General features: G+C 39.0%; 1 pseudogene; it reads left to right on the top strand.

Annotated features, from left to right (window-relative positions):
• The first annotated feature begins 34,432 nt into the window (after positions 1 to 34,432).
• LOC146953752 (uncharacterized) lies at positions 34,433 to 44,757 on the top strand (annotated as a pseudogene).
• Positions 44,758 to 72,089: the final 27,332 nt, after the last annotated feature.

Genomic DNA, 72,089 nt, shown 5'->3' with positions numbered 1-72,089 from the left:
GGAGGAAGGAGTGAAACGACCTCTATAGGGGCAAAGGGGTGAAACGGAGAAAGGAAAATCTCATCGCCTCACCATCCATTAAAAACTACATCTTGGAGAATATGCTTTGGATTTTTGAGAGGTGGTAAGGCGGTGGAAGAAGTTTGTTTGAAGAGAGAAGGGAGAGGTTTCAAAAGTTAGAGAGAGAGGCAATTGAAGGCTATTAACTTGACTCAAAGGTATTAAAAGGTATATGCAGGTTTTTAACCTGACTCAAAGGTATTAAAAGGTAATTGTAGGCTATTAACCTGACTCAAAGGGTATTTGCAGGCTATTAACCTGGCTCAAAGGCATTAAAAAGGTATTTTCAGGCTATTAACCTGGCTAAAAAGGTATTTGCAGGCTATTAACATGCCTCAAAAGGTATTTGTAGGCTATTAACCCGACTCAAAGGTATTTGCAGGCTATTAACCTGGCTCAAAAGGTATGTAAAGGTGTTTGCAAGCTATTCGCTTGGCACAAAAGTAACAAATAGGTAGTTTTAAGCTATTCGCTTGGCACAAGAAGATAAACAGTGGTTGCAAGCTATTTGCTTGGCACAACGATGAGTGAGGACCGGACTGAAAGATTACGGCCAAACATGACTCTGGGTGACCAATGCAGTCATGTATGAATAATGTTGTGTATACACTATGTATGCATGGATGTATAAATATATGAATGTATGAATGTATGATTGTATGAATGTATGAATGTAACTTGTATGACTGTATAAACTGTATATGACAGGTGACTCGGTGAAACGAGACCAGACAGGTAAGATGGGCAGTGGACCGACATCACGGCACAAACACTCGGCAAACTTCCTTAGAGATGAATTTATTGTGAACAAATCAATCCATTGATGGGATAAAGCCCAACACCACGCAGAAAATGATGGGGAAGTAGACACCTCCTTGGGATAAAGTCCATTGTTAAAAATCTGGAAGAAGTCGCCATTTGCAAACCGGCTTAGAGCATGCTTTAGTCGTCATGCCACTTACTTTTGTTTTTTTCTTTGAAAATCCCTAACTTTTGTCTGGACTGCTCTTTCGGGTTTTCAGTCCACCGGGAATGTATTCCTTTTTTATGCCCCTAATTTTCGCCTGGACCACCCTTTCGGGTTTTCAGTCCACCGGGGTGCTCTCTATTTCCTAAGCCGCCCTTTCGGGTTTTCAACTTGCGAGATTTTATTTTTTTCTATTTCTTTTTTGTATACTTTGTACTTTTGAATTGTGACAGCATCTTGTCGCGTCATTTTTTGGAGATCAAGGCTATTTGATTAGCTTTTGACTCACTTGATTATTTCACGACCAAACATTTAAATTTTTAAGGAAAGGGGAAAGAAAGTTCAAAATACCCAATTTGAAAGATTTTGGGTTCAAGGGTTAGTTACATAAAGGGAAGGTGTTAGCACCCCTTATGTCCGTAGTACTCTACGGGAACCTCTTGGTTTTATCTAAATAATGTGCTATAGACTTGCTTATTTTGAAAATGAAATTTGAAATGATAAAAGTGAGGAGACCTAGTTTATCTACATTTTATTGATTTGGAAAGACAGGTGTCCTTTGCCTACGTACCCTTGAGGGATCAAAATCACGTAGTTCGTGGTAGAAATTGACGTTTGATTAGTTGAGTGTTTTTTAATGTTTTTGAAAATGTTTTAAAATGAAAGAAGGCCAAAGTGGCAAATGAGTATTTGTTTGTGTTTTTTAATATTAAAGAAAATGGACTCAAAATAAAGTTAAATTGATTGATATTTGATTAATTGAAAAGAAAAATAAAAAAGGATACTTGATTTAGGATCAAGGTTTATTTAAGAAAATATTTTTTGTGTTTTGGTTATTTGCATTTTTTTGTTGTTTTTAAATAATGATAAAACTAAAATTGGAACTAACGGAGCTATGAAAATAAAAGCGTAGGGACCTTGATCGTACCTGATCAGAAGGAGACTGCCAGTTCTTTGAATGCGGTGGTGATGACGGTGGTGGAATACGTCAGAATGCTTCTTGGAGCGGATGGGGGGGGTGTACCTGCAGGCACTCCGATGCTCAAGTCAATAGAGATCAGAGAGGGAGGGTTTAGAGGGAGAAAAGAATTCCACCTTGGGGACTGCAGTGAGTCCCCTATTTATAGAGGTGGAGAGCTGCAGAGCCGTTGGAGAGGCACACCTGGCTCCGGCGGTTACGAAATAGTGGGAAGTGTAACTGATGACACCTTGTCATTACGTAATTTTATATGTATTTTCATCACAAAAAGGAGTTCACAGAAGACTTATGCAGCAAAAAGAGCAGAAAAACTGAAGGAAACGCAAAGAAATAAAACGTGTCACGATTTGGTACAAACGTGACATGATTTGGGAAGCACAAGAAGCCTTGTTTCGACATTATGAAAATGTGTCACGATTGGTAAAACGTGACACGATTTGGTGAAACCCTAATTCAGTTTCTTGCTCCAGAAGGTAAAAACGTGTCACGATTCACTTAAAACGTGACACGATTTGGGCGATATTCTGTGCCTATTTAAGCTGAAATCTATTCCAAAAACAAGGGTTACGAATTCTAGAGAGCCAAGTGCGATTTTGCAACTACAAGGAGGACCAGGAGGACGATTTCTTCATCTTCCAACCACTTTGTGTATGTTTTATTACCTCTAATGATTATGTTATTTGTAAACACTATTATGAGTAGCTAAATCCATTAGAGGTTAGGTCTGAGATGATTCGTTGTAACCCTAATTGAGATATTATGTTGTGAAACTCTATTTATTGTGAATGATATTCTAGTCTTTATTCAATTCAATTGTTCTTAATGCTTTTTATATCTTGATCAAATATAAATATGATTTTGTGAGAATGAATGACTACTGACCATAGCTTTCTACTTAGACCTATTGAATTGTTCTAATAAACATGGTTAGTCTAGGAATGGATAATCGTTTATCAGTGATATTAGGTTAACGTGCTTTAAACCTTCAAAGATTATTAGACCACCTAAGGGATTAGGGGTTGTAGTTTAAGAAGAGGGTCCTAACTTAAGGGATTGATTAGGACTATTTTGTTAACTATCGTGGGATTAGAAGATCATTCATACGAATAGGTGCAACATAACAATTAGGGGAACTTCGATGATTCGAAATACCTAAACTCATCTCTCTCTTATTCTTAAAAACCAATTTTATTTTCAGCAATTACTTTTATGCAATCAAACCAATCTACTGCCTAGTGGCAAATCAAATTAACCTTTATACATCCTAAAATACAACGTAGTTGAATTATTGAGATTAAAAACAGTCCTCGTGGGATCGATATTTTTACTACTTCGATAGTATTTGGTGCACTTGCCAAACGTCTATCAAGTTTTTGGCGCCGTTGCCGGGGACTGTTGATTTATTTCAACAAGGCAACTACGTTATAATTTAGGATTTCTGCAATTTAATTTTCTGTTTTTAATTTTTATTTTTCTGTTTCAGTATTCATTTGATTACTCTTTATCTTGCAGTGCTACTAAGGTATTTTGCTGTTTATGCGAGGTAAACAGAGCTCTGACGACTTAGAGTACGATCCAGAAATTGAAAGAACTGCTAGAGCACTTCGGAAAGCTGTCCGGTCGCAAAGGTTAGCTCAGTCCGTTCCACCGGGTGTTCGAGAACAAATACCGGAGCCACTCTCAACTGAATCTGAAACGATCTCTTCTCCTAAATCTGCAACTATGGAAGGTGAAGGAGTTGTACCACCGAGACCTAAGCTAGGAGACTACGGGTTAGCTACTCATCGCGGTCAACTAACCCATACTTTTCAACCAGCTAACCCCGTTGCTTTCGACATCAAGACAACTGTCCTCAACGGTTTGAGGGAGAAGCAATTTGATGGCACCGAAGCCATGAGCCCACATGAACACTTAAGCCGCTTTGCTGAAACATGTGAGTTTTGTGTACAACCAGCCACTGTGACCGATGCACAGAAGAAACTAAGGCTGTTTCCTTTCACCTTGACGGGAAGATCGAAGGATTGGTTGTTAACAATACCCAATGGGACTGTCCAAACATGGGAAGAGTTAGAGCTGAAGTTCTTGGAGAAATATTTCCCTATGTCTAAGTATTGGGAAAAGAAGATGGAGATCTCTAACTTCAAGCAAGGAGAAGGTGAGTCATTATATGATGCTTGGGAGCGATTCAATTTGCTTCTTAAGAGATGCCCTAATCATGAGTTCACCGAGAAACAATACCTCCAAATCTTCACTGAGGGGGTAACACCAAACACTAGAATGTTCTTAGATGCTTCCGCGGGAGGTAGTCTCAAGAGTAAAACTGATCATGAAGTCCAAGCTCTAATTGAAAACATGGCTGGCAATGAGTATCGGGACCAGGCAAAGAAGAAAGAAAGAGGAGTGTTTGGGGTGAGTGAACAAACAACAATTCTAGCTAACCAAGCAGCCATGAACAAACAAATCGAGGCTCTTACTAAGGAGTTTCAAGGGTTTACTTTGGCTCACAAGCAACAACAAGTGGCTGCAATCAAATGTGATCTATGTGGTGAAGAACATCCAAATGGTGAATGTGTTCCAGAAGGATCAAGTGAGGAAGCTAACTTCATGGGAGGCTATCAAAGGCAAAACCAATACTACAATTCAGGTATCAACAAGCATCCCAATCTCAGTTACTCAAATAACAATGCTTTGAACTCTCAGATGCTTGCTCCTCCACAACAACAAAGAAAGCCATCAGCTCTTAAGGAAACTGTGATGAACTTTATGAAGATGACTCAAGGTAACTTTGAGGAGATGAAGAAGAGTCAAGAAGCTGAAAGAAAGAACAATGAAGCCTCCAGGAAGATGCTAGAAACTCAACTTGGGCAATTAGCTAAGCAATTGGCTGAACAAAACAAAGGCGGATTCTCAGGTAATACTAAAGAATATCCTAAGAACGAGTCTTGTAATGCTATAGAATTGAGGAGCAAAAAGGTTTTGACACCTTTAGTCTCAAAAGCTCCAAAGAAAGTTGATGAAGTAGTAGTGAAGGTGGAAAAAGATGGCGAAGTTGAAAAAGAAATTGAAAATGGTGTAGTTGAAAAGGAGAATGATCAAGGAGTAGTTGAAAATGAAAAGAAGAAAAAAATAGAGGGAGAAAAAAGTGAGAAATTGATAGATGAAGATTCAATCTTGAGGAAGTTGAAGAGTCAAATCTTGAAAGATGGAGATAAGCCACAAATTATTCCATCATACGTGAAGCTTCCTTACCCTCATCTAGAGAAGAAGAAAAAGAAGGAGGAAGGACAATTCAAGAAGTTCATGCAACTTATCTCACAACTTCAGGTGAATATTCCTTTCAGTGAAGCTCTTGATCAAATGCCTTTGTATGCCAAATTCATGAAAGATTTGCTAACGGGAAGAAGAAAGCCTAAAGATGATGAAAACATTTCTCTTTTCGAGAATTGTAGCGCCATTCTTCAAAAGAAGCTACCACCTAAGCTGAAAGATCCTGGTGCCTTTACTATCCCTTGTTCTATTGGACCGGTAAACGTTGTAAGAGCTCTATGTGATTTAGGGGCAAGTATCAACTTGATGCCCCTTTCAATGATGAAGAAGCTTGGATGTGGAGAGCCAAAGCCAACAAGAATGACCATTACTTTAGCTGATCGGTCAATCTCTTATCCTTTTGGTGTGCTTGAAGATGTGTTAGTGAAGGTGAATGATCTTGTATTTCCAGCAGACTTTGTGATCTTAGACATGGCTGAAGATGAAGATATGCCACTCATCTTAGGAAGACCTTTCCTTGCAACTGGTCGTGCTTTGATTGATGTTGAGATGGGAGAGCTAATGTTGAGATTCCATAATGAGCAAGTGGTGTTCAATATCTTTGAAGCAATGAAACACCGAGAGGAAAACCCCAAGTGTTACCGGATTGATGTTGTTGAAGAAATAGTAGAAGACAACTCTCGTGAACCTCAACCACCACAACCTCTTGAAAGAGCAATTATAAATTCTATAGAGAGTTGTGAGCCTGATGAAGATCTTGAGGTGAATGATGGTGACAAGCCACTTGAGGCAAGTAGAGAACAGGTGCAACCGCCACCACCTGAAGACATCCTGGACTACAAGTATGGGGGATCGGGAACTTTGAATAAAGGAAAAGAAAAGTCTACTTCCAATGGTCAATTTGGTATGTTTGCTTATAGAAAAATGCCCTTTGGAATGCGTAATGGGCTTGCGACCTATCAATGGTGTATGTTGTCCATCTTCTCGGACACAATAGAGAGGGTTAGGAATTATTGTGACAAGAGGTTGGTAAGGAACACTTCTACTAATGAAGCAATGGAGCTGAGGAAGCCTGGTAAACAACAAGAGCAACCTACCGAAAGCAAGGGTAGGACTTATTTTGAATGATCCTTAGGGGTCATCAGAAGTCAAGCTAGTGACGGTAAAGAAGCGCTTGGTGGGAGGCAACCCACATATAAATTTCAGGTAGTATTTCTTATTTCTTTTTTATTGCTTTCAAATATTCAAAAACACAAAAAGATTTTAGCTGAAACAGACAGAGGAAAGAAAATTTTTTGTTTTCCAATACTGTGCAAATCGTGACACGTTTTGGGCAAAACGTGACACGATTTGCCCCCCTCTGAAGCTCCTCTCAGAAATTTTTCTAAGTTAAAAAGGTGCCCATTCGACATTTTCAAAAACGTGTCACGATGCTGAAATCGTGACACGATTTTTGGCACCTAAAATTTTTTCTAAGTCTCAAACTGGTGCATTTCGACATTGATAAATCGTGACACGTTGGCCAAAATGTGACACGATTTCTGGGTAAGAAATTTTTCAAAAATGAGCAATCATGACACGTTTTGCCCAAACGTGACACGATTTTTGGCAGTTTCAAAAATTAAACCGTTACAAAACCAAATCGTGACACGTTTTTGGCCAAACGTGACACGATTTTCCCAGCCTATAAATATACCCAACACGATTTGTTGGAACAAAATGTGTTTAACAATGAACCTTAAAGAGTTTTGATGATAACAAGGTATTAAAAATTGTAAACTGGACTAGCTAATATTTGTTCAAGTGTACAGGATCACAGTTAAAAAGTTACATTATTAATTGGTTCTGAATGAGCAAATAAAGAGCAAAAGAAAATGAAGCTTAGGTGATTCTGAAGATAGTAAAAGCGCTCCTGAAGTCAAGCTGCTCCTGAAGAAATAGTGCTCCTGAAGAATAGTGCTCCTGAAGACAAGAGGTCCAGAAGCCACATCATCAGAAGCTGCATCATCAGAAGCTGCATCATCAGAAGTCATTTCACCAGAAGCTGAAGATCAACTGGATTTGCAGAAGATTCAAAGATTGAAGAATCTACATTGCAAAAGCTGTCTATTGGATTCGAAAACACAGCAGAAAATTAGTGGAACATTGCAACGGTCATTTCAAAGGTGTTTGAAGGCATGTGCTTGCAATTTGGACGAAAGCGTTGACATTGTACTTTGTACGAATTGTACAACCACGTTCTCCACTACTCTGTTTTGTGTCCACGCTACAAGACAAGAAAATAGCTCCAGAATACGGCTTCGCCTGCTTAGATGTTCCTTTGGATAAGGAATGGATTTCAAATTTGTTCTTCATAGGACAACAACCAAATCAGGCAAAATATCATTGGTGAAAGATCAAGCTTCAACAACGACTCTTTGGTGTGCTGGCAATTTCACAACGTCTCTTTCACACCTCTATATAAAGGAGTGAAGACCTAGAGATTTGGTAATGCAAGAACGCTGAACGAAAGACTCACAAGATTTTTACAAGTGCCAAACCTCTGCTGAAATTGTTCTGCATTCACTTAGAATTTATGTGTCTCAAAGTCATATCTTAGAAATTCTTAAGTCCATTGAGTCTGTATCTGATTTGTATTGTGAGCACCTCTGATTGTATATCAAGTGTTCAACCTTAAACAATTTTCTGTGTAATTTTGTTTAGTTAGGAAGTCTCTTGCAGTTGTGCTTGAGCAGGAAGTCTCTTGATTGTGTTCTTGAGCAAAGGAAGTCTCTAGCTTGTGTGCTTGAGGAAAGGAAGTCTCTAGCTTGTGTGCTTGAGCAAAGGAAGTCTCTTGCTTGTGTGCTTGAGCATTTGTAATCAGATATTACTCATAGTGAACTCTACTTGGAAGTGCAAGGGGGACAGGACTACTTCCGGTTTGTGGAAGGAACCTGTATAATTGCTTTGTGTCTTTCTTCTTCTCTCTCTCTGTTTTATTCCGCTGCATATAGATTCTGATAATCACTTCAGAAGCTGTCTCGCTTAGCTTCTGATCAGTGTGTTCAGTTTTTAGGAGAAACGAAGAATTTTCCAAAACACAATTCAACCCCCCCTTCTTGTGTTTTTCTCACCTTCAATTGGTATCTAGAGCCTTGGTCTGTTGTGTCTCACTTAACCGTGTAACAGTCAAAGATCTGAGAAAAACATGTCTACTCCTACTGGTTCTGGTGATACTAGCTATAAGAATGTCTCACATGATTATAGTGATAGTAAGAAATCCAATGTTGGGAAGATTCCAAAATTCAATGGAGATGCTGAAGAATTTTCTTGGTGGAAAACCAACTTCTATAGTTATATCATGAGCTTAGATGAAGAATTATGGGATATACTAGAAGATGGTGTTGGTGATTTAGTTCTTGATGAAGAAGGAGCTGCTGTGGATAGAAAGAAACATACTCCTGAGCTGAAGAAACTCTACAAGAAGCATCATATTATCAGAGGAGCTCTTGTCACTGCTATTCCTAAAGCAGAGTACATGAAGATGAGTGACAAATCCACTGCCAAAGCTATGTTTGCTTCTCTCTGTTCAAACTACGAGGGCAGCAAGAAGGTCAAAGAAGCAAAGGCTCTCATGCTTGTACATCAGTATGAGTTATTCAAGACGAAGGATGATGAAACTATTGAGGAGATGTACTCAAGGTTTCAAACCTTAGTTTCTGGGCTACAGATTCTAAAGAAGAGCTATGTTGCTTCTGATCATGTAAGCAAGATACTCAGAAGCTTACCTGCCAGATGGAGACCAAAGGTGACTGCCATTGAGGAAGCTAAAGATTTAAACACTTTAAGTGTCGAAGATCTTGTTAGTTCTCTCAAAGTTCATGAGTTAAGTCTTAATGAACATGAGTCTACTAAGAAGAGTAAATCAATAGCTCTTCCATCCAAAGGCAAGTCATCAAAAGCGTTCAAAGTGGTTGAATCTGAAGAGGAAGATCAATCTAGTTCAGATTCTGAACCAGATCCTGCTGAGATGGCTATGCTCTCAAGCAGACTTCAGTATCTGGCTAAGAAGAACAGAAAGTTTCAAGCTAGAAAGGGTAACTTCAGAAGCTCAAGGAAAGAAGATCAGAAGGGATGCTTCAACTGTAAGAAGCCTGGACACTTCATTGCTGAATGCCCTGATCTTCAGAAAGAGAAATCAAAGGACAAGTCAAAGAAATCAACGTTCAAACCAAGCAAATTCAAGAAGCAGATTAAGCAGAGTTTAATGGCAACCTGGGATGATTTGGGAAGTGAATCTGGATCTGATAAAGAGGAAACTGATGAAGATGCAAAGGTAGCTGTTGGGTTGGTAGCAACAGCAACTTCAGAAGCTGGATCAGATTCAGACTCAGAAGATGAAAATGAGGTATATTCCAAAATTCCCAGAAATGAACTTGTTGAGTCACTTAAAGAACTTCTTACACACTTTGAAGTAAGAGCCAATAAGTTGAAGGATTTAAAAGAAAAATATGCTGATTTGGTACAGCAGCAAAAATCAACTCTATTGGATCTGAAAGCTTCTGAACAAGGACTTAGGGGCTTTGACTTCATGTGTAAAACATATGAAGATCAGCTCAGGTTCTTATGTCAGAAGCTACAAGAAAAGTGTAATGAAAAACCTTTAAGTAACCATGAAATTGCTCTTGAAGATTTTATTATATCTGGCATTGACAGAAGCAGAGTGGCTTCTATGATTTATAGCATTTACAAGAACAATGGCAGAGGAATTGGTTTTCCAGAAGTGAAACTTGAGAAAACCAATCTAAAATCTTGTTGTGAATGCATCAAGGAAGGTCTGAAAACATTCTTTGTACCAGAAGGTGCTGAGTTGGAAACTGTTGTTCAATCAGAACCTGAAGCTTCTAGTTCTAAGGCTAAGATTACTTCAAGGCCAAAGAACTCTAAGTCAAAGGCTATGATCAAATCTGATTCCAAGACTTCAAAGGTTAGGATCCTAAAAAGATCAGAACCTGTTCCTCAGAGTCTGATGAAACCAAAACCTGAGGTTCTGAAGTCTAAGTTTCAGAAGAAGACAGTCACTGCTTCTGAAGTACCAAAACCTAAGGTAATGGTTAATCAGAAGCAACCCAACTCACAACACAAGGTACAAGAAGTGAAGAGTAAAGCCTTAAGTACTAACCTTTCAGGACCCATAGGACAATGGGTACATAAATCTAAAAATGTCAATAATGCAGGTATGTCTAAGAGCAGCGCCAAAGCAAAGATCATGGTACCTAGACAGCGGTTGCTCAAGACACATGACAGGAGAGAAGTCCATGTTCCTCAGCCTAACAATGAAAGAGGGAGGAAATGTGAAGTTTGGAGGCAATCAGTCAGGCTAGATCATAGGTACAGGAACTATTGGTAATTCCTCTACCTCAATTAATAATGTATGGTTGGTAGATGGTCTTGAACATAACCTTTTGAGCATTAGTCAATTTTGTGATAATGGTTATGATGTGCTTTTTGAGAAAACCAACTGTACAGTAATCAACAAGGAAGACAAATCCATTGTGTTCAAGGGAAAGAGAGTTGACAATGTCTATAAAATCAATTTTTCTGAACTGGCTGATCAGAAGGTGATTTGCCTTCTATCAGTGAATGATAAGAAATGGATGTGGCACAGAAGGTTGGGACATGCTAACTGGAGGTTAATCTCTAAGCTTAGTAAGTTACAACTTGTCAATGGGCTACCAGACATTGACTATCATTCAGATGCACTCTGTGGTGCATGTCAGAGAGGAAAAATTGTGAAATCATCTTTTAAATCCAAAGACATTGTTTCAACCTCAAGACCCTTAGAACTACTTCATATTGATTTATTTGGACCAGTGAGTACTGCATCCTTATATGGAAGTAAATATGGATTAGTCATTGTTGATGATTACAGCAGAAGGACTTGGGTGAAATTCATAAAGAGTAAAGATGTTGCGTGTGATGTATTCAGTAGCTTCTGCACTCAAATTCAATCTGAAAAAGAATCAAAAATTTTGAAAGTCAGAAGTGATCATGGTGGTGAATTTGAAAATGAGCCATTTGAAGCTTTTTGTGAAAAACATGGAATTTTCCATGAATTCTCTTCTCCTAGAACACCACAACAAAATGGGGTTGTAGAGAGAAAGAATAGAACTTTACAAGAAATGGCCAGAACCATGATTCATGAAAACAATTTACCAAAACATTTTTGGGCAGAAGCAGTGAATACAGCATGCTATGTTCAAAACAGGATCTATATCAGACCTATTTTGGAGAAAACAGCATATGAACTCTTTAAAGGAAGAAAACCCAATATCTCTTACTTTCATCAATTTGGATGTACATGTTACATTCTGAACAACAAGCTCTACCTAAAGAAATTTGATGCCAATGCCCAAAGAGGAATCTTTTTAGGTTACTCTGAAAGGTCAAAGGCATACAGAGTGTATAATTCAGAAACACTCTGTGTTGAAGAATCTATGCACGTTAAATTTGATGACAAGGAGCTTGAAGATAAAACTTCAAAGCAAGATGAAAGTTTTGCAGAGATACAGGTTCCTGAAGCTACCCGAGAACCTGATCAGATAGCTGAGTCTGAAGAAAGTCCAGAAGCTGAACCCACATCAGAAGCGCAATATGAAACTGCTTCTGATGAAGCACAAGATGGCTCACATCAAGCAGATCCTCCCAGAAACACATTCAAACACAAGTTTTCACATCCTGAGGAGCTAATCATTGGAAACAAAGATAGTCCAAGAAGAACAAGATCACATTTTAGACAAGTAGAGTCAATGATTGGACTAATCTCAATGATTGAACCTACAACAGTTGATGAAGCACTTTCAGATGATGGATGGATCTTAGCTATGCAAGAAGAGTTGAATCAATTTCAAAGAAATGATGTGTGGGATCTGGTACCCAAACCTCAGCACAAGAACATTATTGGAACAAAATGGGTATTCAGAAACAAGCTGAATGAGCAAGGTGAAGTAACGAGAAACAAAGCCAGGCTTGTTGCACAAGGGTATAGTCAACAATAAGGCATTGATTACACTGAAACATTTGCTCCAGTTGCAAGATTGGAAGCAATCAGGTTACTTCTTTCCTATGCAGTTAATCATGGCATAATATTATATCAGATGGATGTCAAGAGTGCATTTCTAAATGGTGTCATAGAAGAAGAAGTGTATGTCAAACAACCTCCTGGATTTGAGGATATTAAATATCCTGACCATGTTTTTAAATTGAAGAAATCACTATATGGCTTGAAACAAGCTCCCAGAGCTTGGTATGATAGACTAAGTAATTTCTTAATCAAGAATGATTTTAAAAGAGGACAGGTTGATACTACACTCTTCAGAAGGACCCTTGGGAAAGATATTCTTGTTGTGCAAATATATGTTGATGATATAATATTTGGTTCTACTAATGCATCTCTTTGCAAGGAATCTTCTGAGTTAATGCAGGATGAATTTGAAATGAGCATGATGGGAGAGATGAAGTTCTTCCTTGGCATTCAAATCAATCAATGCAAAGATGGAGTCTATGTTCATCAATCAAAGTACACAAAGGAGCTTCTGAAGAAGTTCAAACTTGAAGATTGTAAAGTGATGAACACTCCAATGCATCCTACATGCACCTTAAGCAAAGAAGATGAAGGAGCTAAAGTAGATCAAAAGCTGTATAGAGGTATGATTGGTTCTTTGTTATACCTTACTGCATCTAGGCCAGATATTTTATTCAGTGTATGCTTGTGTGCAAGATTCCAATCAGATCCTAGAGAATCTCATATGACTGCTGTCAAGAGAATCTTCAGGTATTTGAAAGGAACAACTAATCTTGGACTCCTTTATAGGAAATCCTTAGATTATAAGCTAATTGGATTATGTGATGCTGATTATGCTGGTGATAGGATTGAAAGAAAGTCAACCAGTGGCAATTGTCAATTTCTGGGTGATAATCTTATATCCTGGGCTAGCAAAAGACAAACTACTATTGCTATGTCTACAGCAGAAGCAGAATACATTTCAGCTGCAAGTTGTTGTACACAACTACTTTGGATGAAACATCAGTTGGAAGACTATCAGATAATTGCTAACAGTATTCCCATTTATTGTGATAATACTGCTGCTATTTGTTTGTCTAAAAATCCAATTTTGCATTCAAGAGCCAAGCACATTGAGATCAAACACCATTTTATCAGAGATTATGTTCAAAAAGGAATTTTAGATATACAATTCATTGATACTGAAAATCAATGGGCTGATATATTTACTAAGCCTTTAACTGTTGAAAGGTTTGATTTTATAAAGAAAATTTGAACATGCACTACGTGTCTGATTAAAGTTTGCTTGCTCCTGAATAAGATTTTAGGTTCTGAAGTTAGTTCAGAAGCAGTAGTCCATCAGAAGCTCTTTATTGAGGTTCTGAGGAAAACTCGCTTCTGATGATGACGTCAGCATCTGAAGTCCAGAAGCTGGATTTATTGCTTCCGAATAGTTGAATTAGTGGAAACGTTGGGAGTTACTTTTTAAAGTAACTTCTGGCCCACGAACTTGGTAGTTACTCTGTGAACTTCTGACGTGGCCTGTATGTATTGGTGTATAACTAAAAGGGCAATGATGATTTAATAGCTTTGAAAGTACTTTTCACGTGCCCCCAATTTTGTCATTAATGTTATGTTTGTTTGTCTCTTTTGAATTGCAATCGTTTTACTTTTAACACTTTGTCAATTCACACACTACTCACTCACAACAAACACATTTTGCTCTCAAACCTCTTGCGAAGTAAGCGCAAAAACCTTAGAACCCTAAATTCTCTAAATCTTCTTCAATCATCATCAAATGGCATCATCAAGCTCTAAAGTTTCAAAATCTACTTCAAGCAAGCAAGGCGCAACAGAATCTGGGTCAGTCTACAAAGAAAAGACTATGGATATTCCATGGAAATCCTTAATCGTCCAAGTAGAATCGCCAGTGGACTTCACTTCACTTAAAAAGTACGAAGTGGTGTTTTATCTTGGTTTTTCGGGTGTCAAACATTGATTACGTTTGAACCTTTTAAACCGGTGATATCTTATTTTTTCTTGGGAAGGGAAAAAGTAAGCAAAACCCTTGAGAATCGAGGTCCGGGAGTTGTTTTCGCTACGGGAAGGTGTTAGGCACCCATAACGACTATAGTATCCTATAGGAACCGTCTTTAATTTCTACGCGCGCGCTTTATTTTTAAATGCTATTTTGAAAATGTTTATTTAAACCTAAGAGTTTCTAAGTGAAGAATTGGAGAGAAAAGAATGTGTTTGGATTTTTATTTTAGTTGAATTGAAGGAATTTTGTTCCTTGCCTACGTACCCGTTTAAGGGATCAAATCCACCGTAGTTCTCTTCCAAAAAATGTTTTTGTTTTTGTTGGTTGATTTTAAGTTTGAAAATGAATTTTGAAGAATAGAAGGAGGCCTCAAGGGCATGAGATTGTAAAAAAGTGGGGTTGGATTAGTCATTTGCAAAAGAAGTCAAAGTTGGATTAGAATTCATTGAAATTTGATTAGGAAAATGGAAAAGAAAATACAATGGGATGTTGGATCCCAAGGTTTATTTGGAAAAGCTTTGAGTGAAGTTGTTCACATTTGTTTGGAAAAATTGTTTTTTTCTAAGTATAAGCCCTAGGCATACATCTAAACATACAATCCTAGACATACATCTAAACATGCATATTCTAGCTATAGTGGTGTGTGTGCATGTGTCGGTGCTTGTGTCGGTGTACATCATTAGAGTCCATTGTCCTTTACATCATACCCTAGATACATTCTATGGCCTCTTTGCCAAGAAAATTAAAAGCATGAAGGTAAAATATTACAAGAATTCCTAAATGTTTACATTCTAACTTTGGTACAAATTAATGTTGCAAGAAAGAAATAGAGATGAATATGGGATGAAGTGAAGATGCTTATGAAATGATGAGACATGAAATGAAAGGAGTTAGTAGAACATGACAATATCAAAGGAGATGAAGTAAGAGAAATACTAGAACATAAAGGATAGAAAACGAGTGCAAACATGGCTAAAATTTGTTCATAGAATGCAAGAACCATATGACCTATAATTCTCACATTCCAATACATTTTTAAAGGTTTAGAATCAGGTCTTGGAATGGGAATTAAGGCAACATGATTTACTTGGCATTTTGAAACAAATTTTAAGCATATTTACATTATTTAACTATACAACTAACTTGTAAGCTAAGCAACTAACTAAATTTCACACACAAGTACCAAAATCATGTTCAAACAGTGGTTAAGAAGTTAGAGGAACACATATCATGCATCACAAGTGTATATCAAGAATTAGAAACAAAAATTGAAACAATTTTCACCACTTTTTAACATAAAATTCGAGAAATAACCCTAAACAAAATCTATATTTTTTTTTATCCAGCTTTTTCAGTGTAAAAACAACACAAGAACATCACAAAAATACTAAGAAAATTCTATAAATTTTTCTAAGATTTTCTAAAACATTTTAAGCATGCTTGGGGGTGCAAATACGAAGTGTAACACAAGAAATAGCAAGAAAGAATGCAAGGAGGTATGGTCTGCGCAGAACAAAAGGTCCAGGCCCAATGATGGATGGATCTTGGATCATCCAAACGCACCTGGGGCGTTGGATTGATCCAGATCGTTCTAATCTAGATCAGACGGTGGCTAGTACATGGTTTAGGAATGAACCAGACTGGTTCAGGTGAACCGGTCTGGTTCACACTCCTTTAAAAGGCAAAAAGGCCGGTCCAAGGCCACTTCTCACTTCTCCTTCTCTCTCTTCTCTCAAAACTAGAGTGAGAAGCTCTCACCTCTCTCTAGAGTTCCGTCGTCTTCTCCGACGAGCACAATTGTGCAGGTACGGTGGCTCGCCGGTGGCACCGTCGTACCTGAGACTTTTTCTAAAACAAAACACACCGTTGTGCTCGTCTTGATCTCCTCTTTACGATTCTGACACTGATTTTTCAAAACTAAGCATGGATTCACATAGATCTACACTTGCACCTATGACTTAGGGTTTCGAAAATTTCTTCTGATTTCTTTGAAACTAAACCCTATCCTGGCTTAATTTACATGCTGATGATGAATTCATGCTTTAAATTGAAGAACAAACGGTGAACCTTCATGATTTTTGAAATTAGGGTTTCGTTTTCACTTTTTCGAATCCTTTCGAAGTTTTTACTTCGATTCACCGTTTAACTTCACTTTTAATCCTTCGATGATGATTTGAAGCAAGAACGAGAAGGAATTGTGTGTTTACCTGATTTTGTTTGGAGATTCGAACAATTAGATCCTGCGAAGCTTCTGGTAAGTCTTGAACTGAAAATAAATCAGTTATTCTTTCTCTTTCTGCTTCACTGGTTCAGAATTCACTTCGATCTTCTCTTCTTTTCACTCTTGATGCCTCGCTTTCTGTGATCGTTCAGGTTTGTCACCTAGGTGATGAACTTGAGCTTCGAATTGCAGAAGAAAGAGTTCGATGATGAAGATTCTTCAATGAATCTCTGAGAACTACTTCAAATTCATCGCCATTGATAGAAATTAGGGTTTGTGTTCTTCGGTGTTCTTGAGTTTTTGGAGGTTTTGATCGTAACAGAATAGAGAGAGAAAGAGAAATTCTGTTTTTGCGTGTTTGATGTGTTGGCAAATTGTGAATGGTGATTCTGACACATTGCAGTGAATGCTCCTTTTATAGGGAGCCATGTGGCCTTGGTGGCCAATGAAAGCTTGCCACCTGTTCTGGACTTGTAACTAATTCGAACTGGACTGAAAATTTGCTTAAGGACCTTTGTGCAATTTCTGGACTTTGAGGGACTAACCTGCAAAAAAGAAACCTGGACTAAAGTGTAATTTGACCAAAAGATTTAAAAAGTTTGACTTAAAAAACGGATAAAGAAAAAGGACCTAAAAGAAAATAAGGTGACTTAAGGGATTGAAACGCAATTTTGGACACTTTGGACTTTTAAAAAAAACTAAAAATAAAATTGAAAATAAAAAATGATAATTTGACTGAACGTAAAGTGAAACGTCTAAAATTTTGACAAAACGGACTAAAACGAACCAATGGCCTGAATGAGGTACTTTAAAGTACCTCTCTGCCAAAATTTCGTGTGAAATGACCAAAATGCCCCTGGGGCTAAAACGACTGTAAATGACTCAGATACGAATTTTAAAATGGATTTTTAACAAGGGATTGAATCAAAGACTCATATAAGCAAAATTAAAAGACTCAGAGACAATTTTTAGGATTTAAACAGTGACTTGACACTTGAAATGACCAAAATGCCCCTAAGGGCAAAACTGACTCAAAATGACTTCAAATGCAAATTTTGGAATGGATTTTGACATAGAATGAAACAAGGACTTATTCAACCTATTTGAAAGGACTCAACCAAAATTTTGAAAGGCTGAGAGAAATTTGACATATGGAAATGACTAAAATACCCTTGCATGTGAATTTTGCAAATAACATTGAAATAAAATGCAGAGAAAGATGTAATTGATCAGAGACAGTTCAAATGACTTATAATGCAAGAAAAGAAGAATTGATTTAGTATTTTTAGGTCCAAAATTAGGGTATGACAGCTGCCCCTATTTAAGTTTCTTTGTCCGGAGAGTCAAGAGACGAAGTCTTAGAGTTGACAGGACGAAGATACTTAAATATTAACATTTGCACTGCTTTTGGACATAAAAATACGTTTTCAGATTTTCAAAACATGAATGCCATGCAATACTCGATTATGAATGCAAGACAAACAACTGGAGTCTATGGAACCTGTCGTGTCACTGGGGATTCAGATAGACATTGGCAGGGTAGACAAACCATGGATAGAGAATAAGGTACAAGCTGTTCTTTGGGTCGAACTAGTCACTTGACCAAGGAATACAAAATAAGAGATAGGTGCAAGTTGTTCTTGGGATTGAACTCGACACTTGACCTGAAACATAGACACATAGGCAGATACGAGTTGTTCTTTGGATCGAACTTGACACTTGGTTGAAAATACAAACAGATAGGCAGACACAAACTGTTCTTTTGGATTGAACTGGCTGTTTGGCTGGGGATACAGACAAAAGGGTTGATACAAGCTGTTTCTTTGGATCGAACTCGCTTGTTGGATTATCACCACATCATGTGGGAAAGTGCAGACTGTTCTCTTAGATCGAACTTGTCGTTTGACCGATAACAAAGCATAAGCTGGGTACAAACTGTTCTTCAGATTGAACTTGCCGTCTGACTGGTAACAAAGCATAAGCTGGGTACAAACTGTTCTATCGAACTTGCCGTTTGTCCGGAAGCATAGGTATACAAGCAGGTACAAGTGGTTCTTTTTTGGATCGAACCTGGCACTTGACCAGTAACAAGATACATTGGAAGTCTGGTTTAACAAGATACCTATTGAGAGTAAATTGTCATTGACTTGACTTGGAAATAGACATGACCATTTTTGTTGGCCCAAGGGTAAGTTGACATTGATTTGAATTGAATCGAAAGTTGAAATTGACATTTGACATTGGCTTGGAAATTGAAATTGACATTGACATTTGACATTGACATTTGACATTGACATTGACATTGGCATTGGATATTGACATTTGACATTGACATTTGACATTGATATTGGATTGAAATTGGAAATTGACTTTGACATTGGTTTGGAAATTGAAATTGACATTGACATTTGACATTGACATTGGATATTGACATTTGACATTGGAATTGAAATTGGAGATTGTCATTGGAATTGGAATTGGAATTGGAGATTGACATTGAAATTGGATTTGAAATTGGAGATTGTCATTGGAATTGGAGATTGACATTGAAATTGGAATTGAAATTGGAGATTGGAAATTGCTTCGAATTTGACATTGAATTGAAATTGAAATTGAGATTGGAAAGTTGAGATTGCATCGAATTTGACAGTTGGAATTGAAATTGACAGCTGGAATTGAAATTGACAGCTGGAATTGAAATTGACAGTTTGGAATTGCAATTGAAATTGGCATTGAACTTGACAGTTGACAGTTGGATATGCAACATGTATGTACGGTATAGCAAGATTATTGGATGTATGAGCACATAAAATGCATGATTATGCATGTATGAATGCTTGAAATGCATGATTGATTGGCAGTTGGACAGAGAAGCTTCACAAAGACAGACAAAACATTGGAAGATTGGGCACGTAGTGGCTCGTGCTGCAACATATTCACAGGGGAAAAACCTCTTTGGAGAGACCGTCGTGGCGAGACGTATCAAAACCATGGCCGAGGGCAATAAAACTTGTAAAGGGAGGAAACCTTGGAAGATTCTTGGATACAGGTCGCCGTTGCTAGGCGTGTCAGTGCTGGGTAAACATTGGATGTTCGCATCTGTGGTCAATGCTTTTTCAATATTCTTTTCATTTTTCATTTTCAAACCCCATTTTTGCCTGAACCGCCCTTTCGGGTTTTCGATTCACCGGGGAATAAATATTCTTTTCATTGCCCCATTTTTGCCTGAATTGCCTTCATAGGTTGTCAATCAGCGGGGGCTCATTTTTGCCTAAGCCGTCCTTTCAGGTTTTCAACTTAGCGAGCTTTTCATTTTCATTTTTCATTTCCATTTTGTTTTTTTCATTCTTGCCATTGACCACAGATCATCCTGGGGAGTAACCTGCTTGTAACATGTGTTGAAATAGACATTGACACTCATTTATTCATGCATGTTTCATTGAAATGTACCCTGTTGCTCAGGTTTGCTTTCAAAATAGACAGAAAAAGATTTTTCAATTTTCAAAAGATGTTTGTTTCAGACATTGACATTATCAAAATAGAAAGAAATTGTTTTGTATAAAGCATTGAAAGTAGAAAGAAAAATAGAGTTTCATACAATAGAAAGGCTCAAATTGATGTAGAAGAGTGAAAGTCAGCCAAGGGCATGACTTCACGGATTTACAAAGCTTGGAAAATGGTAATTTTATCGGTTGGTGATACATTGAACACGATGACCGCTATATTTCATAGAAATCTTGAATTCACCAATACAGAAGCCTCTGATGAAGACGACCATTGACAGTTGCAGATGCCCCTAGGGGTGATGGTGATTTGCCGGATATAGTTACTTGTCTTTTATTGTCAACCTCATTTTTGCATGAACCGCCCTTTCGGGTTTTCGGCTCATCGAGGCGCTCATTCTTGCCTGAGTTGCGTACAATCTCAGCGAGCTTTTTCATATTCATTTTTTTTTGTCCCTAACTTTTGCCTGGGTCGCCCTTTCGGGTTTTCGACCCACCGGGAAGCGCATTTTTGCCTAGGCCGCCCTTTCGGGTTTTCGACCTACCACGCTGTTCTTTTCTTTTTAGACAAAGTATTTCTTGACTATATCGGCATTAACAGGATTTGGGAGTTCAACACCATCCATGTGTGTAAGAATCAAAGCACCACCTGAGAAAGCCTTCTTGACAACATAAGGACCCTCATAGTTAGGTGTCCACTTGCCCCTTGGGTCGGGTTGTTGACTTATCCTTCTTTTCAATACAAGTTCGCCTTCCTTGAATTCTCGAGGTCGGACTTTCTTGTCAAAAGCATTCTTCATTCGCACTTGATACAACTGTCCATGAGCCATGGCATTCATACGTTTCTCTTCAATCAGATTCAATTGATCGTACCGACTTTGACACCATTCAGCCTCAGTTAACTTTGCTTCCATGATCACTCGAAGAGATGGAATCTCCACTTCCAGAGGGAGAACTGCTTCCATACCATATACCAGAGAGAAAGGAGTTGCCCCGGTTGAACTGCGCACTGTAGTACGGTAACCATGCAAGGCAAATGGTAACATTTCATGCCAGTCTTTGTAAGTAGTGACCATTTTCTGAACAATCTTCTTGATGTTCTTGTTAGCGGCCTCAACTGCACCATTCATCTGAGGTCTATAAGGAGAAGAGTTGTGATGTTCAATCTTGAATTCTTCACAAAAAGCTTGCATCATACTGTTGTTCAGATTGGAACCATTGTCAGTGATGATTTTGTTGGGAACACCATATCGACAGATGATGTTATTCTTGATAAACTTGACAACCACTTGCTTGGTCACATTGGCATAGGAAGCAGCTTCGACCCACTTGGTGAAATAGTCAATTGCCACTAGAATGAAACGATGTCCATTGGAAGCTTTTGGTTCAATTCTTCCGATCATGTCAATGCCCCACATAGAGAAAGGCCATGGGGAAGTCATAACATTGAGAGCGTGTGGAGGCACATGAATCTTGTCAGCGTAAATTTGACATTTGTGGCATCTCTTGGCATGTTTGTGGCAATCACGCTCCATAGTTATCCAGTAATAGCCGGCTCTTAACAGTTTCCTTGACATAGTGTGACCCGAAGCATGGGTCCCAAAAGTACCATCATGTACATCATGCATCAATTTCTCAGCTTCTTGTTTGTCAACACATCTTAACAAGACCATGTCATAGTTCCTCTTGTATAGGATTTCTCCGTCCAGAAGGAACCTGCTAGCCCATCGTCTCAAAGTCTTTTTATCCCTATTGGAAGCACCAGGTGGATATTCACGATTCTGCAAGAATCGTTTAATGTTGTAATACCAAGGCTTTTTATCATTCACATCTTCATCAGCTTGATCTGGCATATTTTCAATAGTAAACACATGAGCTGGTCTATCAAGACGCTGTACTTTGATTACAGGAACATCATTCCAGTGATTGACACGAAACATGGAAGACAGAGTAGCAAGAGCGTCAGCCATTTGGTTCTCATCTCGAGGGATATGGTGCAGCTCAACCTTTGTAAAGTATGTTAGCAGACGTCTTGCGTAGTCACGGTATGGGATCAGCTTCTCATGATGAGTCTCCCATTCGCCCTTTATCTGATTAATAACAAGCGCAGAATCTCCATAGATGTCAAGGTGCTTAATCCTCAGGTCAAGGGCTTCTTCAATGCCCAAGATGCATGCTTCATATTCAGCAATATTGTTTGTGCATTCAAAAGTTATTCGAGCGGTGAAAGGAATGTGATGCCCCTGTGGAGTTACAATGATGGCTCCAATTCCTTTACCATAAGCATTAACAGCACCATCAAACACCAATCCCCATTTGCTATTGGGGTCCGGCCCTTCATTGATCAGTGGCTCTTCACAGTCTTTTGCTTTCAAATACATAATCTCTTCATCAGGGAAATCAAACTTAATTGGCTGGTAATCATCAAGAGGTTGACAAGCAAGATGCTCAGCAAGGACACTTCCTTTGATTGCTTTCTGAGCTTTGTACACAATATCATATTCAGACAACAACATTTGCCAACGTGCGATCTTTCCAGTAACAGCAGGTTTCTCAAAGATGTACTTGATTGGATCCATTCGGGATATCAACCAAGTTGTATGATTCACCATATAATGACGCAGGCGTTTGGCAGCCCAAGCTAAAGCACAACAGGTCTTTTCAAGCATTGTATACCGAGTCTCACAGTCGGTGAATTTCTTGCTCAGATAGTAGATAGCATGCTCTTTCTTACCAGTCTCATCTTGCTGACCGAGAACACAACCCACTGAATCATCTAACACTGACAGGTACATAATCAAAGGCCTTCCTTCCACTGGTGGGACAAGGATAGGTGGCTCTAACAGGTATTCTTTAATGCTATCAAAAGCTTCCTGACATTCATCATTCCATACAACAGGCTGATTCTTTCTGAGCAGTTTGAAAATTGGTCCACAAGTAGTGGTCATGTGAGATATGAATCTTGAAATGTAATTCAGACGTCCGAGGAAACCTCTGACTTGCTTCTCAGTTTGAGGGGCCGGCATCTCTCTGATGGCTCGGACTTTGTCAGGGTCAACTTCAATGCCTCTTTGACTGACAATGAAGCCTAGCAAGTTTCCCGATCTTACACCAAACGTGCACTTGTTAGGATTCAATCGCAGCTTGTACTTTCTCAATCTTTCAAACATCTTTTTCAAATACACGACATGCTGCTCTTCATCACTTGACTTCACAATCATATCATCGACATATACCTCAATCTCTTTGTGAATCATATCATGAAACAGAGTGGTCATACCCCTTTGGTAGGTAGCACCAGCATTTATCAAGCCAAACGGCATCACTTTATAACAGAACGTTCCCCACGGAGTGATGAAGGACGTCTTTTCTCTATCTTCAGGAGACATTCGTATCTGATTATAACCAGAGAAACCATCCATAAAGGAGAACACTTTGGATTGAGCAGTACTGTCAACAAGCACATCAATATGAGGCAATGGGAAGTTATCTTTTGGACTGGCTTTGTTCAGATCTCTGTAATCAACACACATTCGAACTTTCCCATCTTTCTTTGGTACTGGTACGATGTTGGCAATCCACTCAGGATACTCAGCTGTCATGAGGAAACCCGCATCAATCTGCTTTTGCACTTCAGCCTTGATCTTAAGAGCCATGTCTGGACGAGACTTTCTCAATTTCTGCTTGACAGGAGGACATTCAGGTCTTGTCGGTATCCGGTGTTCCACAATCTTGGGATCTAGACCCGGCATATCTTCATAGGACCATGCAAAGACATCTGGATAATCATGGAGAAGCTGAATGATCTTCTTTTTCACTTCTGGCTCAAGTGCAGCACCGATCTTGATCTCTCGCTTATTCTCTTCAGTACCCAGGTTGATGAGTTCAATCTCTTCCTGGTGAGGCTGAATGGCTCTTCTTTCTTGCTCAAGCAGTGGAGTGATCTCATACGGTATCTCCTCATAATCATCATCCTCATCTTCAGCTTCATATACAGGGAATTCAAAATTTGGAGGAACCATAGGGTCACTGTGTTCAACGGGTTTATTATGGTTCAATCTGCATAATATGATTGGGATGATTTTTAGAAAAAGTTTTTCATGCAGATTTTTGAAATTAATAAGAAAATAACAAATGTTTTGGTTTTTTCTGGCATTACCATTATTTCCAAGAAAAGGCACTAAAAAGTAAAAAACAAAGAGTCGTGAAAAAGACGACAACTTTTATTGAAAACGGCAATGCCGAAACAAACACGCCCTTACAATGATATCACTTTCGCCTTGGGCAGAGCGAAAGGATTGTTATTTTGAAAACAAAAAAAAACATGAGCAACACGACACATTACATGGAAGCATGCATGACTAAAGGAACATCAATAGCCTCCCAATTTCTCACAGTGCCTCCTGGTATAACAAATGCAGGCACGTAACCACCTTCAGCAGCATCTTCAGTAATAGCATTGATGTACCCAGCACTGTAGAAAGTTCCCTTTGAAACAGCAGATGTCGGGGAGAATCCAAGGCCCTCTTTACGCTTGTTTTCCAGAATCTGAATCACTTTGCCCCAGCCAGCAGCTTGCCCTGCCTGGACAGCCCTCTGGGCATCCTTCAACGAAGCCATGCTAGCACCAGCCCTCCGGGGTTCTGCACCCTCAACAGTCAATCCTTGAAACGACGTCCCTTCAGCGGACCCTGCTTCAACACAAGAGAAAGATGATATTTGGCTAACCAGAAATGCCTCCTCACCATATACAGTGACAACCTTACCGTTCCTCATGAACTTGAGCTTCTGATGCAAAGTGGACGTGACTGCTCCCGCGTCGTGGATCCAGGGTCTACCGAGAAGGCAACTGTAGGAAGCGTTGATATCCATGACTTGGAAGGTAATCTGAAAGGTCTCAGGGCCAATGGTAATTGGCAAGTCCACTTCCCCGAGAACATCTTTGCGGGATCCATCAAAAGCTTTAACCAGATAGCTGCTACCCCTCAGAGAAATTCCATGATGACTTAACTGCCTTAGTGTGGATTCAGGCATTACATTCAGAGACGATCCAGTGTCCACCAATACGTTGGACATCATATCAGACCCACAGTGCACCGAGATATGTAGAGCCAAGTTGTGGCGTTTCCCTGCTTCGGGAAGTTCCTCATCACCGAATCCCAATTTGTTGCAGGCAGTGATATTACCCACTATCCCATTGAATTGCTCCACAGGGACTTCGTGGTCAACATAGGCTTGCTCAAGTATCTTCATTAACACTTTCATGTGAGCTTCTGAGCTCATGAGCAGAGACAAGATGGATATCTTTGATGGGGTTTGTAACAGCTGATCAACAATCTTATAGTCACTTTTCTTGATAAGCCTCAGGATTTCGTCCAGATTGGACTCCTCAATAGATTGGCCTGCTGGACCGGTGTTCTTGTCGACAGGAGGAGCAACTGGTGGAGCTATCGAAGCAATAGGTGTCACCACCTTCTTCTGAAACAAGGGTGGACGGACTTTTCCACTTCTCAGAGTTGTAACTTCACCGGCAACATTGTCAACTGTAGCTGGGGACACCAGAGGCACCTCTACTCCGTTCTCAACCATGGTTGCATTGTATTTGTAGGGAATTGCTTTGGTAGAGGTATAAGATACCGGACCAGGTAACCTGATCACCAAAGGCTCAACATTCTTTGCACTTTCAACAGGAGAATCATGGAACACTGGCACAATCACACATACATCACTGGTAATCAAGTGCCTTTCATCCATCAGACTCTGGATATCATCTTGCACAACACAACAGCCCATAGGATTCTGCAGACATTCTGAACAAGAATCATGATCATGTTTGAACAGAGAAGCCTGGCAAAGTTTGACATGTAATGGCACCAAGGGAGTAACGACATTACGGACATCCAACATGGGATCCTCTTGAGGAACGGGAACTCCTTCAAAGGCCTCAATCATGTTAACAGCAGCATGGTTTGGAAGCGGATTGTCAAGGACATGAGGAACACTGTTCTCAAAAGTCAACCGTCCTTTTTCTATCAGATCTTTCACAATATATTTCAGAGCAAAGCAACCTTCAACATCGTGGCCTTGAGCACCCTGATGGAATTCACATGTTAAGTCCTGACGGAACCTGGGAGGTAACGGATTAGGCAGAGGCTTGCCTGGTCTAGTAACACAGTGCCCCTTGGCCAGTAGAGTTGGGAGCAGCTCACCATACGACATTGGTATTGGTGGGAAAGAAGGCTTGGGTCGGGGACCCTGTTGTTGCTGCCGTTGCTGTTGGGCAGGAGGCTGTTGTTGTACTTGCTGGGGGATAGCATTGACGGGCATTGGTGGTTGACCCGGCGGTAGAGGATATTGCTGGTAGAATGGTGGGAAGAAAGGATGTTGAGAGTACTGCATGTAGTGGTAGGGTAGAGGTAGTTGTGTAGCAGCTGCAGGTGGGTTACCAGACACCATTCCTACGTCAGATTCTTTCCTCTTGTGATGACCATTACCGTACTTCTTCAGTGCACTGTTTGAAGATTCACCTTTCTCAAGGACAATAATACCATCTCGGACGGCCTCCTCTAGACGAGTTCCCATTGTAACCATATCAGAGAAGTTGTTTGGAGCAGAGACTATCATTCTCTCCTTATATTCCTTCTTCAGAGTCTTCAGGAATGTCTGTGTCAACTCTTCCTCATCAAGACGTGGAGAAACACGGGCAGCTGCCCCTCTCCACCTCTGAGCATATTCACGGAAGGTTTCATCTGATTTCTGAGATAGGGCTTTGAGAGAGTCCCTGTTTGGCCTCAGACGGGTATTGAACTCATATTGACCTTCAAAAGCAGCAGCGAGTTCCTCAAAAGTATGGATGTTATCTTTGCTCAGACTAGTGTACCAATCTGCTGCATCATCTGTCAAGCTACTCTGAAAGCAGTGGATCATCAGTGCATCATTGTCGGCGTAGTTAGCCATCTTTCGGACATACCGGATAACATGGTTATGTGGGCAAGAAGTCCCATTGTACTTGTCAAATTCAGGCTCTTTGAATTTCTTAGGAACCTCAAATCGGGATACCAAGCATAGATCACGAGCTTTAGCAGGAGCACCATTGTTTCCTCGACTAGCCTTGACCTCACGGAGTTCTCCAGCCAACTCCTTTAACTGTCTCTTCATAGCTTCCATTGCGGGATCTTGTCCACGCGGAGTGTCAACATCAATCACCTGTTGCACAGTGTGTACAATAGGGTCGGTAACGACGGTAGTCACCTGAGACATAACAGTGGACACAGGAATCTGTCCTTGGCCAGCAAAACCAGAGACACCAGCAGCAGTATTAGGAGAATAGTAAGCTGAGAGGCCATAAGGACGGCCGTTGGGCATAACAAAACGAGCATCAGTAGCCACAGTAGACAGTGGGATAGAGGGAATCACCTCAGCAGTAACTGGAATAGAAGTGGCTGGTTGTTCCTGTGCAGCCATCATGGTGGACATAGCGTCATGAGCCTTGGCCAAGTCTTCTTTCATAGCAGCCAATTCGGCACGGAGCTGAGCATTTTCTTCTTCAAAGTTAGCCATAATCCTTCTCTTGTGAAATCTTGTCTGATGAATTCTATCTGGTTGGTAGACTTTGCGAACACGAGCCACTTTTCAGACTGCGGCGGACAAAACCAGGAGGCAATGAGCACGAGAGAAGTTTTTTGTGATCGATGAATGCATATGATGCATGAAATGTGTTAATGCATATGCAAAAAAAAAAGACTCTTTTTGTGTTATCGAAGGGTTTTAGACAAATTATAAACTCGTAAACATTACTAAACAACAATTAACATAAACGGGGAACAAACAACCAACATATAGTTTTACAAGACAATTTCAACATAAACAAATGGAAATAACAACAGGAAATGGAAATCCTCAAGCATAGGAAGTGGAAGCGTCGTCCTCAGACTCAGACTCATAGTCGCAGTATTGTGCATAGAAGTCACGGGCACCCCTAGCCCTCTTGGAGTTTCTCATAAGCAACCTATTTTTCTCCTCAATCTCTCTCTTAGCCTTAGCTAGCTCTTTCTTCAGTGTCAAGACCTCATGAGTCTGTTGCTCATCCTTTCCATCCAAAGTTATGATCAAGTTCTCAGCCTCAAAGTATCTAGCTCTCCACTGATGCTTCTCCCGACTCTCCATAGCTAGATGCTCCTGATACATCTCCTGGGTAGGTGGGAGTAGAGGCAAAGGCATGGTAGGAATAGATGCAGACACATACCCCATAGAAGGGTAAGGCATACCAATCTCCTCAGCTTGGTTTATCACCCACTGTGTATAGGCCTCATGAGCAATACCAGACCTTACACCCATATGTTTCACCTCTTTCTTCCGAAGCTTAGTCCAAGCTTGCATGAAATCTTCTCTAATTCCGGTAGGAGCATTGGAGTAGTGAAAGAAGTAAGGAGCTGTAGCAAGATTGATGGGCTTATCTCTCATTGGGAAACCAAATTGTGGCAAAGCAAGCTCCGGGTTATAGTTGATTCCACCCCGGGTACCAAGAAGAGGTACATTAAGAAACTTTCCACCACCAAAGATAATTTCCTTGACCCTAGAAGCTGGAGTGAGCCAAACCACTTCATTAGGAGTGAGAGCCATGATCCTCTGTGAAATAGACCAATTCCTCGGATTGTCGTGGAAAGACTTCGGAAGGTGCGAAATAAACCACCTATAGAGGAGAGGCACACAACAAAGAATGTATCCACGACCTTTGTTAGAACGATCGTGAATAGCATGGTATGTGTCAGCTAGCAAGGTAGGAACCGGATTCTTGGAGTGGAAGATCATAATAGCATTCATGTCCACGAAGCCATCAAGATTCGGAAAGAGAATAAGCCCATAGATGAGAAGTGCAAGAATAGCCTCAAGAGTGTCCTGACAAGTGGTATTGGCTTTCCCAAGAAGATATTCTGAAGTGAACCCTCGGATACGTGCCTTAGTGACAAGATTCTTGGAGACATCGGAAGTTGTAAGATGGAGATCCTTAGCAATAACCAGAGAAGTAGGAGGATGCTCAAGTCCCGCAAAGGGTACCCCCTTAGCAATAGATAGACCCATCAAGGAAGAATAAGCCTCTAGAGTAGGCACCAACTGAAAGTCTGGGAAAGTAAAGCACCGATTCCTCGGATCATAGAATTGCACGAGAGTGTGCACAAGCTTCTCATCCACATTAGTATGAAGAATAGGAAGTAAAGCCCCATAACGGTGTCGGAAACCAGTCGGATCCTCAATCTTGAGTGCCAAATCTCTCAAACTAGCCAAATCCACTTCCTTGAACTTATAGGACTTAGTCATCTTCATTCCTACAATGTTTACAAATTCAACTTGTCTAAGCCCTTCGATAACAATGCATGATAAAAAGGTTTATGCATGAATGCACGTATGCATGAATGCATGATTATGTTCAAGTTCGGAGAAAACATGGGGGGTTGAAGTTCAAAGTCGAGGAGTCATGGGTGGACACGGTGTCCGGTGAAACTAGGGCTTTAGGATAATAGTAACCGGGTTCTAAAAAGGTTCCCAAGTTGCAACCTCTCCGACGTATCTCATGGTGTGACTAGGCGTAACTCTCGAATCTCCCCAGTGAAGTCGCCAGCTGTTTTATCTTGGTTTTTCGGGTGTCAAACATTGATTACGTTTGAACCTTTTAAACCGGTGATATCTTATTTTTCCTTGGGAAGGGAAAAAGTAAGCAAAACCCTTGAGAATCGAGGTCCGGGAGTTGTTTTCGCTACGGGAAGGTGTTAGGCACCCATAACGACTATAGTATCCTATAGGAACCGTCTTTAATTTCTACGCGCGCGCTTTATTTTTAAATGCTATTTTGAAAATGTTTATTTAAACCTAAGAGTTTCTAAGTGAAGAATTGGAGAGAAAAGAATGTGTTTGGATTTTTATTTTAGTTGAATTGAAGGAATTTTGTTCCTTGCCTACGTACCCGTTTAAGGGATCAAATCCACCGTAGTTCTCTTCCAAAAAATGTTTTTGTTTTTGTTGGTTGATTTTAAGTTTGAAAATGAATTTTGAAGAATAGAAGGAGGCCTCAAGGGCATGAGATTGTAAAAAAGTGGGGTTGGATTAGTCATTTGCAAAAGAAGTCAAAGTTGGATTAGAATTCATTGAAATTTGATTAGGAAAATGGAAAAGAAAATACAATGGGATGTTGGATCCCAAGGTTTATTTGGAAAAGCTTTGAGTGAAGTTGTTCACATTTGTTTGGAAAAATTGTTTTTTTCTAAGTATAAGCCCTAGGCATACATCTAAACATACAATCCTAGACATACATCTAAACATGCATATTCTAGCTATAGTGGTGTGTGTGCATGTGTCGGTGCTTGTGTCGGTGTACATCATTAGAGTCCATTGTCCTTTACATCATACCCTAGATACATTCTATGGCCTCTTTGCTAAGAAAATTAAAAGCATGAAGGTAAAATATTACAAGAATTCCTAAATGTTTACATTCTAACTTTGGTACAAATTAATGTTGCAAGAAAGAAATAGAGATGAATATGGGATGAAGTGAAGATGCTTATGAAATGATGAGACATGAAATGAAAGGAGTTAGTAGAACATGACAATATCAAAGGAGATGAAGTAAGAGAAATACTAGAACATAAAGGATAGAAAACGAGTGCAAACATGGCTAAAATTTGTTCATAGAATGCAAGAACCATATGACCTATAATTCTCACATTCCAATACATTTTTAAAGGTTTAGAATCAGGTCTTGGAATGGGAATTAAGGCAACATGATTTACTTGGCATTTTGAAACAAATTTTAAGCATATTTACATTATTTAACTATACAACTAACTTGTAAGCTAAGCAACTAACTAAATTTCACACACAAGTACCAAAATCATGTTCAAACAGTGGTTAAGAAGTTAGAGGAACACATATCATGCATCACAAGTGTATATCAAGAATTAGAAACAAAAATTGAAACAATTTTCACCACTTTTTAACATAAAATTCGAGAAATAACCCTAAAAAAAATCTATATTTTTTTTATCCAGCTTTTTCAGTGTAAAAACAACACAAGAACATCACAAAAATACTAAGAAAATTCTATAAATTTTTCTAAGATTTTCTAAAACATTTTAAGCATGCTTGGGGGTGCAAATACGAAGTGTAACACAAGAAATAGCAAGAAAGAATGCAAGGAGGTATGGTCTGCGCAGAACAAAAGGTCCAGGCCCAATGATGGATGGATCTTGGATCATCCAAACGCACCTGGGGCGTTGGATTGATCCAGATCGTTCTAATCTAGATCAGACGGTGGCTAGTACATGGTTTAGGAATGAACCAGACTGGTTCAGGTGAACCGGTCTGGTTCACACTCCTTTAAAAGGCCAAAAGGCCGGTCCAAGGCCACTTCTCACTTCTCCTTCTCTCTCTTCTCTCAAAACTAGAGTGAGAAGCTCTCACCTCTCTCTAGAGTTCCGTCGTCTTCTCCGACGAGCACAATTGTGCAGGTACGGTGGCTCGCCGGTGGCGCCGCCGTACCTGAGACTTTTTCTAAAACAAAACACACCGTTGTGCTCGTCTTGATCTCCTCTTTACGATTCTGACACTGATTTTTCAAAACTAAGCATGGATTCACACAGATCTACACTTGCACCTATGACTTAGGGTTTCGAAAATTTCTTCTGATTTCTTTGAAACTAAACCCTATCCTGGCTTAATTTACATGCTGATGATGAATTCATGCTTTAAATTGAAGAACAAACGGTGAACCTTCATGATTTTTGAAATTAGGGTTTCGTTTTCACTTTTTCGAATCCTTTCGAAGTTTTTACTTCGATTCACCGTTTAACTTCACTTTTAATCCTTCGATGATGATTTGAAGCAAGAACGAGAAGGAATTGTGTGTTTACCTGATTTTGTTTGGAGATTCGAACAATTAGATCCTGCGAAGCTTCTGGTAAGTCTTGAACTGAAAATAAATCAGTTATTCTTTCTCTTTTTGCTTCACTGGTTCAGAATTCACTTCGATCTTCTCTTCTTTTCACTCTTGATGCCTCGCTTTCTGTGATCGTTCAGGTTTGTCACCTAGGTGATGAACTTGAGCTTCGAATTGCAGAAGAAAGAGTTCGATGATGAAGATTCTTCAATGAATCTCTGAGAACTGCTTCAAATTCATCGCCATTGATAGAAATTAGGGTTTGTGTTCTTCGGTGTTCTTGAGTTTTTGGAGGTTTTGATCGTAACAGAATAGAGAGAGAAAGAGAAATTCTGTTTCTGCGTGTTTGATGTGTTGGCAAATTGTGAATGGTGATTCTGACACATTGCAGTGAATGCTCCTTTTATAGGGAGCCATGTGGCCTTGGTGGCCAATGAAAGCTTGCCACCTGTTCTGGACTTGTAACTAATTCGAACTGGACTGAAAATTTGCTTAAGGACCTTTGTGCAATTTCTGGACTTTGAGGGACTAACCTGCAAAATTGTTAAGAAACCTGGACTAAAGTGTAATTTGACCAAAAGATTTAAAAAGTTTGACTTAAAAAACGGATAAAGAAAAAGGACCTAAAAGAAAATAAGGTGACTTAAGGGATTGAAACGCAATTTTGGACACTTTGGACTTTTAAAAAAAACTAAAAATAAAATTGAAAATAAAAAATGATAATTTGACTGAACGTAAAGTGAAACGTCTAAAATTTTGACAAAACGGACTAAAACGAACCAATGGCCTGAATGAGGTACTTTAAAGTACCTCTCTGCCAAAATTTCGTGTGAAATGACCAAAATGCCCCTGGGGCTAAAACGACTGTAAATGACTCAGATACGAATTTTAAAATGGATTTTTAACAAGGGATTGAATCAAAGACTCATATAAGCAAAATTAAAAGACTCAGAGACAATTTTTAGGATTTAAACAGTGACTTGACACTTGAAATGACCAAAATGCCCCTAAGGGCAAAACTGACTCAAAATGACTTCAAATGCAAATTTTGGAATGGATTTTGACATAGAATGAAACAAGGACTTATTCAACCTATTTGAAAGGACTCAACCAAAATTTTGAAAGGCTGAGAGAAATTTGACATATGGAAATGACTAAAATACCCTTGCATGTGAATTTTGCAAATAACATTGAAATAAAATGCAGAGAAAGATGTAATTGATCAGAGACAGTTCAAATGACTTATAATGCAAGAAAAGAAGAATTGATTTAGTATTTTTAGGTCCAAAATTAGGGTATGACAAGTGGACATGGAAGGCTATGTAGAAACTCAGAAGCTGTCCGGATACTTCAAGATGCTAAATGGGCCAACGTATGTGAACTTGGTCAAAGATTTTTGGTTAAGTGCTGAAATCGTCAATGGAAAGCCTGTGAAGGTAGCAGGTAAACAAGCTGGGTCGAAGAAAGGAAAGATGGAGATAGAGTTGAATCCCACTTCCTTCAGTAGACTTGAGATAAGGTCTGAAGTGATGGGTATTCCCGTAACCATCACAGAGGAGATAATTGCTAAAGCTTGTAGAATGAATGCAGAAGGAAGGTTCCAAGAAATAGTTAAGAAGGATGATGTCCTGCTGCAAAACTACTACAACACTCTTCTGGGTGGTAACAAAGATGCTAAGCCTTCTGTAATGGAGATTCACAACAGAATGTTGGTGAAATTCAGTAACGATTGCTTCTTTCAAAGAGCAGGTGGGTCTGATCAACCCAACAACCAACAGAAGCTAGCAATTTACTTCATGACCAATCTGGAAAAGATAAACTTTCCAAGATATGTAATGGATCATCTCTGCTGGGCTATTAATGAAGGCACAGTCAAAGGAAGGAAACAAGTGCCCTATGGAAGATTGCTCTCTGAGATCTTTTATCAAGGGAGAGTGCTGGATTTATTGAGAAAGACAAGGGATGCTTCTGATAAATGCTTCGAAGTTTCTACTGCAGAGAAGACTATCAGTAGCAAGACATTGCATTCTATGCACTTATTCAAGACAGCCCCTAAAGATGAGAAGTGGTTAGAGATGACAACTGCTGAAACTGAGATAATCAGGGACTTTCCTCCCATCTTTAAGGAAAGTGACTCTGATTTCCTAGTTCAATCAGTTGCTAAGTATGTCTTGGAGGAAGATGCAAGCTCTCAGGAAGTAACTACTCCTATTAAGACCAAAGGGAAGCAAGTTAGAGGAGTTACTGCGTCAGAAGCCACTGATAATAAGCGTAAGCAAAAGAAGGATGCCAAGAGAAAGAGAGGGAAAGCTGAAACAGTTTACTACAAGGAAAAACTGGATGAAGCTCTTGAGGAGATAGAAGAAGAAGAGGCTGAGCCAAAGCTGAAAAGGAAGAAGGCTCCTGTTGACAAGAAAAGTTCCATGGTTGAAATGACTCCAGCCATGAAGAGAATGGCTAAGGATCTTTCTGATGACTTTTTAGCAAATAGGCAAGAACGGAAAGCCATGAAAGAACTTGAAAAAGAACAGGAAGGAGAGAGGACTCTAATAGTGGATGGAGCTGTTGCTGAAAATGTAGAGCAAGTTCAGAATCTTGAAACTTCAGATGCAGTAGATAACTCTGCAATGTTATCTAAGGTACATCAAGTTTCTCACACATCTTGTAGCACATCCTCTATTCCTTCTGAAGACACATCTCTTCTAGATCACCTAGAAAGTCATTATCTAGGTGAACTACCTCAATCTGGCTTTAACACAACCTCAGAGAAAGCCTCTGAGACAACTCCAGAAGCAGCTGCTTCTGATAAAGTTGTTTCAGAAGACCCCCCACAACAAAAACCTTCTCCAGAAAAAGCCTTTTCACCCCCTCAATCTTCACCCCCTACAACTTCATCACCCCCAATTGTTCCTGAACCATCTGTTCCTAAACAACCAATTCCTCAAAAGACCGTTCCTGAACATTCTGTTCCTGAACAACCAGTTACTAAACCCACTTTTGAACCTGAACCTAAAACTGCCGCTCCTGAACACATTGTTCCTGAGCTAACCTCTGCTTCCATATCTTCTTCACCAGTTCAAGTTATCAAGATCACCCATCATACTGGTGTATGTGATATGGACACAGACTCTGAGGATGATCAATATGATCATGCCTCTGATATGGTAGTTGACCCCACTCCTGACCAACCATCAACTAGCCAATCCTTAACTACAAATGACCAATCTTCATCAAACCAACCAATTGTTCCCCTAGCCCCTCCAAAACCCTCTAAACAACCTTACCCTCCCACCATTTTCCTGGATTCTCAAGTACTAAAAGATGTGTGGGAAGATATTGCTTCTGAAGTTCTCAGACTGATAGCAGGAAGAAATGACTTGGGTCATACAATAAGCTATCAGAAGCAATGGAAAAGGATCAAGGAAAGGGTCATCAACCTGATTTCAGAGCTGCATGATTCCTGCATAGAGGCTCAAGAGCAAGCCAAGCAGAAGCTGGAAGATTGGTTGAATGGAATTGAAGAGAATGCTGGAGATGTAGAAATTCTTGGTACTTGGGTGAAGAATCCACTCAGTATCAGAGGCAGAAAACCTGATGAATTCCTGCCTAAGGAGCTGCATCTGATCATTCCTTCTGAGATCCTGGAAAAGGTTGATGCACCTAACCTGGCTCTAGCTCAGGAGAACAAGGTGCTCAAGGAAGAAAATGAGAGGCTGGAAACAGAGCTACTGGAGCAGAAGCTGAAGATATCAAAGTTGGAAGCTGATATGCAAGAAGCCAAGATCAGAGAAGACACCTACATAACAGAGATGGACAAGAAATATGCTGATGTTCAAGAGCTTCTGAAGAAGATTTTAGAAAAATAAGCCAAACCCATAGTTGCACACCTTTAGCTTATTTTTTTTCTCTTTAGGCTTTTGATATTCTTAGTTCTTTTCTGCTTCTGATCCTTTTTCGCTTCTGATATCATCTGCTTCTGACATCTTCTTGCTTCTGAATATCATTAACTGTTTATACCTTGTGTGATATTATTTGCTTTGATAATAATGCTTGCTATGACTGTTTATTTAATTTTTGAAGATGGTTAATATGCTTTAAAATGTTTTGAATTATGCTCTGAACCTTTAATCTTATGTTTTTCTCATCTCTTCTTTTTGTTTATGTCTTTTTGCTAATGACAAAAGGGGGAGTATATGTGATAGTATTTAAAGGCTCTGAGTCCCATTAATTAATATTTGAAAATTTTGAAAAATTCTATCCTTTTTTATCGGTGTATCAAAAAGGGGGAGTATCAAATTTCAAATAAAAATTAATTGAACCATTCTTCTTATCTATAAGTCAATTCTTTCAATTTTTTAAGCTCTGATATTATTGTGCGAAAAATGAATTTAATTAACCTGGATAGAACTTAGGGGGAGCTTACAAACCTCACCTTAAAGACTATCAGACTCAGGGGGAGTTAGAGCTTACAAACCTCAGACTCTGAGCTTACAAACCTCAGAAACCCGAAAGTCAACTCGTTAATTAGATTAACAACAATTGACCAATTCTAAATACTATTGTTTGTCATCATCAAAAAGGGGGAGATTATTGGAACAAAATGTGTTTAACAATGAACCTTAAAGAGTTTTGATGATAACAAGGTATTAAAAATTGTAAATTGGACTAGCTAATATTTGTTCAAGTGTACAGGATCACAGTTAAAAAGTTACATTATTAATTGGTTCTGAATGAGCAAATAAAGAGCAAAAGAAAATGAAGCTTAGGTGATTCTGAAGATAGTAAAAGCGCTCCTGAAGTCAAGCTGCTCCTGAAGAAATAGTGCTCCTGAAGAATAGTGCTCCTGAAGACAAGAGGTCCAGAAGCCACATTATCAGAAGCTGCATCATCAGAAGCTGCATCATCAAAAGCTGCATCATCAGAAGCTGCATTATCAGAAGTCATTTCACCAGAAGCTGAAGATCAACTGGATTTGCAGAAGATTCAAAGATTGAAGAATCTACATTGCAAAAGCTGTCTATTGGATTCGAAAACACAGCAGAAAATTAGTGGAACATTGCAACGGTCATTTCAAAGGTGTTTGAAGGCATGTGCTTGCAATTTGGACGAAAGCGTTGACATTGTACTTTGTACGAATTGTACAACCACGTTCTCCACTACTCTGTTTTGTGTCCACGCTACAAGACAAGAAAACAGCTCCAGAATACGGCTTCGCCTGCTTAGATGTTCCTTTGGATAAGGAATGGATTTCAAATTTGTTCTTCATAGGACAACAACCAAATCAGGCAAAATATCATTGGTGAAAGATCAAGCTTCAACAACGACTCTATGGTGTGCTGGCAATTTCACAACGTCTCTTTCACACCTCTATATAAAGGAGTGAAGACCTAGAGATTTGGTAATGCAAGAACGCTGAACGAAAGACTCACGAGATTTTTACAAGTGCCAAACCTCTGCTGAAATTGTTCTGCATTCACTTAGAATTTCTGTGTCTCAAAGTCATATCTTAGAAATTCTTAAGTCCATTGAGTCTGTATCTAATTTGTATTGTGAGCACCTCTGATTGTATATCAAGTGTTCAACCTTAAACAATTTTCTGTGTAATTTTGTTTAGTTAGGAAGTCTCTTGCAGTTGTGCTTGAGCAGGAAGTCTCTTGATTGTGTTCTTGAGCAAAGGAAGTCTCTAGCTTGTGTGCTTGAGCAAAGGAAGTCTCTAGCTTGTGTGCTTGAGCAAAGGAAGTCTCTTGCTTGTGTGCTTGAGCATTTGTAATCAGATATTACTCATAGTGAACTCTCCTTGGAAGTGCAAGGGGGACAGGACTACTTCCGGTTTGTGGAAGGAACCTGTATAATTGCTTTGTGTCTTTCTTCTTCTCTCTCTCTGTTTTATACCGCTGCATATAGATTCTGATAATCACTTCAGAAGCTGTCTCGCTTAGCTTCTGATCAGTGTGTTCAGTTTTTAGGAGAAATGAAGAATTTTCCAAAACACAATTCAACCCCCCCTTCTTGTGTTTTTCTCACCTTCACGATTTTCATTCCATTCACTTCCAAAAGTAGCCAAACTCTGCCAAAATTTTCCCAGAACCCTAACCTACGATTTTCTAACCCTTTTCTACCACAAATCTTCATCTTTTCATCTTCCAATCATCAAACCATCACCATAAACCTTCATCTTCACCCACAAACAAACCAAATCCAACATCTCTATCATCTCCACTCCAACCCTAACCCTAACATCCATTTTTTTTTTCTCCAAACCCTAACCCTAACCATGGTGGAAACAAGGAACAAAGGCAAGTCCCAAGCCACATCCCAACCATCCAAAAAGGCCAAAATAGCCCCCAAACGTAAACAGCCCGTTAAACCTAGCCCTAACACCGCACCATCATCGTCCATAAACCACCGGTTTTACAATAATGCTGCCCGTGACCGTTTCAAGGACATCCGAGGCTATAAGGTTATCCCGGAGAGAGGATTTGATTTCACCAAACTCATCTCCAACCCCGAGTTCCATCAGGTGATCACTGAGAAAGGGTGGGAGTCCCTTGTTAGTATGATTTTTGAGCAGGCCAACAAAACTATTGGGATAGAATTCTATTCCAATGCTAGGTATATGGGGAGGTGTTATACCCTAATTTTGGACCTAAAAATACTTGTTCAAAATTTTCTTTCATCTTTGATATATGTCTATTACTTTTAATTGCCAATTTGCTATTGTTTACATTTACATTTTACTCTGCTTTATCTCTCAACTTAGCTTTACAAGTCTTTCAACTGTGTATTTGTCCATGTTCTCTTGCATTTTAAGTCATCCAAAAACATCTTTCTTGCATTTTAAGTCATTTGATATGTCTCTGATCAATTGCATCTTTCTCTGCATCTTATTTCAATATTATTTGCAAAATTCATGAAAAAAAGGGTATTTTAGTCATTTCCTATGTTAAATTTTCTTTCAATCTGTGAAAAATTGTTTGAGTCTTTTCAGTTGGTTTGAATAAGTCTTTATTTCAATTCTATGTCAAAATCCATTTCAAAAAATTGCATTTGAAGTCATTTTGAGTCAGTTTAGCCCCTAGGGGCATTTTAGTCTTTTCATGTGTTAAAACTCTGTTTAATTTCTAAAAATTGTCTCTGAGTCTTTTTCAATTGGTTTAAATAAACTCTTGCTTTAATTCCATGATAAAATCCATTTTAAAATTGCATCTGAGTCATTTTGAGTCGTTTTAGTCCCTAGGGGCATTTTGGTCATTTCACACGAAATTTCGACAGAGAGAGGTTACTTTAAAGTACCTCATTTAAGTAGTTGGTTCATTTTAGTCCATTTTGTGATTTTTATTGGTTTCACTTTACGTTTATTCCAAATTACTTTTTTTTAATTCAATTTTATTATTTTTTTCCCTTTAAAATCTTTTCCAATTTGCATTTTGGTCCTCCAAGTCAAACTTTTATTTTTTAGTTCTTTTTTGGTCAATTGCGTTTTGGTCCCCAAAGTTTTAAAAATTACAGTGTAGTCCTTTCTTAAAAAAGATTTGCAGTTTGGTCCTTTTTTTAAAAATCTGCAGGTTAGTCCACAACTTCTCTTTTTTGCAGAAAAGCCCTCAAGTCCAAAAGGCCAGTCAAGTCCAAAATCAGTTAAGGTCCAGAATGCCTGGCAAGCCCTTATTGTCTCTCAGGCACACATGTCAAGCTATAAAAGGTCCTAATCATCACAATCCCACTCAGATTGCGCCAACACATCAAAAATCACAGAAACAGATCATCACCTTCTCTCTCTATTCTGTTACGATCAAAAAGCCAGAAATAACAAGAAGACGAAGAACACAGTGAAAACCCTAAGTTTCCAGAACAACGAATTGAACTGAATTGAAGCTAGTTCGTTGCAATTCTCAGAGATTCGAGTTCGAATCTTCATCATCGAATTGAAGGAACTGCAATTCAAGCACAAGTTCGAAGAAATTGTGCGATCACAGTTCAAAAGGGAGAAAAGAAGAGAGATCGAAGCAGAATCAAACCAGTGAAGAAGAAGAAAAGAAGAACTGATTTATTTTCAGTTCAGAACTTACCAGAAGCTTGCAAGGATCTATTCGTTCGAATCTCCAATCAAACTCAGGTAAACACATAAAGACCTTCTCGTTTTTACTCATAATCATCATCGAAGGCTAAAAATTGAAAATAAACGGTGAATCGAAGTGAAAATTTTGAAAACGTTCGAAAAAACTTTGAAACCAAAACCCTAAAATGTAATCTCTCCAAGATTCACCGTTTATTTCATGAATCCGAGTTCATAATCATCATCAGCGAAAAAAATAGGTTAAACTAGGGTTTAGTTCCAAGAAGATCAGAAAAAGATTTGAAACCCTAGGAACGTAAGCTTCAAGCATAGATCTGTTCAAATCTAAGCCTCATTTCCAGAAACGAGTGTCAAAACCATGAAGAGGAGTCCAAGACGAACACAACGACATAAAAATTTTTCAGAAAAAGGGTTCAGGTACGACGACGCCACCGGCAGCCACCATACCTCCGTCGTAGTGTTCGTCGGAGAAGACGACGGAATCTTAGAGAGAAGTGAGAGCTTCTCTCACTAGGTTTGAGAGAAGAGATAGAAAGAGAAGTGGGAAATGGCCTTGGACCGGTCCCTTGTGTTTTTAAAGGGACGTGAACCAGACCGGTTCACTTGAACCAGTCTGGTTCACTCCTGGACCATCTGCTTGCACCGTTTGATCTAGGGTTTAGGATCCTGGATCAATCCAACGTCCCTGATACGTTTGGATGGTCCAGGATCCATATTCCCTTTGGGCCTGGGTATTTCTTTCTGTTTTTGTTGTTTTTTTGCTATGTGCACTTGTTTACCTGCTATATACACCCCTGCATGCTTATTTTTGTTTTATAAAATTCCTAAAAATTTTCCTATGTGTTCCTGATCCTTTTCTTGATATTTTTGTGATGATATTATGTGTCAAATCTTGATTAAAAATGTGTGGTATTTTTTTGATTGTTGTTTACTATTTTTTGTAAAAAATGTGAAGTTTTTATATGTTCTTGAGTCTAAAAATTTTCTAAAAAAATTCTAAAATTTTCATATACATTTCTTGTTAATTTTGTGGTGTTTTTGTGATGAATTTTGCACTTTAAAACTTGATGAAATAATGTGATGTGTTTCTTGTTATTTTGTGATGTTGTTGTATTAAAAATTTGTGAAAAGCACATGCTCTTGATCCCTAATCATGATACATGATATTAATTTGAGAAGTGAGAGCTTGCAGTAGATTTTCTTGCTATTTTGAAGTGTTTTAATGCATGTGAATATATTGTGAGTTTACTTGTCTTACAAGTTATGTGAATATTGTTTGTGAAAATTAAATGCCAAATATGCCTAAAATATAACATGATTCTTTGACTTGAATGTGTTCTTGTAATTCTCATTTTGTTGATTGTGATGAGAATCTTTGAACATTGTCATGATATGGGAATTATAGGCCATACACTTGTCTTATTATCATGATAAATTTTAGGCATATTTTGCTAAGAGTTTAATCACCTTTTTTAGTTTTGTGCCACTTTGTTTAATGTTCCTTTTGCTTATAATTTTCATGCTATTGTACCTTATCCTACTAACCATTTCATTTCATGTTTCATTCATTCATAAGCATTCCTTATCTCACTTCGTTTCCATAGCTTTAAAGATTTAGTTTGTAAAAACCTAGGATTTTTTGTACTTTACTTTTATGCAATTTCAATTCTTGCAAGACCATATCATGTAAACTAGGGCATGATGTAAAGGACAATGGACTCTAATGATGTACACCGACACAAGCACCGACACATGCACACACATCACATAGATATTTTTAGGAGTATAGCTAGGATATGCATGTTTAGATGTATGTTTAGGATTGAATGTTTAGATGAATGCCTAGGGTTTACACTTAGAAAAAAAAAATCATTTTTTTTAAAACAAACATGAATAATATCACTCAAATCATTTTCACAATAAACCTTGGGATCCAAAATCCCATTGATTTTCTTTTTTTATTTTCTTAATCAAATTTCAATGAAAATTAATCATACTAGACTCCTTTTGCAAAATAACTAATTCCACCTCACATTTTCCAAATCTTATGCCCTTGATGCCTCTCTCTCTCATTCTTCAAAATTCCAATTTTCAAACTTAAAATCAACCAACAAAAACAAAAACATTTTTTGGAAGAGAACTACGGTGGATTTGATCCCTTAAAAGGGTACGTAGGCAAGGAATCAAAATTCCTTCAATTCAAATAAAATAAAAATTCAAACATTCTTCTCCCTCCAATTCTTCACTTAGCAAACTTTAGGTGTAAATATCACTTCTTAAATAGCATTTAAAAATAAAGCGCGCGCGTAGAAAATAAAGACGGTTCCTATAGGATACTATAGTCGTTATGGGTGCCTAACACCTTCCCGTAGCGAAAACAACTCCCGGACCTCGATTCTCAAGGGTTTTGCTTATTTTTTCCCTTCCCAAGAAAAAAATGAGATATCACCGGTTAAAAAGGTTCAAACGTAATCAATGTTTGACACCCGAAAACCAAGATAAAACAGCTGGCGACTTCACTGGGGAGATTCGAGAGTTACGCCTAGTCTTTATTTCCACGCTTGCGCTTTCGTTTTTACTTGCTTCTTTTTGTTTTGTTTTCTGATGTGAATAAATGTTTAAATTCTTGCAAACGTGTGGCGTGAGAATATCAAAAGTCCTACACCCGGGCTGAGTGAACTTAGGATTTAGGGGGGATATAATCGACAATTCATTCCGGGGGTTGCCTCGTGTTTTGGATTATGCGATCAATCCCACATAGCTGAGGCATTTTGGGGGTGATGTTGTCGGCGCGTGTTGTCGCGTTTAGGCACTTTACTTCGAATTGTTCTATGACGCTATGAACCGTAGATAACCGAACCCATCCATGGCCATTTTCTAGGATGTAGTGCGGAGGCTAAACCAAGTGTTGTCTCGAGTTTTAGTCGTCACGCGATACTTCACTCAAGTTAGACCTTCTTATGGATAATCATGGAGCAAGTGTCGTCTCGTGGCACCATGATATACGCAAGAAAGGTTGCAACTTGGGAACCTTTTTAGAACCCGATTACTATTTCCTAAAGCCCTTGTTTCATCGGACATCGTGTCCACCCATGACTCCTTGACTTTGAATTTCAACCCACCATGTTTTCTCCGTACTTGAACATAACCATGCATACATGCATACATGCATAAACTTTTTTCCATGCATTGTTATCAAAGGGCTTAGACAAGTTGAATTTGTAAACATTGTAGGAATGGGGAAGACTAAGTCCTACAAGTTCAAGGAAGTGGATTTGGCTAGTTTAAGGGAGTTGGCACTCAAGATCGAGGATCCGACTGGTTTCCGACATCGTTACGGGGCTTTACTTACTATTCTCCAGACTAATGTGGATGAGAAACTTATGCACACTCTAGTGCAATTCTATGATCGGGAGTATCGGTGCTTTACTTTTCCCGACTTTCAGTTGGTGCCTACTTTAGAGGCTTATTCTTGCTTGATGGGTCTATCTATTGCAAAGGGGGTACCCTTCGCAGGACTTGAGAATCCTCCTACTCCATTGGTTATTGCTAAAGATCTCTACCTCAAGACCACCGATGTTTCCAAGAATCTTGTCACTAAGGCTCACATCCGAGGATTCACTTCGAAGTATCTACTTGAGAAAGCCAACCTCAAAACCACTTGTCAAGACACTCTTGAGGCTATTCTTGCACTTCTCATCTATGGGCTTATTCTCTTTTCAAATCTTGATGACTTCGTGGACATGAATGCTATTATGATCTTCCACTCCAAGAATCCGGTTCCTACTTTGCTAGCTGACACATACCATGCTATTCACGATCGATCCGGCAAGGTTCGTGGATACATCCTTTGTTGTGTGCCTCTCCTCTATAGGTGGTTTATTTCGCACCTTCCGAAGTCTTTTCATGATAATCCAGAGAATTGGTCTATTTCACAGAGGATCATGGCTCTCACTCCTAATGAAGTGGTTTGGCTCACTCCAGCTTCTAGAGTCAAGGAAATTATCTTTGCTGGTGGGAAGTTTCTTAATGTACCTCTTCTTGGTACCCGGGGTGGAATCAACTATAACCCGGAGCTCGCCTTGCGACAATTTGGTTTCCCGATGAAAGAAAAGCCCATCAATCTTGCTACATCTCCTTACTTCTTCCACTACTCCAATGCACTCACAGGAATAAGAGAGGATTTCATGGAAGCTTGGTCTAAGCTTCGAAAGAAAGAGGTGAAGCATATGGGTGAAAGGTCCGGTGTTGCTCATGAGGCCTATACACAGTGGGTGATAAACCAAGCTGAGAAGATTGGTATGCCTTACCCCGCCATGAGATATGTGTCCGCATCTATTCCAACCATGCCTTTGCCTCTACTACCACCTACTCAGGAGATGTATCAAGAGCATCTAGCTATGGAGAGTCGAGAGAAGCATCAGTGGAAGACTAGATATTATGAGGATGAGAACTTGATTATGACTTTGGATGGAAAGGATGAGCAGAAGACTCATGAGGTCCTGACACTGAAGAAAGAGTTGGCTAAAGCTAGGAAAGAAATTGAAGAAAAGGATAGGTTGCTTATGAGAGACTCCAAGAGGGCTAGGGGTGCCCGTAACTTCTATGCACGATACTGCAGCTATGAGTCTGGGTCTGAGTCTGAGGATGATACTTCCACTTCCTATGCTTGAGGATTTCTTTTTCCTGTTGTTATTTCCAGTTTGTTTATGTTGTTTTACATTTTAAAGTCTATCCCTTGGCTTAGCATTTCAAAGGGAATCATCTCGTAAGACTTTATGATGTTTGTTTGTTTTGTCTGGTTTTGATGTTTCAATTGTTTAGTAATGTTTACAAGCTTCTAATTTGTCTAAAAAACCCTTCGATAACACAAAAAAGAGTCTTTTTGCATATGCATTAACACATCTCATGCATCATATGCATTCATTGGTCACAAAAGACTTCTCTCGTGCTCATTGCCTCCTGGTTTTGTCCGCCGCAGTCTAAAAAGTGGCTCGTGCTCGTAAAGTTTACCAACCAGATAGAGTTCATCAAACAAGACTGTACAAGAGAAGAATCATGGCTAACTTTGAAGAAGAAAATGCTCAGCTCCGCGCCGAATTGGCTGCTATGAAAGAAGACTTGGCTAAGGCTCATGGCGCTATGTCCACTATGATGGCTGCACAAGAACAGCCAGCCACATCTGTCCCAGTTTCTACTGAAGTGATTCCATCTATTCCACTGTCTACTGTGATGTCTGATGCTCGGTTTGTTATGCCCAATGGACACCCTTATGGACTCCCGTCTTTCTATGCTCCTAATACTGCGGCTGGTATTTCTGGTATCGGCAATCAAGGACAAATTCCTGTGACAACTTTTGCTACTACACCTACTTCTATGCCTCAAGTGACTACTGTTGTTACCGACCCTGTTGTACACAATGTGCAACAGGTGATTGATGTTGATACTCCGTGTGGACAAGATCCTATAATGGAGTCTATGAGACAATAGTTAAGAGAGTTAGCTGGAGAACTCTGTGAGGTCAAGGCTAGCCGTGGGAACGGTGTTTCTGCTAAGGCTCGGGATCTATGCTTGGTATCCCGGTTTGAGGTTCCTAAGAAGTTCAAAGTGCCAGATTTTGACAAATACAATGGAACTTCTTGTCCACATAGCCATGTCATTCGGTACGTCCGAAAGATGGCCAACTACGCAGATAATGATGCGCTGATGATCCACTGCTTCCAGGATAGCTTGATGGAAGATGCGGCAGACTGGTACACTAGTTTGAGCAAAGACAATATTCATACTTTTGAGGAACTTGCTGCTGCTTTTGAAAATCACTATGAGTTTAATACCCGCTTAAAGCCGAACAGGGATTCTCTTAAGTCCTTGTCTCAGAAGTCAGATGAAACCTTCCGTGAATACGCTCAGAGATGGAGAGGGGCAGCTGCCCGTGTGTCTCTTCGGCTTGATGAGGAAGAATTAACACAGACATTCCTGAAGACTTTGAAGAAGGAATATGTTGAAAGAATGATAGTCTCTGCTCCAAATAACTTCTCCGACATGGTTACTATGGGAACACGTCTAGAGGAGGCTGTCAGAGAGGGTATCATTGTTCTTGAAAAAGGGGAATCTTCAGCCAGCGCACCTAAGAAGTATGGTAATGGCCACCATAAGAGGAAAGAATCCGAAGTAGGGATGGTATCTGGTAACCAGCCTAAAGCTGCTGCTCAGTCACCTCTACCCTACCCATACATGCAGTACTTTCAACATCCTTTCTTCCCGCCATTCTACCAGCAATATCCTCTGCCACCGGGTCAACCACAAGTGCCCGTTAATGCCATTGCTCAACAAGTACAACAACAGCCTCCTGCTCAACAGCAGCAGCAACAACAACAGGGTCCTCGGCCCAAGACTTATTTTCCACCAATACCAATGCGGTATGCCGATCTGCTCCCAACTCTACTTGCTAAGGGCCACTGTGTCACCAGACCAGGCAAGCCTCCGCCTACACCCTTGCCTCCCAGGTTCCGACAGGATCTCACATGTGAATTCCATCAGGGCGCTCAAGGCCACGATGTTGAGGGTTGCTATGCTCTGAAATATATTGTAAAAGACCTGATGGACAGAGGACGGCTGACTTTTGAAAATAGTGTTCCACATGTTCTTGACAACCCACTTCCAAATCATGCTGCTGTTAACATGATCGAGGCTTTTGAAAGGGTTCCTGTTCCTAGAGAGGCTCCCATGTTGAATGTCCGTAATGTTGTTACTCCCTTGGTACCGTTACATGTCAAACTTTGCCAAGCTTCTTTGTTCAGTCACGATCATACTTCTTGTTCAGAATGTCTTCAAAATCCTATGGGTTGTGGTGTGGTGCAAGATGATATACAGAGCCTGATGGATGACAAGCACTTGATTGCCAGTGATGTATGTGTAATTGTGCCAGTGTTTCATGATTCTCTGGCTGAAGGTGTATCTCAGACAAGGAATGTTGAACCTTTGGTGATCAGGTTACCTGGTCCGGTATCTTATGCCTCTACAAAAGCAATCCCTTACAAATACGATCCAACCATGATTGAGAATGGAGTGGAAGTGCCTCTGGTATCCCCAACTACGGTTGATAACGTTGCTAGTGAAATTACAGCTATGAGAAGCGGAAAAGTCTATCGACCCTTGTTTCAAAAGAAGGTGGTTACACCTATTGCTACAATAACCCCACCAGTTGCTCCTTTTGTTGACAAGAACACCGGCCCAACATGCCAGTCTATTGAAGAATCTAATCTGGACGAAATTTTGAGGCTTATCAAAAAGAGCGATTATAAAATTGTTGACCAGCTGCTGCAAACTCCGTCAAAGATATCTATTTTGTCTCTGCTCTTGAGCTCAGAAGCTCACAGGAAAGTGTTGATGAAAGTACTGGAACAAGCATATGTTGATCATGAAGTCTCTGTGGATCAGTTTGATGGAATAGTGGGTAACATTACTGCTTGCAACAACTTGGGGTTTGGTGATGATGAGCTCCCCGAAGCAGGGAAATACCACAACTTGGCTTTGCATATCTCAGTGCACTGCAAGTCTGACATGATATCCAATGTATTGGTGGACACTGGATCATCCTTAAACGTAATGCCTGAGTCTACGCTGAGACAGTTGAATCATTATGGGCTCTCTCTAAGGGGAAGTAGCTATCTGGTTAAGGCTTTCGACGGATCTCGCAAGGATGTTCTTGGAGAAGTAGACTTGCCAATTACCATTGGCCCTGAGACATTTCAGATCACTTTCCAGGTCATGGACATTAATGCTTCTTACAGCTGTCTCCTCGGAAGACCGTGGATTCACGACGCTGGGGCAGTAACTTCTACTCTGCACCAGAAACTTAAGTTTGTGAGGAATGGTAAGCTTGTCACTGTACATGGTGAAGAAGCATATCTGGTTATCCAAGTGTCATCTTTCTCTTGTGTTGAAGCAGGGTCCGCTGAAGGGACGTCATTTCAAGGCTTGACTGTTGAAGGTGCAGAACCCCGGAGAGCTAGTGCTAATATGGCTTCATTGAAAGACGCCCAGAAAGCTGTTCAAGAAGGGCAAGCTGCTGGCTGGGGCAAAGTGATACAGATTTTGGAAAACAAGCGTAAAGAGGGCCTTGGATTCTCCCCGACCTCAGGCATTTCAACAGGAACTTTCTACAGTGCTGGGTTCATCAATGCTATTGCTGAAGATGCTGCTGAAAGTAGTTATATGCCTACATTTGTTATACCAGGAGGCACTGTGAGAAATTGGGAAGCCATTGATGTTCCTTTAGTCATGCATGCTTCCATGTAATATATCTTGTTGCTCATGCTTTTCTTTTTTTTCAAAATAACAATCCTTTCGCTCTGCCCAAGGCGAAAGTGATATCATTGTAAGGGCATGTTTGTTTCGGCATTGCCGTTATCAATAAAAGTTGTCGTCTTTCTCGCGACTCTTTATTTTTACTTTTTAGTGCCTTTTTCTTAGAAATAATGGTAATGCCAGAAAAAACCAAAACATATGTATTTTCTTATTAATTTCAAAAATCTGCATAAAAAACATTTTTTCTAAAATCATCTCAATCATATTATGCAGATTGAACCACAATAAACCCGTTGAACACAGTGACCCTATGGATCCTCCAAATTTTGAATTCCCTGTATATGAAGCTGAAGATGAGGAGGATGATGAAGAGATACCATATGAGATTACTCGACTGCTTGAGCAAGAAAGAAGAGCCATTTAGCCTCATCAGGAAGAGATTGAGCTTATCAACCTGGGTACTGAAGAGAACAAGCGAGAGATCAAGATCAGTGCTGCACTTGAGCCAGAAGTGAAAAAGAAGATCACTCAACTTCTCCATGATTATCCAGATGTCTTTGCATGGTCCTATGAAGATATGCCGGGTCTAGATCCCAAGATTGTGGAACATCAGATACCGACAAGACCTGACTATCCTCCTGTCAAACAGAAATTGAGAAGGTCTCGTCCAGACATGGCTCTTAAGATTAAGGCTGAGGTGCAAAAGCAAATTGATGCGGGTTTCCTCATGACAACTGAATATCCTGAGTGGATTGCCAACATTGTACCGGTACCAAAGAAAGATGGGAAAGTTCGAATGTGTGTTGATTACAGAGATCTGAATAAAGCCAGTCCAAAAGATAACTTCCCATTGCCTCATATTGATGTGCTTGTTGACAGTACTGCTCAGTCTAAAGTGTTCTCCTTTATGGATGGTTTCTCTGGCTATAACCAGATACGAATGTCACCTGAAGATAGAGAAAAGACGTCCTTCATCACCCCATGGGGAACATTTTGTTATAAAGTGATGCCGTTCGGCTTGATAAATGCTGGTGCTACCTATCAAAGGGGTATGACAACTCTGTTCCATGATATGATTTACAAAGAAATTGAAGTATATGTTGATGATATGATTGTGAAATCAAGTGATGAAGAGCAGCATGTCGTGTATTTGAAAAAGATGTTTAAAAGATTAAGAAAGTACAAGCTGCGGTTGAATCCTAACAAGTTCACATTTGGTGTAAGATCTGGAAAGTTGCTAGGTTTCATTGTCAGTCAAAGAGGCATTGAAGTTGATCCTGACAAAGTCCGAGCTATCAGAGAGATGCCGGCTTCTCGAACTGAAAAGCAAGTCAGAGGCTTCCTCGGACATCTGAATTATATTTCAAGATTCATATCTCACATGACTACTACCTGTGGACCAATTTTCAAATTGCTCAGAAAGAATCAGCCTGTTGTATGGAATGATGAATGTCAGGAAGCTTTTGATAGCATTAAAGAATACTTGTTGGAACCACCTATCCTTGTCCCGCCAATGGAAGGAAGGCCTTTGATTATGTATCTATCAGTGTTAGATGATTCAGTGGGTTGTGTCCTCGGTCAACAAGACGAGACTGGAAAGAAAGAACATGTTATCTACTATCTGAGCAAGAAGTTCACTGACTGTGAGACTCGGTACACAATGCTTGAAAAGACTTGTTGTGCTTTAGCCTGGGCTGCCAAACGCCTGCGTCATTATATGGTGAATCATACAACTTGGTTGATATCCCTAATGGATCCAATCAAGTACATCTTTGAAAAGCCTGCTGTTACTGGAAAGATTGCACGTTGGCAAATGTTGTTGTCTGAATACGATATTGTGTACAAAGCTCAGAAAGCAATCAAAGGAAGCATCCTTGCTGAGCATCTCGCTTGTCAACCTCTTGATGATTACCAGCCGATTAAGTTTGATTTCCCTGATGAAGAGATTATGTATCTGAAAGCAAAAGACTGTGAAGAACCACTGATCAGTGAAGGGCCAGATCCCAATAGCAAATGGGGATTGGTGTTTGATGGTGCTGTTAATGCTTATGGTAAAGGGATTGGAGCCATCATTGTAACTCCGCAGGGGCACCACATTCCTTTCACTGCTCGAATAACTTTTGAATGGACGAACAACATAGCTGAGTATGAAGCATGCATCTTAGGCATTGAAGAAGCCATTGACCTGAGAATTAAGCACCTTGACATCTATGGAGATTCTGCACTTGTTATTAATCAGATAAAGGGTGAATGGGAGACTCATCATGAGAAGCTGATCCCTTACCGTGACTATGCAAGACGTCTGTTGACATACTTTACCAAGGTTGAGCTGCACCACATCCCTCGGGATGAAAACCAGATGGCTGATGCTCTTGCTACTTTGTCTTCTATGTTTCGTGTCAATCACTGGAATGACGTGCCCGTAATCAAAGTACAGCGTCTTGATAGACCCGCTCATGTGTTTACTATTGAAAATATGCCAGATCAGGCTGATAAAGATGTGAATGATAAAAAACCTTGGTATTACAACATCAAACAATTCTTGCAGAATCATGAATATCCACCTGGTGCTTCCAACAGGGATAAAAAGACCTTGAGAAGATGGGCTAGTAGATTCCTTCTGGACGGAGAAATCCTATACAAGAGGAACTATGACATGGTCTTATTGAGGTGTGTTGATAGACAAGAAGCTGAGAAATTGATGCATGATGTACATGATGGTACTTTCGGGACCCATGCTTCGGGTCACACTATGTCAAGAAAATTGTTAAGAGCCGGCTATTACTGGATAACCATGGAGCGTGACTGCCATAAACATGCTAAGAGATGCCACAAGTGTCAAATCTATGCTGACAAGATTCATGTGCCTCCACATTCCCTCAATGTTATCTCTTCCCCATGGCCTTTCTCTATGTGGGGCATTGACATGATCGGAAGAATTGAACCAAAAGCTTCCAATGGACATCGTTTCATTTTAGTGGCAATTGACTATTTCACCAAGTGGGTTGAAGCTGCTTCCTACCCAAACGTGACCAAGCAAGTGGTAGTAAAGTTTATCAAGAATAACATCATCTGTCGATATGGTGTTCCTAACAAGATCATCACTGACAATGGTTCCAATCTGAACAATAGCATGATGCAAGCTTTATGTGAAGAATTCAAAATTGAACATCACAACTCCTCTCCTTATAGACCTCAGATGAATGGTGCAGTTGAGGCCGCTAACAAGAACATCAAGAAGATTGTTCAGAAGATGGTTACTACTTACAAAGACTGGCATGAAATGCTACCATTTGCCTTGCATGGTTACCGTACTACGGTACGCAGTTCAACCGGGGCAACTCCTTTCTCTTTGGTATATGGTATGGAAGCAGTTCTCCCTCTGGAAGTGGAGATTCCGTCTCTCCGAGTGATCATGGAAGCAAAACTAACTGGGGCTGAATGGTGTCAAAGTCGGTATGATCAATTGAATTTGATTAAAGAGAAACATATGGATGCTATGGCTCATGGACAGTTGTATCAAGTGCGAATGAAGAATGCTTTTGACAAGAAAGTCTGACCTCGAGAATTCAAGGAAGGCGAACTTGTATTGAAAAGAAGGTTAAGTCAGCAACCCGACCCAAGGGGCAAATGGGCACCTAACTATGAAGGTCCTTATGTTGTCAAGAAGGCTTTCTCTGGTGGTGCTTTGATCCTTACACACATGGATGGTGTTGAACTTCTGAATCCTGTTAATGCCGATATAGTCAAGAAATACTTTGTCTAAAAAGAAAAGAACAGCGTGGTAGGCCGAAAACCCAAAAGGGCGGCCTAGGCAAAAATGCGCTTCCCGATGGATCGAAAACCCGAAAGGGCGATCCAGGAAAAAGTTAGGGACAAAAATGAATATGAAAAAGCTCGCTGAGATTGTACGCAACTCAGGCAAGAATGAGAGCCTCGATGAGCCGAAAACCCGAAAGGGCGGTTCATGCAAAAATGAGGTTGACAATAAAAGACAAGTAACTATATCTGCCAAACCACCGTCACTCCTTGGGGCATCTGCAACTGTCAATAATTGTCTTCATCAGAAGCTTCTATACTTATGAATTCAAAATTTCAATGAAATGTACCGGTCACCGTGTTCAATGTACCACCAACCAATAAAATTACCATTTTCCAAGCTTTGTAAATCCGTGAAGTCATGCCTTTGGCTGACTTTCACTCTTCTACATCAATTTGAGCCTGTGCTATTGTTTGAAACTCTATTTTTCTTTCTATTTTCAATGCTATATATACAGAATATTTTCTTTCTATTTGACAATGTCAATGTATGAAACAAACATTTTTGAAAATTGAAAAATTTTCTCCTGTCTATTTTGAAAGCAAACCTGAGCAATAGGGTACATTTCAATGAAACATGCATGAATAAATGAGTGTCAACGTCTATTTCAATACATGTTACAAGCAGGTTGTTCCCCAGGATGATCTGTGGTCAATGGCAAGAATGAAAAACAGAATGGAAATTTGAAAAAAATGAAAATGAAAAGCTCGCTAAGTTGAAAACCCGAAATGGCAGCTTAAGCAAAAATGAGCACCCCGCTGATTGACAACCTTTGAAGGCAATTCAGGCAAAAATGGGGCAATGGAAAGAATTTATTCCCGGTGAATCGAAAACCCGAAAGGGCGGTTCAGGAAAAAATGGGATTGAAAATAAATGAAAAAAGAAGAATGAAAGAATGAAAAGCATTGACCACAGATGCGAACATCCAACGTTTACCCAACACTGACACGCCTGACAACGACGACCTGTACCAAAGAATCTTCCAAAGGTCTTTCCTCTACAAAGTTTCTATTGCCCTCTGCCATGGTTTTGATACGTCTTCCAACGACGGCCTCTCCAAAGAGGATTTCCATATGAATATATTGTAGCACGAGCCACTACGTGCCCGATCTTCCAATGTTTTGTCTATCTCTGTGAAGCTTCTCTGTCAAACTACAAACCAATCGTGCATTTCAAGCATTCATACATACATAATCATGCATTTTATGTGCTCATAACATTTAATAATCTTGTTATACCATACATACATGTTGGATTTCCTTTCAATTCAACTCAATTTCCACTTTCAATTCAACACAATCTTCACTGTCAAATTCAACTCAATCCCCAATTTCAATCCAATCTCAATATCAATTTAACTCAGTTTCAACTTCCAATTCAACTCAATCTCAATCTCCAATTCAATTCAATCTTCAACTCTCAATTCAATGTCTATGTCTATGTCTCTGATCAATTTCAATTTTCAATCTCAAACTTTCAATTCAATGTCTTTGTCAGTGTTAATCTACTCTCAATTTGCTTTTGGGCCAACAAAATGGTCATGTCTATTTTCAAATCAAATCAATATCAACTTACTCTCAATTTGTATCATTCCAAATCAAGCTTCCAATTTATGTCTTGCTATCAGTCAAGTGGCTAGTTCGATCCAAAGAACAGCTTGTACCTGCTTATATGCCTGCATTTCCGGTCAAACGACAAGTTCAATCCAAAGAACAGTTTGTACCCTGCTTATTTTTGTTATCGGTCAAACAGCAAGTTCGATCCAAAGAACAGTTTGCACCTATCTACATGTTGTGATATTGATCAAGCAGCAAGTTCGATCCTAAAGAGCAGCTTGTATTCTCCTTTTGTCTATGCCTCCAGGTCAAATGGCAAGTTCGATTTAAAGAACCGTTTGTACCCGCCTATCTGTTTACATTCTCAATCAAGCGACAAGTTCGATCCGAAGAACAGCTTGTATCTTCATATATGTTTGTATCTTCAATCAAGCGACAAGTTCGATCCAAAGAATAGCTTGTATCGTTCTTTATGTCTATGTCTCCGGTCAAGTGCCAAGTTTGATCCAAAGAACAGCTTGTACCTGTCTCACATTTCTATTCCTAGTCAAGTGGCGAGTTCGATCCGAAGAACAACTTGTACCCATCTCTTGTTTGTATTCCATGGTCAAGTGGCGAGTTCGATCCAAAGAGCAGCTTGTACCTATCTTTTGTTCCATGGTTTGTCGACCCTGTCAATGTCTACCTAAATCCCCAGTGATATGGCATGATCCGTGGACTCCAGTTGTTTGTCTTGCATTCATAATCAAAATGTTGCATGACATTCATGTTTTTGAAAATGTGAGAAGCGTATTTTTATGTCCAAAAACAGTGCAAATGTTAATATTTAAGTATCTTTGTCTCGTCAAATAAAAGACTTCGTCTCTTGACTCTCCGGACAAAGAAACTTAAATAGGGGCATCTGTTATACCCTAATTTTGGACCTAAAAATACTTGTTCAAAATTTTCTTTCATCTTTGATATATGTCTATTACTTTTAATTGCCAATTTGCTATTGTTTACATTTACATTTTACTCTGCTTTATCTCTCAACTTAGCTTTACAAGTCTTTCAACTGTGTATTTGTCCATGTTCTCTTGCATTTTAAGTCATCCAAAAACATCTTTCTTGCATTTTAAGTCATTTGATATGTCTCTGATCAATTGCATCTTTCTCTGCATCTTATTTCAATATTATTTGCAAAATTCATGAAAAAGGGTATTTTAGTCATTTCCTATGTAAATTTTCTTTCAATCTGTGAAAAATTGTTTGAGTCTTTTCAGTTGGTTTGAATAAGTCTTTATTTCAATTCTATGTCAAAATCCATTTCAAAAAATTGCATTTGAAGTCATTTTGAGTCAGTTTAGCCCCTAGGGGCATTTTAGTCTTTTCATGTGTTAAAACTCTGTTTAATTTCTAAAAATTGTCTCTGAGTCTTTTTCAATTGGTTTAAATAAACTCTTGCTTTAATTCCATGATAAAATCCATTTTAAAATTGCATCTGAGTCATTTTGAGTCGTTTTAGTCCCTAGGGGCATTTTGGTCATTTCACACGAAATTTCGACAGAGAGAGGTTACTTTAAAGTACCTCATTTAAGTAGTTGGTTCGTTTTAGTCCATTTTGTGATTTTTATTGGTTTCACTTTACGTTTATTCCAAATTACTTTTTTTTAATTCAATTTTATTATTTTTTTCCCTTTAAAATCTTTTCCAATTTGCATTTTGGTCCTCCAAGTCAAACTTTTATTTTCTAGTTCTTTTTTGGTCAATTGCGTTTTGGTCCCCAAAGTTTTAAAAATTACAGTGTAGTCCTTTCTTAAAAAAGATTTGCAGTTTGGTCCTTTTTTTAAAAATCTGCAGGTTAGTCCACAACTTCTCTTTTTTGCAGAAAAGCCCTCAAGTCCAAAAGGCCAGTCAAGTCCAAAATCAGTTAAGGTCCAGAATGCCTGGCAAGCCCTTATTGGCTCTCAGGCACACATGTCAAGCTATAAAAGGTCCTAATCATCACAATCCCACTCAGATTGCGCCAACACATCAAAAATCACAGAAACAGATCATCACCTTCTCTCTCTATTCTGTTACGATCAAAAAGCCAGAAATAACAAGAAGACGAAGAACACAGTGAAAACCCTAAGTTTCCAGAACAACGAATTGAACTGAATTGAAGCTAGTTCGTTGCAATTCTCAGAGATTCGAGTTCGAATCTTCATCATCGAATTGAAGGAACTGCAATTCAATCACAAGTTCGAAGAAATTGTGCGATCACAGTTCAAAAGGGAGAAAAGAAGAGAGATCGAAGCAGAATCAAACCAGTGAAGAAGAAGAAAAGAAGAACTGATTTATTTTCAGTTCAGAACTTACCAGAAGCTTGCAAGGATCTATTCGTTCGAATCTCCAATCAAACTCAGGTAAACACATAAAGACCTTCTCGTTTTTACTCATAATCATCATCGAAGGCTAAAAATTGAAAATAAACGGTGAATCGAAGTGAAAATTTTGAAAACGTTCGAAAAAACTTTGAAACCAAAACCCTAAAATGTAATCTCTCCAAGATTCACCGTTTATTTCATGAATCCGAGTTCATAATCATCATCAGCGAAAAAAATAGGTTAAACTAGGGTTTAGTTCCAAGAAGATCAGAAAAAGATTTGAAACCCTAGGAACGTAAGCTTCAAGCATAGATCTGTTCAAATCTAAGCCTCATTTCCAGAAACGAGTGTCAAAACCATGAAGAGGAGTCCAAGACGAACACAACGACATAAAAATTTTTCAGAAAAAGGGTTCAGGTACGACGACGCCACCGGCAGCCACCATACCTCCGTCGTAGTGTTCGTCGGAGAAGACGACGGAATCTTAGAGAGAAGTGAGAGCTTCTCTCACTAGGTTTGAGAGAAGAGATAGAAAGAGAAGTGGGAAATGGCCTTGGACCGGTCCCTTGTGTTTTTAAAGGGACGTGAACCAGACCGGTTCACTTGAACCAGTCTGGTTCACTCCTGGACCATCTGCTTGCACCGTTTGATCTAGGGTTTAGGATCCTGGATCAATCCAACGTCCCTGATACGTTTGGATGGTCCAGGATCCATATTCCCTTTGGGCCTGGGTATTTCTTTCTGTTTTTGTTGTTTTTTTGCTATGTGCACTTGTTTACCTGCTATATACACCCCTGCATGCTTATTTTTGTTTTATAAAATTCCTAAAAATTTTCCTATGTGTTCCTGATCCTTTTCTTGATATTTTTGTGATGATATTATGTGTCAAATCTTGATTAAAAATGTGTGGTATTTTTTTGATTGTTGTTTACTATTTTTTGTAAAAAATGTGAAGTTTTTATATGTTCTTGAGTCTAAAAATTTTCTAAAAAAATTCTAAAATTTTCATATACATTTCTTGTTAATTTTGTGGTGTTTTTGTGATGAATTTTGCACTTTAAAACTTGATGAAATAATGTGATGTGTTTCTTGTTATTTTGTGATGTTGTTGTATTAAAAATTTGTGAAAAGCACATACTCTTGATCCCTAATCATGATACATGATATTAATTTGAGAAGTGAGAGCTTGCAATAGATTTTCTTGCTATTTTGAAGTGTTTTAATGCATGTGAATATATTGTGTGAGTTTACTTGTCTTACAAGTTATGTGAATATTGTTTGTGAAAATTAAATGCCAAATATGCCTAAAATATAACATGATTCTTTGACTTGAATGTGTTCTTGTAATTCTCATTTTGTTGATTGTGATGAGAATCTTTGAACATTGTCATGATATGGGAATTATAGGCCATACACTTGTCTTATTATCATGATAAATTTTAGGCATATTTTGCTAAGAGTTTAATCACCTTTTTTAGTTTTGTGCCACTTTGTTTAATGTTCCTTTTGCTTATAATTTTCATGCTATTGTACCTTATCCTACTAACCATTTCATTTCATGTTTCATTCATTCATAAGCATTCCTTATCTCACTTCGTTTCCATAGCTTTAAAGATTTAGTATGTAAAAACCTAGGATTTTTTGTACTTAACTTTTATGCAATTTCAATTCTTGCAAGACCATATCATGTAAACTAGGGCATGATGTAAAGGACAATGGACTCTAATGATGTACACCGACACAAGCACCGACACATGCACACACATCACATAGATATTTTTAGGAGTATAGCTAGGATATGCATGTTTAGATGTATGTTTAGGATTGAATGTTTAGATGAATGCCTAGGGTTTACACTTAGAAAAAAAAATCATTTTTTTTAAAACAAACATGAATAATATCACTCAAATCATTTTCACAATAAACCTTGGGATCCAAAATCCCATTGATTTTCTTTTTTTTATTTTCTTAATCAAATTTCAATGAAAATTAATCATACTAGACTCCTTTTGCAAAATAACTAATTCCACCTCACATTTTCCAAATCTTATGCCCTTGAGGCCTCTCTCTCTCATTCTTCAAAATTCCAATTTTCAAACTTAAAATCAACCAACAAAAACAAAAACATTTTTTGGAAGAGAACTACGGTGGATTTGACCCCTTAAAAGGGTACGTAGGCAAGGAATCAAAATTCCTTCAATTCAAATAAAATAAAAATTCAAACATTCTTCTCCCTCCAATTCTTCACTTAGCAAACTTTAGGTGTAAATATCACTTCTTAAATAGCATTTAAAAATAAAGCGCGCGCGTAGAAAATAAAGACGGTTCCTATAGGATACTATAGTCGTTATGGGTGCCTAACACCTTCCCGTAGCGAAAACAACTCCCGGACCTCGATTCTCAAGGGTTTTGCTTATTTTTTCCCTTCCCAAGAAAAAAAATGAGATATCACCGGTTAAAAAGGTTCAAACGTAATCAATGTTTGACACCCGAAAACCAAGATAAAACAGGAGGAAGTATGTATCCTATGTGAGGGGGAAGGAGATAGACTATAGCCCGGAGAGGATTAATCAGTTGCTGGAGATTGTGCCACCGGAGACTTGTGATGTGAAGATGAGGATGGAGGAGTGCAAGAATTGGAATGATGATAGGTGGGAGGAGTTGCTATTGCAGATTTGTGTTGAAGGTGCTAAGTGGCATGGAGGGTCACATATGTTGTTGATGGCTAACTTCAAGCCCCATGCAAAGGCGTGGGCATCTTTTGTGGTGCAAACTATTGAGGGCACCTCTTGTTCTTCGGAGATTCCGCTGCCCCGCTTGTTGACGCTGTCTGCTATTCTTGATGGTGCACCCATCAATGTTGGTGAGTTAATTGTCGACAATATTTATATGTTTGCTTCAGGTACGAAGAAGGCACTCCCTCACTTGAGCCTTATCAATTGGCTTTGTGAGGAGGAGGAGTGCGATTTGTTTGCTAATGATTTGAGTGCAGCAATGATGAAGCCCATCACCGACACTTACATGGATGGCTTTGTTAAGAATTATCATGACCGCATGCAGGCTATCTTGGTTGCCGAGGCAGCAGCAGCAGGACAGCCACAGCCGCCACCACCACATCAGCCACAGCCACCACCTCAGAGTCAGACTTTTGCTGGAGAGGGGAGCAGTCAGCAGGGTGCCTATGCACCTATTCATCCTATGATGCTGGACTACATGTTCGGCCATGCCAACTGGATGAATGAGGTGTCAGATCAGGAGTATTGGAACCGTCCGAGGTTTGGTCAGGAGTTCACTGAGGCGGTCTGCCTCAACAGGAGGAAGATGACTGGGTCGTTCGAGCGCTTTGATGGGTCCGAGGAGGCTATGGACCATTACTTTGATGTCACCAGAGGTCGAGCTCAGGATTGAGAGCAGGAGATCAGAGCTGACTTTGCTGCTGGTTGAGCTCAGTCTAGGCAGCACTTTGGGGAGGATACCTATGCAGAGAAGGATCCCAACACTTGGATTCCGGAGGACCAGATGCATGATTGAGTGGGCTACTGATGGCCCATTATTTTGTATTTTTCTATTTTTGTTTCAGCACTTTGGTTATGTAACTTTAATTTTGTGTTCGAACAATTTTAATTGCTTTTAATTAAGTTTAACTCGGTTTTACCCCCCGTTTATGTAATTATTCCTGCACTTGTTTATTATTGATGAATTTGTTTGTTTAGTTGACTTTTTACAGTTTGATAACAAATAGTTGCTCAAGTGGTATTCCAAAAGTTCAAAAGGAGGAGTGACTTGGTTTTCAAAGGCGAAGTGTACGGCGTTGCTAGGTAGTCACATACTCCCAGAAATCTCAGCCATAATGTTCATTGCCATGTTTTGTTTTTCAATTTACTTATATTTAGATTAGTTTTCCATGCAACTACATTTCTAGAACTTGCATTGTTTCTCTATTATTGATTGGTCTTTGTTAATTACACACTGAGGCAAAAGTGCTTGGTCCTGTGAGCCTTTTGAAGCCTACCCTGATTATAATTGTTACATTTTATCCTTTTCTTAGCCACTTTGAGCCGGTAGGATTAGAACTTTTTATTCGGTGACAAACTACATTACAAACTTAGAGACTTTAAGGACTTGTCCCTTATTGTTTTTCTGAGTTAGGCATTGTAGAATGTTGCTAATAATTAAGTTTGGGGTTGCTATTGGAATTTGCAACCAATTAAGTTTGGGGTGGGGGTACTAGAGAATAAGAGAACAAAAAGAAAAAGAATTGTCATGCAAAATGCAAAAATACACTCAAAAAAAAATGGTGTATGAAAAAAAAAATGAAAATGAATGATGAAAAAGGGACCAAACTTTGAACATCCGAGTAACTTCAAACTCGATTGTCCCTAATGTTATAAATATTCTCTAGTACCTTTGCAATTGTTGTTCTATTAGGTGAATGAATGTGTTGGATTTAATTTGTGCTTTAACTTCCGTAGGAATGCCTAACTCAAATTTTGTGTAGCCTACTTATCCAAATATATCCCACCTTTCACCTAAGCCCCGTTATAACCCTAAAGACCTCAAAAGTGTGTAATGATATTGACTTTGATTGATGTTTAGAAACTTTTCAAGCGTATGGTAATATGTAGACCTGCATGTCGACTGGTAGAACCCTATTTCAATTATTTGCGTGGAGTTGTGAATTGGTGGATGCATACAAGTCAAACTAGCTCATCTTTAGCTAGTAAGGTGTTATTTTACCGTCGATTGTCAGCTTTGCAAGTAAATTCCTTGAGGACAAGGAATGGTTTAAGTTTGGGGTTGTGATGACACCTTGTCATTACGTAATTTTATATGTATTTTCATCACAAAAAGGAGTTCACAGAAGACTTATGCAGCAAAAAGAGCAGAAAAACTGAAGGAAACGCAAAGAAATAAAACATGTCACGATTTGGGAAGCACAAGAAGCCTTGTTTCGACATTATGAAAATGTGTCACGATTGGTAAAACATGACATGATTTGGTGAGACCCTAATTCAGTTTCTTGCTCCAGAAGGTAGAAAACGTGTCACGATTCACTTAAAACGTGACACGATTTGGGCGATATTCTGTGCCTATTTAAGCTGAAGTCTATTCCAAAAACAAGGGTTACGAATTCTAGAGAGCCAAGTGCGATTTTGCAACTACAAGGAGGACCAGGAGGACGATTTCTTCATCTTCCAATCACTTTGTGTATGTTTTATTACCTCTAATGATTATGTTATTTGTAAACACTATTATGAGTAGCTAAATCCATTAGAGGTTAGGTCTGAGATGATTCGTTGTAACCCTAATTGAGATATTATGTTGTGAAACTCTATTTATTGTGAATGATATTCTAGTCTTTATTCAATTCAATTGTTCTTAATGCTTTTTATATCTTGATCAAATATAAATATGATTTTGTGAGAATGAATGACTACTGACCATAGCTTTCTACTTAGACCTATTGAATTGTTCTAATAAACATGGTTAGTCTAGGAATGGATAATCGTTTATTAGTGATATTAGGTTAACGTGCTTTAGACCTTCAAAGATTATTAGACCACCTAAGGGATTAGGGGCTGTAGTTTAAGAAGAGGGTCCTAACTCAAGGGATTGATTATGACTATTTTGTTAACTATCGTGGGATTAGAAGATCATTCATACGAATAGGTGCAACATAACAATTAGGGGAACATCGATGATTCGAAAGACCTAAACTCATCTCTCTCTTATTCTTTAAAACCAATTTTATTTTCAGCAATTACTTTTATGCAATCAAACCAATCTACTGCCTAGTGGCAAATCAAATTAACCACGTAGTTGAATTATTGAGACTAAAAACAGTCCTCGTGGTATCGATATTTTTACTACTTCGATAGTATTTGGTGCACTTGCCAAACGTCTATCTGTAACCACCGGAGAGTTTATTGCGGGAAACGTGCAGAATGTGCAAAGAGACGTTGGGATTCATTTGAACCAGTCTCGTTTGCTTCGTGCACCCCCCTCACGGAGAGGGGGTAAGTTGCGAGCAATAATGCCAACGTGGAGTTTGGGCTTTGTAAGGTATTGGGCCTAAGTAAATGGGCCAAGAATCCTTTGGGCCGGTCCAAAACAGTAGCCCCCCAAGTCGTTGCTCTTGAAAAAGAGTGATGGCTTAAGTGCGGGTGTCTTGCTCGTCAGGAGTCGACCTCAAGGGGAATTCAGTTGGTAGGTATCCCCGTGTGATAGGAAGAGATGGATCTCGTTAGCGAACTTATGCACGCATTGACTCGGAGAATCGTTTGCGAGGTGGATCGAGAATGCTGAGAGTTTGGGCCGAATGGGCTCACCTATCTCGAAGCGTTTGTTCTCCCTCTAACGATGTAAGTTCGCCTGACGATGTGGTGGAGTCTGGCATATGTATGTCCGGCGGTGAGATCGGATGGAAAGATTCCCTCGTCAGGAAGTTTGGTCGGATGTCACTCCGTAACTAATGCCAACGTCTCGAGGAGAAAGTTGAGGGGACATGACCTTTGGTTTTTGAGTGACACGTCTGAAAGTTGTTGGTAGCACTTGAGTGCCTATAGTTTCCAGTGTGTTCTCGGGTTGTATTTTTGAGGTGTCATCATCACCGTTGATTGAATCCTGACGTTCGAAGAACCGTAGTGAAGGTTCATAGCCTTTGGATGAAGAGGTATGATTAAATCTGGACCGTCGAAGCCGCGCTTTAGAGGAGGAGTAGCGAGTGAAGGGATGCACCGGATAGACTTTGTGACTTTTGAGTGGTTTGTGAAACGAGTATAAATAGTTCAACTGTTGTTTTGGAGAGTCACTGCATTTTCAAATTTCTCCGAGACTTAGAGATTTCCCACAGTTTCCAAAAGCAAAGTTCTTCCGAGTTTTCGCCTTCCAATCGCAACTTCACTCCCTTCCTTTTCACAGGTAACGTTCTGATGACTTGTTTCTTTACGTATGTATGTTTAGTTTCTGTTCTTTTTAGAAACTGTAGGAATGCCTGCTTCTAGGGTAGACGTAGGTTTGACTCGGTGGTTTCCGCCGTTGGTTTAGGCGGTTTCCGCCGTGCATCAAAGGATTCTGCAGATATGTTGTCTGTTTTCTGCTTAGTGTTCTAGAAAACATTGGCGACATGCTTATGCTTCTTCCATAAGCTTTAGGTCTGTTCGCTGAGGGTGGATCCCCTCGATGCTTGAGTTGAGTTTCTAGACCTCTTAGCTTTTTTATGATAGCGATTTGATCCATTCCTTGCCATGACCGACCTGATAGGTGAAGGGAGGGTGGATCTGACTGTTAGATTCACTTTTTCCCTTGCTTTTTCCAGATCTGTCATGGCTGACAAGGGAGTTGTTGCGTCCGTTGTTATGAGGCCCAGAGAGGAACCCTTAGAAACTGAATCGGTGTTTGCCGTCGATGGTGTGAACGAAGCACCTTTTGACCTTATTGGTGAAGGTAGAGATTGGGAGAAGATTATGCCGAGCACGTCCGACAGGGTGTGTTCGCAGTACGAAAATTACGCCATTCCCATGTATGAGGTGGTTTTCAAAGACATGGGTTTCCGGCTTCCCTTCTCTAACTTCCAGCGGGAGGTGCTTGTTTTATCTTGGTTTTCGGGTGTCAAACATTGATTACGTTTGAACCTTTTTAACCGTTGATATCTCATTTTTTCTTGGGAAGGGAAAAAATAAGCAAAACCTTGAGAATCGAGGTCCGGGAGTTGTTTTCGCTACGGGAAGGTGTTAGGCACCCATAACGACTATAGTAACCTATAGGAACCGTCTTTACTTTCTACGCGTGCGCTTTATTTTTAAATGCTATTTTGAAAGGGTTTATTTATGCCTAAAGGTTTACTAAGTGAAGAATTGGAGGGAGAAGAAAGTGTTTGAATTTTTATTTTATTTGAATTGAAGGAATTTTGATTCCTTGCCTACGTACCCTTTTAAGGGATCAAATCCACCGTAGTTCTCTTCCAAAAAATGTTTTTGTTTTTGTTGGTTGATTTTAAGTTTGAAAATTGGAGTTTGAAGAATGAGAGAGAGAGGCCTCAAGGGCATAAGATTGTGAAATTGTGAAGTTGAATTAGTTATTTTGCAAAAGAAAGTCAAAGTATGATTAAAATTCATTAAAATTTTGTTTAAGAAAATAAAAGAAAAATCAATGGGATTTTGGTCCCAAAGTTTATTTAGAAAATGATTTGAGTGATATTGTTCATATTTTTTTGAAAAATAATTTTTCTAAGCATAAAACCTAAACATTCATCTAAACATGCAATCCTAAACATACATCTAAACATGCATACCCTAGGCATACATCTAGAAATATCTATGTGATGTGTGTGCATGTGTCGGTGTACATCATTAGAGTCCATTGTCCTTTACATCATTGGCCTAGATACATTCTATGGTCTTGCAAAAATTTAAAGACATGAAAATAAAAAAGAATTACAAAGCCCTAACTTTACATTCTATTTGCTTGCAAGTGAAATATAGAAAGAAAAAAAGAGAAATATGCAAAGTGAATATGCAAGATGCTATGGGATATGAGACATGAAACAAAAGGAGTTAGTAGCACAAGTGAAATAGAAACAACACACTAAAGGCATAGTAAAGTAAATGTAACTTGAAAATGAAGTAACAAGCAAAATTAACTAAAAGTGATAAAAGAGACTTGACATTTTAATACCATTCTAAGGTAAGGTTAAAGGCCTAAATCCTCATGATACTAGAGAAGTTTTGAGTGACTTAGTTCAAAAAAAAACATGAGAATTAAGGTCATTAACTATACCAAAGATCATAAGGGTTGCAAGTTCTTTATACACCTTATTTCACAAGATAGTTTCACATTATTTACTAACATAAAATTCACACAAAAAAACTATACCAAGACAGCAAGCACACACCACATTTAATAGGTAAACTCACTCCAAAGATTACATGGTCAAGGCCACATTTATGCACCAAAACTCAAGAATAAAATCACATCACAACTTTTACAAGAAACATAACAAAAAGTACACAAATTAACAAAACACGAACACATATATTTTGAAGCAATCTTCAACATGTAAAACAAACATTCAATGCCAATAATTGATCACAACAACTCCACACAAAAGCTTTGGAAATTTTATCAAGATTTGAACATGAATTGACACAAAGCATTAATCAAGAATTAAAATATTCTTCACATGTTGTGATCAAGATTTGGCATGGAAGATACATCAAAAAAATATCAAAAAGCATAAAAAACTACTAGAATTTTTGTGGAATTTTTAAAGGGTTTTTTGAGTGAACAGGGGTGTAAAAGCATTAGATGGTGTGGAAATAGCACAGAATTCACTTAAAACGAAAATTGCAAGGAAACCAAAACCCAAGCCCAATCCAAGAGGAGAAACGGGTTGGATTATGGGTCTGGATCGGGTCTGGACCGGGTCTATGTGTTATAGGCACATATATAAGGGTTTTCTTGTTGGTTTTCTTCATTTTAAACCTAATTCCTCTCTCTAAAAACAAAATAACACGAATCTCTCTCTCTAAGACCAGACCATCGGAGAAGAAGAAGAAAATGAACTCTGGCGCGGTGGCCAGCCACCCCAGGGTGGCGCCGCCGCCGTCGGAGTTATGAAAAATGCTCCGATTTGAAATTTTTTAACGGTTTTGAATATCCATTTTCTTCTTCTTCTCGAATCCACCTTTAAAATTTTGAAAACAAGCTTAGTTTGGTCTAGATCTAGAGAGTGATATTCGATTTTTTTTTGTAAAAAAAAAAAGATAAGAACACACACATGTATACGAACGCAGAGAGATAAAGCATGGTGATTTTACCTCTTTCATGAGACGTAATCAGATGTGCACACTAGTCTGTTCGTCGATCTGCAGAAATTGCTGTTCACGAACTCGTCGTTGTGCTCGTTTCTGGATTTACGATCTGGATTGATTTTCTTGCGATTCGGCTTGGACTCATTCCTTCATCTTCTCTGTTCTTTGATTCCAGTTTGTTGCGATTTGCTTCAGATTTGGAATGTTAGGGTTTGGAAAAACTGTGAAGGATTTGAGACCAGTAATAGTAGAGGAAAGTGTGAGAGGGATTGGTGATGATCACGGTGGTGATTGATGAGCTTTCGACGGTGGTCGGAAGTTGTTACGGCGGTTAGGGTGGTTTTTGGGAATTCTGTTATGTTTGTGTGTGTGACGGTTATGGAGGATCTGGAAGGAGCTTGTTGAAGTTCTTGATGAACTTCAAGCAAGTTCTTCAGATTTTCTGGCTTTTGATCTGTTTTTGTGGAGAGAGAAAAGGTGAAAGTGTTTTTGATGAGTTGTAAAAAAGTGAATGGATCTGTGATGATTTGGCCTATCACTGGGCTTTTATAGCTGACACATGTGATGTTCTGGACCAATAACAATCTGCCACGTGGACTGGACTTGTAACAAACTTTTGGACTAATCTGCAATTAACTAAAAATAAAGGACTAAAATGCAAAAATAGCAAAAGGACTAAAAATGTAATTAAAATAAAATTGGTAAAAAATGTAATTTGAAAATAACGTAAAGTGAAACGATTAAAAATGACAAAACGGACTAAAATGAACCAATTATTTAAATGAGGTACTTTAAAGTAACCTCTCTCTGTCGAAATTTTGTGTGAAATGACCAAAATGCCCCTGGGGACTAAAACGACTTAAAATGACTCAGATGCAATTTTTGAAATGGATTTTGATATAGAATTGAAATAAAGACTTATTCAAACCAATTGGAAAGACTCAAACAATTTTTAAAGGACTAAAATGAGTTTGGATACAGGAAATGACTAAAATACCCTTTTTCATGAATTTCGCAAACAATATTGAAATAAGATGCAGAGAAAGATGCAATTGATCAGAGACAAATTCAAATGACTTGAGGTGCAAGACAGATGTTTTGGATGACTTGAAATGCAAGAAATCATGGACAAATACACAGTTGAAAAAGATTTTTAAAGCTAAATTGAGAGGTAAAGCAGAGTGAAATGTCAGTGTAAACAATAGCAAATTGGCAATTCTTCGAGGGTAATAGACATATATCAAAGATGAAAGAAAATTTTGAACAAGTATTTTTAGGTCCAAAATTAGGGTATAACAGCTGCCCCTATTTAAGTTTCTTTGCCCGGAGAGTCAAGAGACGAAGTCTTTGATTTGACGGGACGAAGACACTTAAATATTAACATTTGCACTGTTTTTGGACATAAAAATACGCTCTCGGATTTTCAAAATCATGAATGCCATGCAATATTTTGATTATGAATGCAAGACAAACAAACTGGAGTCTACAGAGCATGCCACATCACTGGGGACTTAGGTAGACATTGACAGGGTAGACAAACCAGGGGACAAAAGAGAGGTACAAGCTGCTCTTTAGATCGAACTCGCCACTTGACCATGGAATACAAGCAAGAGATGGGTACAAGCTGTTCTTTGGATCGAACTCGCCACTTGACTGGGAATAGGAATACAAGACAGGTACAAGTTGTTCTTTGGATCGAACTTGGCACTTGACCGGAAACATAGACATATAGGAAGATACAAGCTGTTCTTCGGATCGAACTTGTCGCTTAATTGAAGATACAAACAGATAGGCAGGTACAAACTGTTCTTTGGATCGAACTTGCTATTTGGCCTGGAGGCATAGACAAAAGGATGGTACAAGTTGTTCTTTGGATCGAACTTGCGGCTTGATCAATTATCACAACATGCAGGTTGGTGCAAACTGTTCTTTGGATCGAACCTGTCGTTTGACCGATAACAAAACATAAGCAGGGTACGAACTGTTCTTCGGATCGAACTTGCCGTTTGACCGGAAACAGGCATATAAGCAGGTACAAGCTGTTCTTTGGATCGAACTAGCTGCTTGACCAATAACAAGATACCAATTCGAAGTTTGATTTGAAAAGGTATAGATTGAGAGTAAGTTGACATTGACTTGATTTGAAAATAGACATGGCCATTTTTGTTGGCCCAAAAGCAAATTGAGAGTGGATTAACATTGACAAGGACATTGAATTGAAAGTTTGAGATTGAAAGAGGGATTGAAAATTGAGATTGATCAGAGACATAGACATAGACATTGAATTGGAGAGTTGAAATTGAATTGAACTGGAAATTGAAATTGAGTTGAATTGGAAATTGAAACTGAGTTACATTGACATTGAGATTGGATTGAAAGTTGAGATAGGATTGAATTTGACAGTTGAAATTAAATTGAACTGAAATCGAGATTGGATTGAAATTGGAGATTGAGTTGAGTTTGAAAGTGAAGATTGGAAATGCAACATGTATGTATGGTATAACAAGGTTATTAAATGTATGAGCACATAAAATGCATGATTATGCATGTATGAATGCTTGAAATGCATGATTGGTTTGTAGTTTGACAAAGAAGTTTCACAGAGACAGACGAATCATTGGAAGATTGAGCACGTAGTGGCTCGTGCTACAGCGTATTCACTGAAGGTGAGAAAAACACAAGAAGGGGGGTTGAATTGTGTTTTGAAAAATTCTTCGTTTCTCTAAACAACTGAATACACTGATCAGAAGCTAAGTGAGACAGCTTCTGAAGTGATGATCAGAATCTAAATGCAGCGGAATAAAACAGAGAGAGAGAAGAAGAACGACACAAAGCAATTATACTGGTTCCTTCCACAAACCGGAAGTAGTCCAGTCCCCCTTGCACTTCCAAGGAGATTTCACTATGAGTAATATCTGATTACAAATGCTCAAGCACACAAGCAAGAGACTTCCAATGCTCAAGCACACAAGCAAGAGACTTCCTTTGCTCAAGAACACAATCAAGAGACTTCCTGCTCAAGCACAACTGCAAGAGACTTCCTAACTAAACAAAATTACACAGAAAATTGTTTAAGGTTGAACACTTGATATACAATCAGAGGAGCTCACAATACAAATCAGATACAGACTCAATGGACTTAAGAATTTCTAAGATATGACTTTGAGACACAGAAATTCTAAGTGAATGCAGAACAATTTCAGCAGAGGTTTGGTACTTGTGAAAATCTTGTGAGTCTTTCGTTCAACGTTCTTGCATTACCAATTCTCTAGGTCTTCACTCCTTTATATAGAGGTGTGAAAGAGACGTTGTGAAATTGCCAGCACACCAAAGAGTCGTTGTTGAAGCTTGATCTTTCACCAATGATCTTTTGCCTGATTTGGTTGTTGTCCTATGAAGAACAAATTTGAAATCCATTCCTTATCCAAAGGAACATCTATGCAGGCGAAACCGTATTCTGGAGCTGTTTTCTTGTCCTGTAGCGCGGACACAAAACAGAGTAGTGGAGAACGTGGTTGTACAATTCGTACAAAGTACAATGTCAACGCTTTCGTCCAAATTGCAAACACACGCCTTCAAACACCTTTGAAATGACCGTTGCAAACTCCACTAATCCTTTGTTTGTGTTTTCGAATCCAATAGACAGCTTTTGCATTGATAATTCTTCAATTCTTGATTCTTTGCAAATTCAGTTGATATTCAGCTTCTGGTGAAATGGCTTCTGATGAGGCAGCTTCTGATGATGCAGCTTCTGATGATGCAGCTTCTGATGAGATGACTTCTGCAGCTTCTGATGATGTGGCTTCTGGACCTCTTGTCTTCAGAAGCACTATTCTTCAGGAGCAGCTTACTTCAGGAGTGCTATTTCTTCAGGAGCAGCTTGACTTCAGGAGCGCTTTTTCTCTTCAGTAGCAAGTTGCCTTCAGGAGCGTCCAAGCTTCAAATTTTTGTTGTTTCTATAGCTCTTTATTTGCTCATTCAGAACCAATGATGATGTAACTTTATAATTATGGTCCTGTACACTTGAACAAATATTAGCTAGTCCAATTTACAATTTTTAATACCTTGTTATCATCAAAACTCTTTAAGGTTCATTGTTAAACACATTTTGTTCCAACAATCTCCCCCTTTTTGATGATGACAAACAAAAGTATTTAAAATTGATCAATTGTTGTTAATCTAATTAACAAGTTGACTTTGGGGTTCTGAGGTTTGTAAGCTCAGAATCTGAGGTTTGTAAGCTCAAACTCCCCCTGAGTCTGATAGTCTTTAAGGTGAGGTTTGTAAGCTCCCCCTAAGTTCTATCCAGGTTAATTAAATTCATTTTTCGCGCAATGATATTATCAGAGCTTAAAAACAGAATTGAATCATTGAAAGAATTAACTTATAGATAAAAAGAATGGTTCAATTAATTTTACTTGAATTTTGATACTCCTTCTTTCGTTCATAGCTTATACCAATAAGGTAAAAAAAATGATAGAAGTTTTTCAAAAATTTCAAATGTCATTAATGGGGCTCAGAGCCTTTAAATACTTGTTACATATACTCCCCCTTTTGTCATTATCAAAAAAAATTAAAATAAATTTAAGCATAAAAGACAAAAAGATATGAGAAAAACTCAAACATGAGAGAGTATAAAAGAAAGTGAACTAAATAAGTCAGAGCAAAATATATGAACATGTATATCAATTGTCAGAAGCAGCTAAACAGTCAGAATCAGTAAGCATTCAGAAGCAAGAGAAATAAGACAAGATGGTTTCAGAAGCAAGGACTAAGAAATTTTAAAACAAACAACAAACAAAGAAAAACACAAGGGTGTGCAACTAAGGGTTGGTTTGTTGTTGTTTCTTCATCTCTTCCATTTCTTCAATCTTCTTTTTCAACAGTTCTTCAAGTTGTTGTTGCCTCTGAAGAAGAGCTTGTTCCCTTGCTCTAGCTTCTTGCTGCTGCTGTGCCATCTGTTTCTTCAGAAGCTTACACAACCTTGCTTCTCTGGTCAAGTAATCCGTTTCAAAGAAGAAAGGCTGGTTTGCCAGGAGCAGTGTAGAACTTCTTACTCTAAGACTCTGATTCACTTGCTCCATTAGCCTTCTGACTGAAGCTTGCTTGACTCTGATGCAATTGGCCTTGATTTCTTCAATAACCCCAGCTGCCCGGTTCTGAAGAGATGCCCAGGAGTCTTCATATGCACCTGTGAGATCAATTGTCCTTCTTTGATCCACCAGATTATGCATCTGACTCAAGATTGTGAGAAGCTCAGAATTAATATATCCAGATTCCAGGATGTTTGTGGGTGGATGATCAAGGGTTTCAAGATCAGAATCACTGATTTCTAAATCTTGAATAGGGTTAGGAACTGGAATGGTAAGGAGTGTTTGTGTGTTTGAAGATGAAGGCTGGTCAGAATCAATGTGTGTGGTGGAGGTTGAGTCTTGAACATTGACTTGAGAGATGTCAACATCCATGGGAGTTGGTTCTGGAGAGTGTTCAGGTAAAGGTTGAAATTCAGTTTCAGTTGGTGGTTGTTGTGGTGAAGTTGTTGTTTGATTGTTGAGTTGGGGGTCAATGATGGCTATTGGTGATTGTGGGGGTGATGTGGGTTTATGTGGTTCAGGTGTTTGTTGATGGGGGTTTTCTGAAACAACATTTTCAGAAGCAGTTGCTTCTGGAGTTGTTTCAGAGGCCTTTTCTGAGGTTTTGTCTATGGGTAACTCACCTGAGTAGTGGAGAGCAAGATTGTCTAAGACAGAAGTGTCTTCTATTGGTTCAGGTGCTGATGGTGAAGAGGGTGAAGTGGGGATAGAGGTGACTGGAATCTGGATTACCTGATCTGCAGGGTCAGCTTCAGAAGTGATCTTCTGTGGATCAGCAGATTGAGAAACTGCTTCTGAAGTTCCCTCTTCTGGAGCATTTTCAAAAACGAGCATCATATCGTCTTCCTCATTGTCTTCAGTAGGCTTACCAGCAATGGCTCTTACTTCAGCCAGTTTATCTTTGTAGAACCTATCACAGTCATCCAATCCCAAAGCCTTGAGCTTTTCATCTCTTTGATGAATGTATTGTGCTTTTTGATCCTTTCTTTCTGATATAAGATCAGCAGCACGTTCATCTGCCATCCTTTTCATTCTTGGAGTCATTTCAATCATAGGACTCACAAGTT

The sequence above is a fragment of the Medicago sativa genome, chromosome 1 (assembly GCF_051527215.1).
Source record: "Medicago sativa cultivar Bolivia chromosome 1, Bolivia_mono, whole genome shotgun sequence".
Lineage (NCBI taxonomy): Eukaryota > Viridiplantae > Streptophyta > Magnoliopsida > Fabales > Fabaceae > Medicago > Medicago sativa.
This window is presented reverse-complemented; position numbering and strand designations above follow the sequence as displayed.